Source organism: Python bivittatus, unplaced genomic scaffold (assembly GCF_059951505.1).
Source record: "Python bivittatus isolate LINGU-HERP-01145 unplaced genomic scaffold, Pbiv_v1 ctg000640_np1212, whole genome shotgun sequence".
In the NCBI taxonomy this organism is placed as follows: domain Eukaryota; kingdom Metazoa; phylum Chordata; class Lepidosauria; order Squamata; family Pythonidae; genus Python; species Python bivittatus.
Genome location: NW_028277090.1, coordinates 1,417,501 through 1,484,217, shown reverse-complemented (window position 1 = coordinate 1,484,217; position 66,717 = coordinate 1,417,501). Strand labels below are relative to the sequence as shown.

Here is a 66,717-nt window from a genome sequence, read left to right as displayed (position 1 = left end):
TGATTGAAAGATAGGGAGAGCATTATCAAACCACCATTCACTCTATACATGGTTGAAAGATGGGGAGAGCATGATCAAACCACCATTCACTCTATACGTGGTTGAAAGATGGGGAGAGCATCATAAAAGCTCGACACACACTATATATGGTTAAAAGATGGGGGAAGCATCATCAAACCACCATTCACTGTATCTATGGCTAAAAGAAGGCGAGAATATTATCAAACCGCCATATATTGTATAAATGGTTGAAAGATGGGGGCAGCATCATCAAACCACCATACAATGTATATATGGTTGAAACATGAGGAGAGCATCATCAAACCACCATAGACTGTATATATATTTAAAATATGGGCAGAGCATCAACAAACCACCATATACTATATATATGGTTAAAAGATGGGGAGAGCATCATCAAACCACCATACACTGTATATATGGTTGAAAGATGGGGAGAGCATCATCAAACCACGATACACAGTATACATGGTTAAAACATGAGGGAAGCATCATCAAACCACGATATACTGTATATATGGTTGAAAGATGGGGAGAGCATCATCAAACCACCATTCACAGTATCTATGGTTGAAAGATGGGGAGAGCATCATCAAACCACCATTCACTCTATAGATGGTTGAAAGATGGGGAGAGCATCATCAAACCACCATACACACTATATATGGTTAAAAGATGGGGGAAGCATCATCAAACCACCATTCACTGTATCTATGGCTAAAAGATGGCGAGAATATTAATAAACTGCCATATATTGTATATATGGTTGAAAGAAAGGGGGAGCATCATCAAACCACCATCCAATGTATATATGGTTGAAAGATGGGGAGAGCATCATCAAACCACGATACACAGTATATATGGTTAAAACATGGGGGAAGCATCATCAAACAACGATATACTGTCTATGTGGTTGAAAGATGGGGAGAGCATCATCAAACCACCATTCAATCTATAGATGTTTGAAAGATGGGGAGAGCATCATCAAACCACCATTCACTCTATAGATGGTTGAAAGATGGGGGAAGCATCATCAAACCACGATAGACTGTATATGTGATTGAAAGATGGGGAGAGCATTATCAAACCACCATTCACTCTATACATGGTTGAAAGATGGGGAGAGCATCATCAAACCACCATTGACTCTGTAGGTGTTTGAAAGATGGGGAGACCATCATCAAAGCACGATACAGACTATATATGGTTAAAAGATGGGGGAAGCATCATCAAACAACTATTCAGTGTATCTATGGCTAAAATATAGTGAGAATATTATCAAAACGCCATATATTGTATATATGGTTGAAAGATGGTGGGAGTATCATCAAACCACCATACAATGTATATATGGTTGAAAGATGGGGAGAGCATGATCAAACCACCATAGACTGTATATATATTTAAAATATGGCAGAGAATCAACAAACCACCATATACTATATATATGGTTAAAAGGTGGGGAGAGCGTCATCAAACCACCATACACTGTATATATGTTTGAACGATGGGGAGAGCATCATCAAACCACCATTCACTCTATAGTTTGTTGAAACATGGGGAGAGAATCATCAAACAACCATACAGAGTATATATGGTTAAAAGATGGGGAGAGTATCATCAAACCACCATACACTGTATATATGGTTGAACGATGGGGAGACCATCATCAAACCACCATAGACTGTATATATATTTAAAATATAGGCAGAGCATCAACAAACCAACATATAATATATATATCGTTAAAAGGTGGGGAGAGCATCATCAAACCAGCATACACTGTATATATGGTTGAACGATGCGGAGAGCATCATCAAACCACCATTCACTATATATATGGCTAAAAGGAGGGTACAGCGTCATCTAACCACGATATGCTGAATATATGGTTAAAAGATGGGGAGAGCATCATCAAACCACCATACACTGTATATATGGTTGAAAGATGGGGAGAGCATAATCAAACCACGATACACAGTATATATGGTTAAAAGATGGGGGAAGCATCATCAAACCACGATAGACTGTATATGTGATTGAAAGATAGGGAGAGCATTATCAAACCACCATTCACTCTATACATGTTTGAAAGGTGGGGAGAGCATGATCAAACCACCATTCACTCTACACGTGGTTGAAAGATGGGGAGAGCATCATAAAAGCTCGACACACTATATATGGTTAAAAGATGGGGGAAGCATCATCAACGCACCATTCACTGTATCTATGGCTAAAAGATGGCGAGAATATTATCAAACCGCTATATATTGTATATATGGTTGAAAGATGGGGGGAGCATCATCAAACCACCATACAATGTATATATGGTTGAAAGATGGGGAGACCATCATCAAACCACCATAAACTCTATATATATTTAAAATATAGGCAGAGCATCAACAAACCACAATATACTATATATATCGTTAAAAGGTGGGGAGAGCATCATCAAACCAGCATACACTGTATATATGGTTGAACGATGCGGTGAGCATCATCAAACCAACATTCACTATATATATGGCTGAAAGGAGGGTACAGCGTCATGTAACCACGATATGCTGAATATATGATTAAAAGATGGGGAGAGCATCATCGAACCACCATACACTGTATATATGGTTGAAAGATGGGGAGAGCATCATCAAACCACCATTCACTATATATATGGTTACAATGAGGGTACAGCCTCATCAAACCAGGATATACTGCATATATGTTTAAAAGATGGGGAGAGCATCATCAAACCACGATTCACAGTATATATGGTTAAAAGATGGGGGAAGCATCATCAAACCACGATAGACTGTATATGTGGTTGAAAGATGGGGAGAGCATCCTCAAACCACCATTCACTCTATAGATGGTTGAAAGATGGGGAGAGCATCATCAAACCACCATACACACTATATATGGTTAAAAGATGGGGGAAGCATCATGAAACAACTATTCAGTGTATCTATGGCTAAAATATGGTGAGAATATTATCAAACCGCTATATATTGTATATATGGTTGAAAGATGGGGGGAGCATCATCAAACCACCATACAATGTATATATGGTTGAAAGATGGGGAGAGCATCATCAAACCACCATTCACTATATATATGCTTAGAAGGAGGGTACAGCGTCATCAAACCACGATATACTGCATATATGGTTAAAAGATGGGGAGAGCATCATCTAACCATAATACATTGTATATATGGTTAAAAGATGGGGGAAGCATCATCAAACAATGATATACTGTATATGTCGTTGAAAGATGGGGAGAGCATCATCAAACCACGATACACAGTATATATGGTTAAAAGATGGGGGAAGCATCATCAAACCACGATAGACTGTATATGTGGTTGAAAGATGGGGAGAGCATCATCAAACCACCATTCACTCTATACATGGTTGAAAGATGGGGAGAGCATCATCAAACCACCTTACAATGTATATATGGTTGAAAGATGGGGAGAGCATCATCAAACCACCATAGACTGTATATATATTTAAAATATGGGCAGAGCATCAACAAACCACCATATACTATATATATGGTTAAAAGGTGGGGAGAGTATCATCAAACCACCATACACTGTATATATGGTTGAACGATGGGGAGACCATCATCAAACCACCATAGACTGTATATATATTTAAAATATAGGCAGAGCATCAACAAACCAACATATAATATATATATCGTTAAAAGGTGGGGAGAGCATCATCAAACCAGCATACACTGTATATATGGTTGAACGATGCGGAGAGCATCATCAAACCACCATTCACTATGTATATGGCTAAAAGGGGGGACAGCGTCATCTAACCACGATATCCTGAATATATGGTTAAAACATGGGGAGAGCATCATCAAACCACCATGCACTGTATATATGGTTGAAAGATGGGGAGAGCATAACCAAACCACCATTCACTATATATATGGCTAAAAGGAGGGTACAGCATAATCAAAACACGATACACAGTATATATGGTTAAAAGATGGGGGAAACATCATGAATCCACGATATACTGCATATGTGGTTGAAAGATAGGGAGAGAATAATCAAACAACCATACACTCTATGGATGGTTGAAAGGTGGGGAGAGGATAATGAAACCACCATTCACTCTATAGATGGTTGAAAGATGGGGGAAGCATCATCAAACTACGATAGACTGTATATGTGGTGGAAAGATGGGGACAGCATCATCAAACCACCATTCACTTTATACATGGGTAAAAGATGGCGAGAACATTATCAAACCGCCATATCTTGTATATATGGTTGAAAGATGGGGGTAGCATGATCAAACCACGATAGACTGAATATGTGGTTGAAAGATGGGGAGAGCATCATCAAACCACCATTCACTATCTATCTGCTTAAAAGGAGGGTACAGCGTCATTAAATCACGATATACTGCATATATGGTTAAAAGATGGGGACAGCATCATCTAACCATAATACATTGTATATATGGTTAAAAGATGGGGGAAGCATCATCAAACAATGATATACAGTATATGTCGTTGAAAGATGGGGAGAGCATCATCAAACCACGATACACAGTATATATGGTTAAAAGATGGGGGCAGCATCATCAAACAACGATATACTGTCTATGTGGTTGAAAGATGGGGAGAGCATCATCAAACCACCATTCAATCTATAGATGGTTGAAAGATGGGGAGAGCATCATCAAACCACCATACACTGAATATATGGTTGAAAGATGGGGAGAGCATAATCAAACCACCATTCACTATATATATGGCTAAAAGGAGGGTACAGCGTCATCAAACCACGATATACTGCATACATGGTTAAAAGATGGGGAGAGCATAATCAAAGCACGATACACAGTATATATGGTTAAAAGATGGGGGAAACATCATCAAACAACGATATACTGTATATGTGGCTGAAATATGGGGAGAGCATCATCAAACCGCCATTCACTCTATAGATGGTGGAAAGATGGGGAGAGCATCATCAAACCACCATTCACTCTATAGATGGTTGAAAGATGGGGGAAGCATCATCAAACCACGATAGACTGTATATGTGGTTGAAAGATGGGGAGAGCATTATCAAACCACCATTCACTCTATACATGGTTGAAAGATGGGGAGAGCATCATCAAACCACCATTCACTCTATAGGTGGTTGAAAGATGGGGAGAGCATCATCAAAGCACGATACACACTATATATGGTTAAAAGATGGGGGAAGCATCATCAAACCACCATTCACTGTATCTATGGCTAAAATATGGTGACAATATTATCAAACCGCCATATATTGTATATATGGTTGAAAGATGGGGGGAGCATCATCAAACCACCATACAATGTATATATGGTTGAAAGATGGGGAGACCATCATCAAACCACCATAGACTGTATATATATTTAAAATATAGGCAGAGCATCAACAAACCACCATATGATATATATATCGTTAAAAGGTGGGGAGAGCATCATCAAACCAGCATACACTGTATATATGGTTGAACGATGCGGAGAGCATCATCAAACCACCATTCACTATATATATGGCTAAAAGGAGGGTACAGCGTCATCGAACCACGATATGCTGAATATATGGTTAAAAGATGGGGAGAGCATCATCAAACCACCATACACTGTATATATGGTTGAAAGATGGGGAGAGCATAACCAAACCACCATTCACTATATATATGGATAAAAGGAGGGTACAGCATAATCAAAACACGATACACAGTATATATGGTTAAAAGATGGGGGAAACATCATGAATCCACGATATACTGCATATGTGGTTGAAAGATAGGGAGAGAATAATCAAACAACCATACACTCTATGGATGGTTGAAAGATGGGGAGAGCATCATCAAACCACCATTCACTCTATAGATGGTTGAAAGATGGGGGAAGCATGATCAAACTACGATAGACTTCATATGTGGTGGAAAGATGGGGACAGCATCATAAAACCACCATTCACTTTATACATGGGTAAAACATGGCGAGAACATTATCAAACCGACATATCTTGTATATATGGTTGAAAGATGGGGGTAGCATGATCAAACCACGATAGACTGAATATGTGGTTGAAAGATGGGGAGAGCATCATCAAACCACCATTCAATCTATAGATGGTTGAAAGACGGGGAGAGCATCATCAAACCAACATTCACTCTAGAGATGGTTGAAAGATGGGGAGAGCATCATCAAACCACCGTTCACTCTATACATGGTTGAAAGACGGGGAGAGCATCATCAAACCACCATTGACTCTGTAGGTGTTTGAAAGATGGGGAGAGCATCATCAAAGCACGATACACACTATATATGGTTAAAAGATGGGGGAAGCATCATCAAACAACTATTCAGTGTATCTATGGCTAAAATATGGTGAGAATATTATCAAAACGCCATATATTGTATATATGGTTGAAAGATGGTGGGAGCATCATCAAACCACCATACAATGTATATATGGTTGAAAGATGGGGAGACCATCATCAAACCACCATAGACTGTATATATATTTAAAGTATGGGCAGAGCATCAACAAACCACCATATACTATATATATGGTTAAAAGGTGGGGAGAGTATCATCAAACCACCATACACTGTATATATGGTTGAACCATGGGGAGACCATCATCAAACCACCATAGACTGTATATATATTTAAAATATAGGCAGAGCATCAACAAACCAACATATACTATATATATCGTTAAAAGGTGGGGAGAGCATCATCAAACCAGCATACACTGTATATATGTTTGAACGATGCGGAGAGCATCATCAAACCACCATTCACTATATATATGGCTAAAAGGAGGGTACAGCGTCATCTAACCACGATATCCTGAATATATGGTTAAAACATGGGGAGAGCATCATCAAACCACCATACACTGTATATATGGTTGAAAGATGGGGAGAGGAGAATCAAACCACCATTCACTATATATATGGTTAAAAGATGGGGGAAACATCATCAAACCACGATATACTGTATATGTGGTTGAAAGATGGGGAGAGAATAATCAAACCACCATTCACTCTATAGATGGTTGAAAGATGGGGGAAGCATCATCAAACCACGATAGACTGTATATGTGGTTGAAAGATGGGGAGAGCATCATCAAACCACCATTCACTTTATACATGGGTAAAAGATGGCGAGAACATTATCAAACCGCCATATCTTGTATATATGGTTGAAAGATGGGGGTAGCATCATCAAACCACGATAGACTGTATATGTGGTTGAAAGATCGGGACAGCATCATCACACCACCATTGACTATATATATGGCTAAAAGAAGGGTACAGCGTCATCAAACCACGATATACTGTATATGTGTTTAAAAGATAGGGAGAGCATCATCAAACCACCATACACTGTATATATGGTTGAAAGATGGGGAGAGGATCATGAAACCACCATTCACTCTATAGATGGTTGAAACATGGGGGAAGAATCATCAAACCACGATAGACTGTATATGTGGTTGAAAGATGGGGAGAGCATCATCAAACCACCATTCACTCTATACATGGTTGAAAGATGGGGAGAGCATCATCAAACCACCATTCACTCTAGAGATGGTTGAAAGATGGGGAGAGCATCATCAAACCACCATACACACTATATATGGTTAAAAGATGGGGGAAGCATCATCAAACCACCATTCACTGTATCTATGGCTAAAAGATGGCGAGAATATTATCAAACCGCCATATATTGTATATATGGTTGAAAGATGGGGGGAGCATCATCAAACCACCATACAATGTATATATGGTTGAAAGATGGGGAGAGCATCATCAAACCACCATAGACTGTATATATATTTAAAATATGGGCAGAGCATCAACAAACCACCATATACTATATATATGGTTAAAAGGTGGGGAGAGCATCATCAAACCACCATACACTGTATATATGGTTGAACGATGGGGAGAGCATCATCAAACCACCATTCACTATATATATGGCTAAAAGGAGGGTACAGCGTCATCAAACCACGATATACTGCATATATGGTTAAAAGATGGGGAGAGCATCATCAAACCACCATACAATGCATATATGGTTGAAAGTTGGGGAGAGCGTCATCAAACCACCATTCACTATATATATGGCTAAAAGGAGGGTACAGCGTCATCAAACCACGATATACTGCATATATGGTTAAAAGATGGGGAGAGCATAATCAAACCACGATACACAGTATATATGGTTAAAAGATGGGGGAAGCATCATCAAACCACGATAGACTGTATATGTGGTTGAAATATGGGGAGAGCATCATCAAACCGCCATTCACTCTATAGATGGTGGAAAGATGGGGAGAGCATCATCAAACCACCATTCTCTCTATAGATGGTTGAAAGATGGGGGAAGCATCATCAAACCACGATAGACTGTATATGTGGTTGAAAGATGGGGAGAGCATCATCAAACCACCATTCACTCTATACATGGTTGAAAGACGGGGAGAGCATCATCAAACCACCATTCACTCTAGAGATGGTTGAAAGATGGGGAGAGCATCATCAAACCACCATACACACTATGTATGGTTAAAAGATGGGGGAAGCATCATCAACCCACCATTCACTGTATCTATAGCTAAAACATGGCGAGAATATTATCAAACCGCCATATATTGTATATATGGTTGAAAGATGGGGGGAGCATCATCAAACCACCATACAATGTATATATGGTTGAAAGATGGGGAGACCATCATCAAACCACCATAGACTGTATATATATTTAAAATATAGGCAGAGCATCAACAAACCACCATATGATATATATATCGTTAAAAGGTGGGGAGAGCATCATCAAACCAGCATACACTGTATATATGGTTGAACGATGCGGAGAGCATCATCAAACCACCATTCACTATATATATGGCTAAAAGGAGGGTACAGTGTCATCGAACCACGATATGCTGAATATATGGTTAAAAGATGGGGAGAGCATCATCAAACCACCATACACTGTATATATGGTTGAAAGATGGGGAGAGCATAACCAAACCACCATTCACTATATATATGGATAAAAGGAGGGTACAGCATAATCAAAACACGATACACAGTATATATGGTTAAAAGATGGGGGAAACATCATGAATCCACGATATACTGCATATGTGGTTGAAAGATAGGGAGAGAATAATCAAACAACCATACACTCTATGGATGGTTGAAAGATGGGGAGAGCATCATCAAACCACCATTCACTCTATAGATGGTTGAAATATGGGGAGAGCATCATCAAACCACCATTCCCCCTATAGATGGTTGAAAGATGGGGAGAGCATCCTCAAACCACCATACACTCTATATATAATTGAAAGATGGGGAGAGCAACATCAAACCACCGTTCCCCCTATAGATGGTTGAAAGATGGGGAGAGCATCATCAAACCACCATACACTGTATATATGGTTGAAAGATGGGGAGAGCATAACCAAACCACCATTCACTATATATATGGATAAAAGGAGGGTACAGCATAATCAAAACACGATACACAGTATATATGGTTAAAAGATGGGGGAAACATCATGAATCCACGATATACTGCATATGTGGTTGAAAGATAGGGAGAGAATAATCAAACAACCATACACTCTATGGATGGTTGAAAGATGGGGAGAGCATCATCAAACCACCATTCACTCTATAGATGGTTGAAATATGGGGAGAGCATCATCAAACCACCATTCCCCCTATAGATGGTTGAAAGATGGGGAGAGCATCCTCAAACCACCATACACTCTATATATAATTGAAAGATGGGGAGAGCAACATCAAACCACCGTTCCCCCTATAGATGGTTGAAAGATGGGGAGAGCATCATCAAACCAGCATTCACTATATATATGGTTAAAAGGAGGGTACAGCGTCATCAAACCACGATATACTGCATATATGGTTAAAAGATGGGGAGAGCATCATCAAACCACGATACACAGTATATATGGTTAAAAGATGGGGAAGAATCATGAAACCACCATTCACTCTATGGATGGTTGAAAGATGGGGAGAGCATCATCAAACCACCATACACACTATATATGGTTAAAAGATGGGGGAAGCATCATCAAACCACCATTCACTGTATCTATGGCTAAAAGATGGCGAGAATATTATCAAACCGCCATATATTGTATATATGGTTGAAAGATAGGGGGAGCATCAACAAACCACCATACAATGTATATACGGTTGAAATATGAGGAGAGCATCATCAAACCACCATAGACTGTCTATATATTTAAAATATGGGCAGAGCATCAACAAACCACCATATACTGCATATATTGTTAAAAGACGGGGAGAGCATCATCAAACCACCACACACTGTATATATCTTTGAACGATGGGGACATCATCATCAAACGACCATTCACTATATATATGGCTAAAAGGAGGGTACAGCGTCATCAAACCTCGATATACTGCATATATGGTCTAAAGATGGGGGAAACATCATCAATCTAGGATATACTGTATATGTGGTTGAAAGATAGGGAGAGAATAATCAAACAACCATACACTCTATGGATGGTTGAAAGATGGGGAGAGCATCACCAAACCACCATTCACTCTATAGATGGTTAAAAGATGGGGAGAGCATCATCAAACCACCATACACAGTATATATTGTTAAAAGGTGGGGGAGGCATCATCAAGCCACGATTGAATGCAGATGTGGTTGAAAGATGGGGAGAGCATCATGAAACTATCGTACAATCTATATATGTTTGAAAGATGCGGAGAGCATCATCAAACCTCCATACACTCTATAGATGGTTGAAGGATGGGGAGAGCATCATCAAACCACCATACACTCTATAGATGGTTAAAAGTTGTTGGAAGCATCATCAAACCACCATTCACTGTATCTATGGTTCAAAGATGGGGAGAGCATCATCAAACCACCATTCACTATATATATGGTTAAAAGGAGGATACAGCGTCATCAAACCACGATATAGTATATATATGGTTAACAGGTGGGGAGAGCATCATCAAACCACCATACACTGTATATGTGGTTAAAAGACGGGGAAGCATCAACAAACCACGATACACTGTAGATGTGGTTGAAAGATGGTGAGAGTATCATCAAACCACCATACACTCTATATATGGTTGAAAGATGGGGAGAGCATCATCAAACCACCATTCACTCTATAGATGGTTGAAGGATGGGGAGATCACCATCAAACCACGATACACAGTATATAAGGTTAAAAGATGGGGAAGCATCATCAAACCACGATACACTGTAGATGTGGTTGAAAGATGGTGAGAGTATCATCAAACCACCATACACTCTATATATGGTTGAAAGATGGGGAGAGCATCATCAAACCACCATTCACTCTATAGATGGTTGAAAGATGGGGAGAGCATCATCAAACCACCATACACACTATATATGGTTAAAAGATGGGGGAAGCATCATCAAACCACGATAGACTGTATATGTGGTTGAAAGATGGGGAGAGCATCATCAAACCACCATTCACTCTATACATGGTTGAAAGATGGGGAGAGCATCATCAAACCACGATACACAGTATATATGGTTAAAAGATGGGGGAAGCATCATCAAACCACGATAGACTGTATATGTGGTTGAAAGATGGGGGAAGCATCATCAAACCACGATAGACTGTATATGTGGTTGAAAGATGGGGAGAGCATCATCAAACCACGATATACTGCATATATGGTTAAAAGATGGGGGAAGCATCATCAAACCACGATAGAATGTATATGTGGTTGAAAGATGGGGGAAGCATCATCAAACCACGATATACTGCATATATGGTTAAAAGATGGGGAGAGCATCATCAAACCACGATACACAGTATATAAGGTTAAAAGATGGGGGAAGCATCATCAAACCACGATAGACTGTATATGTGGCTGAAAGGTGGGGAGAGCATCATCAAACCACCATACACTCTATATATGGTTGAAAGATGGGGAGAGCATCATCAAACCACCATTCACTCTATAGATGGTTGAAGGATGGGGAGAGCATCATCAAACCACCATAGACTGTATATATATTTAAAATATGGGCAGAGCATCAACAAACCACGATACACAGTATATATGGTTAAAAGATGGGGGAAGCATCATCAAACCACCATTCACTGTATCTATGGCTAAAAGATGGCGAGAATATTATCAAACCGCCATATATTGTATATATAGTTGAAAGATGGGGGAGCATCATCAAACCACTATACAATGTATATATATGGTTGAAAGATGGGGAGACCATCATCAAACCACCATGGACTGTATATATATTTAAAATATAGGCAGAGTATCAACAAACCACCATATACTATATATATCGTTAAACGGTGGGGAGAGCATCATCAAACCAGCATACCCTGTATATATGGTTGAACGATGGGGAGAGCATCATCAAACCACCATTCACTATATATATGGCTAAAAGGAGGGTACAGCGTCATCAAACCACGATATACTGAATATATGGTTAAAAGATGGGGGAGCATCATCAAACCACGATACACACTATATATATGGTTAAAAGGTGGGGGAAGCATCATCAAACCACGATAGACTGTATTTGTGGTTGAAAGATGGGGATAGCATTATCAAACCACCATTCACTCTATACATGGTTGAAAGATGGGGAGAGCATCATCAAACCACCATTCACTATATATATGGCTAAAAGAAGGGTACAGCGTCATCAAACCACGATATACTGCATATATGGTTGAAAGATGGGGAGAGCATCATCAAACCACCATTCACTCTATACATGGTTGAAAGACGGGGAGAGCATCATCAAACCACCATTCACTCTAGAGATGGTTGAAAGATGGGGAGAGCATCATCAAACCACCATACACACTATATATGGTTGAAAGATGGGGGGAGCATCATCAAACCACCATACAATGTATATATGGTTGAAAGATGGGGAGACGATCGTCAAACCACCATAGACTGTATATATATTTAAAATATGGCAGAGCATCAACAAAACACCATATACTATATATATGTTTAAAAGATGGGGAGAGCATTATCAAACCACCATTCACTCTATACATGGTTGAAAGATGGGGAGAGCATCATCAAACCACCATTTACAATATATATGGCTAAAAGGAGGGTACAGCGTCATCAAACCACGACGTACTGCCTATATGGTTAAAAGATGGGGAGACCATCATCAAACCAGCATACACTGTATATATGGTTCAAAGATGGGGGGAGCATCGTCAAACCACTATACACACTATATATGGTTAAAAGATGGGGGAAGGATCATCAAACTACCAGTCACTGTACATATGGCTAAAAGATGGCGAGAATATTATCAAACCGCCCTATACTGTATATATGGTTGAAAGATAGGGGGAACATCATCAAACCTCCATACAATGTATATATGGATAAAAGATGGCGAGAACATAATCAAACCGCCATATATTATATATATGGTTGAAAGATGGGGGGAAATCATGAAACCACCATAGACTGTATATATGTTTAAAATATGGGCAGAGCATCAACAAACCACGATATACTATATATATGGTTAAAAGTTGGGGAGAGCATCCTCAAACCACCATTCACTATATATATGGTTAAAAGGAGGGTACAACATCATCAAACCACCATACAATGTATATATGGGTGAAAGATGGGGAGACGATCATCAAACCACCATAGACTGTATATATATTTAAAATATGGGCAGAGCATCAACAAAACACCATATACTATATATATGTTTAAAAGATGGGGAGAGCATCATCAAACCACCATACACTGTATATATGGTTTAAAGATGGGGGAGCATCATCAAACCAGCATACACTGTATATATGGTTGAACGATGGGGAGAGCATCATCAAACCACCATTTACTATATATATGGCTAAAAGGAGGGTACAGCGTCATCAAACCACGACGTACTGCCTATATGGTTAAAAGATGGGGAGACCATCATCAAACCAGCATACACTGTATATATGGTTCAAAGATGGGGGAAGGATCATCAAACTACCAGTCACTGTATATATGGCTAAAAGATGGTGAGAATATAATCAAACCGCCTTATACTGTATAGATGGTTGAAAGATAGGGGGAACATCATCAAACCTCGATACAATATATATATGGATAAAAGATGGTGAGAACATAATCAAACCGCCATATATTATATATATGGTTGAAAGATGGGGGGAACATCCTGAAACCACCATATAATGTATATATGGTTGAAAGATGGGGAAAGATTCATGAAACCACCATAAATTGTATATATTGTTGAAAGATTTGGAGACCATCATAAAACCACCATAGACTGTATATATGTTTAAAATATGGGCAGAGCATCAACAAACCACGATATACTATATATATGGTTAAAAGGTGGGGACAGCATCTTCAAACCACCATATACTGTATATATGGTTGAAAGATGGGGAGAGCATCATCAAACCACCATTCCCTCTATAGATGGTTGAAAGATGGGGAGAGAATCATCAAACCACCATACACACTATATATGGTTAAAAGATAGGGGAAGCATCATCAAACCACCATTCACTTTATACATGGGTAAAAGATGGCGAGAACATTATCAAACCGCCATATCTTGTATATATGGTTGAAAGATGGGGGTAGCATCATCAAACCACCATACAATGTATATATGGTTAAAAGATGGGGGAAGCATCATGAAACCACGATAGACTGTATATGTGGTTGAAAGATGGGGAGAGCATCATCAAACCACCATACACTCTATATATGGTTGAAAGATGGGGAGAGCATCATCAAACCACCATTCACTCTATAGATGGTTGAAAGATGGGGAGAGCATCATCAAACCACCATACACTGTATAAGTGGTTGAAAGTTGGGGAGAGCATCATCAAATCACCATTCACTATATATATGGTTAAAAGGAGAGTACAACATCATTAAACCACGATATAATGCATATATGGTTAAAAGATGGGGAGAGCATCATCAAACCACGATACACAGGATATATGGTTAAAAGGTGGGGGAGGCATCATCAAGCCACGATAGACTGTATATGTGGTTGAAAGATGGGGAGAGCATCATCAAACCACCATACACTCTATATATGGTTGAAAGATGGGGAGACCATCATCAAACCACCATTCACTCTATAGATGGTTGAAAGATGGGGAGAGCATCATCAAACCACCATACACACTATATATGTTTAAAATATGGGCAGAGCATCAACAAACCACGATATACTATATATATGGTTAAAAGGTGGGGAGAGCATCTTCAAACCACCAGACACTGTATATATGGTTGAAAGATGGGGGGAACATCATCAAACCACCATTCACTGTATCTATGGCTAAAAGATGGCGAGAATATTATCAAACCGCCATATTTTGTATATATGGTTGAAAGATGGGGGGAGCATCATCAAACCACCATACAATGTATATATGGTTGAAAGATGGGGAGAGCATCATCAAACCACCATAGACGGTATATATCTTTAAAATATGGGCAGAGTATCAACAAACCACCATATACTCTATATATGGTTAAAAGGTGAAGAGAGCATCATCAAACCACCATAAACTATATATATGGTTGAAAGATCGGGAGAGCATCATCAAACCACCATAGACTGTATATGTGGTTGAAAGATGGGGAGGGCATCATCAAACCCCCATACCCTCTCTATATGGTTTAAAGATGGGGAGAGCATCATCAAACCACCATTCACTCTATATATGTTTGAAAGATGGGGAGAGCATCATCAAACCACCATTCACTCTATAGATGGTTGAATGATGGGGAGAGCATCAGTATACCACCATACACACTATATATGGTTAAAAGATGGGGGAATCATCATCAAACCACGATAGACTGTATATGTGGTTGAAAAATTGGGAGAGCATCATTACACCACCATACACTCTATATATGGTTGAAAGATGGGGAGAGCATCATCAAACCACGATTCACTCTATAGATGGATGAAAGATGGGGAGAGCATCATCAATGCACCATACACACTATATATGTTTAAAAGATGGGGGAAGCATCATCAAACCACCATTCACTTTATACATGGGTAAAAGATGGCGAGAACATTATCAAACCGCCATATCTTGTATATATGGTTGAAAGATAGGGGTAGCATCATCAAACCACCATACAATGCATATATGGTTGAAAGTTGGGGAGAGCGTCATCAAACCACCATAGACTGTATATATATTTAAAATATTGGGAGACCATCAACAAACCACTATATACCATATATATGGTTAAAAGGTGAGGAGAGCATCATCAAACTACCATACACTTTATATATGGTTGAAAGATGGGGAGAGCATCATCAAACCACCATTCACTATATATATGTTTAAAAGGAGGGTACAGCGTCATCAAACCACGATATACTTCATATATGGTTAAAAGATGGGGAGAGCATCACCATCCACCATAGACTGTATATATGGGTAAAAGGAGGGTCCAGCGTCATCAAACCACGATATACTTCATATATGGTTAAAAGATGGGGAGAGCATCATCAAACCACGATACACAGTATATATGGCTAAAAGGAGGGTACAGCGTCATCAAACCACGATAGACTGTATATGTGGTTGAAAGATGGGGAGAGCATCATCAAACCACCATTCACTCTATACATGGTTGAAAGATGGGGAGAGCATCATCAAACCACCATACACTGTGTATATGGTTAAAAGAAGGCTACAGCATCATCAAACCACGATATACTGCATATATGGTTAAAAGATGGGGGAAGCATCATCAAACCACCATACACAATATATACGGTTAAAAAATGGGGGAAGCATCATCAAACCACCATACACTGTATATATGGTTAAAAGATGGGGAGAGCCTTATCAAACCCCATACACTATATATATGGTTGAAAGATGAGGAGAGCACCATCAAACCACCATATACTTTATGTATGTTTAATAGATGAGGAGAGCATCATCAAACTACCATATACTGTATATATCGTTGAAAGATGGGGAGAGCTCCGTCAAATCACCATTCACTGTATATATGTTTAAAAGATGGGGAGAGCATCATCAAACCACTATATAATGTATATATGGTTAAAAGATGGGTAGAGCATCATCAAACCACCATACAATGTATATATGGTTGAAAGATGGGGACAGCATCATCAAACCAGCACATACTGAAAATATGGTTAAAAGATGGGGAGAGGATCATCAACCCACTATACAATGTATATATGGTTGAAAAATGGGGAGAGCACCTTCAAACCACCATTCATTTTATATATGGTTAAAACAAGGGTACAGCACCATCAAACTACCATATACTGCATATTTGGTTAAAAGATGGGGAATGCACCATCAAACCACCATTAACTGCATATATGTTTAAAAGATGGGGAGAGCATCATCAAACCACCATATACTTTATATGTGGTTAAAAGATGGGGAGAGCATCATCAAACTACCATATACTGTATATATGGTTGAAAGATGGGGAGAGCACCATCAAACCACCATTTACTGTATATATGTTTAAAAGATGGGGAGAGCATCATCAAACCACCATATACTTTATATATTGTTAAAAGATGGGGAGAGCATCAGCAAACTAGCATATACTGTATATATGGTTAAAAGATGGGGAGACCATCATCAAACCACCATACACTGTATATATGGTTAAAAGATGGGGAGAGCATCATCAAACCACCATATACTGCATATATGGTTAAAAGATGGGGAGACCATCATCAAACCACCATACACTGTATATATTGTTAAAAGGTGGGGAGAGCATGATCAAGCTACCATATACTGTATATATGGTTGAAAGATGGGGAGAGCACCATCAAACCACCATACATATATGGTTAAAAGAGAAAGAGCGAAGACTTTCCAAGCACGTTCTCTGGAATCATGATTGATGTAAGGACCAGTGCATCTAGTGATCGATTCAGTTTCTTTCTCCTAAAATAAGCCGTGCAAAGGAATATGCATGAAGGCCATTAGCAAAGTTACTTGGATCTGGCCCTTTGCAAATTAGGGAGGAAAAATGGCTGCATCAAGGAAATGTCTGGAGGACAGGGAGGGGGGAGGGGGGGAGAGCAAGAAGTGCAGCAGCAAATTTCAGCCTGAAGATTTCCCCCACACCACTACCCCCTTACATGCAGGAAGACATCTGGCTGGAAACAGAACGTACAACACCCGTCAGTCATTTGTTCCCACTGTTCGTTTCTTAATTGCACCTGAAATCACATCAACGCCTTGGATTCGATTCCCTGCAGGGTGCGTGTGGGGCACCGAGAGGAGAGACTTCATGCAATTGTTTTTGATCTTTCCCAATTTGGGGTGTGTTTTTGTTTTTACAAAAAGAAAACAGACGTGGAAGGGGGTATCTGTATGATTCAACCACCAGTTTGCCTTTGCTTGACCTTGCCGATCGGTGGTTACTTAACTGGGGAAGACTAGTTTGATGCGGGGACCAAGATAAAATGAGGTTGGAGGAGAACAGGGACCAGCTTGTTCTCCTCTGTTCCCAGTTTACGAGGAGGATCAGAAAAGATCAGGCGGGGGTAAATGGCTTCTCCTGTACCCTTAGGAAGGACGCAACAGAGGGTTCTACCAAAAACTCAAGCTTGCGTGTCAGTATTATCCATTTCATGGGCAACAGCTGGATCTGGGCAACATTTGAAATTTTACCTTGTCCAGAGGACAGCCATGGACATTGTGCAGCCCTGTGCACAAAGGCTGTTCTGGAAGTCTTTCATACAAAATAGAGGGAGACAAAAACAGATCCTAGATTGATTGTTACCCTGAAACTGGTCTAATATACCATCAGGCCTTTTCAGATGCAACCCTAAACTGAAGGTTACTGTTATGTACACAAACATCATGCACTCCCATTCTGGTCTAGCCACAAGAAAGGAATGGGAGGTTTTTTCATTGAAAACAAAACCATTTTCTGGTTGTATTTGGAGAGCTCGTTGAAGTGGGTTAGTTTAGTTAGTATTACATGTGAACTGGATTGCTTTGGTTTGCTCAACCAGCCATGGTTTAAAAAAAAAAACAGGCTTCAGTCCAATTAGTAAGCCAGTAAGACCTCTGGAGATTACATTGACCCTGTTGACCTTCCAGAAGGCCTTGAAGACCTGGCTCTGTGTTCACACCTGGGGCTGTGGGTACATGACCAAGCCCATCTCCTATTGTGTTAAACGTTGGACTGATGTTTTTATCATTTTTCCCAGCTGCTATGTTTTATGTTTGTTTTTTTGTATGTTTTTATCTTACTATCGTCAGCTGCCTAGAGTCATGTATCTGAGGTCTCATATAAATCTTCTAAATAAATAAATAAAGGAGTAAAATAAATAAATAGAAGTTATGTTTACCATGGTTAGTGTTACATGTTACCTGGGTCATTATGTTTTCCAGAGGACAGTAATAGTTAATTGAGCCTAGAGATTGAGAAAGACTTTCAATTTCAAGACTTTTACCAAGGGCAACCTGGTCAGTTGCTGAAATCTCACACAGGATTGTAAGATGAACAAAATGTTTATTAAAACACTCCCCAGCATCCTATATTAAGGATTCTTTTTAAAATAAGCTTGCCCATGGTTCAGATGGAAGAGCCCTGATGTTAAAAATACCCTGGGCTCCACTTCACCACCATGCCTTAAACCAGGGCCTACCAGATCAGTAGGAACGCTGCAGGAATGTTCAAATGTAATCCTGAAAACTATTCAAACACTCACGCTGTCCCTCTGCCATGTAACTCGCAGCCTCACGATCTTGTCCCGTCGATAGAAAAGCTCCAGTGTTTCATTAAGGGACGAAAAAAGTGATAAAAGTGTTTTTCAAAGACTCAGTATCTTGTCTGGAAGGTTTGTAGCATCTGCTCCAATAGTACGATGCAGTTTTACTAAGTGAAGAGATTAAACACTTTATAAATAATCAGGTGCAATTGGATGTGGTATGATACAGAGGCCCTGAGATGTTGCTAAGGAAGAGTGGCCCTGATTAATACCCAAAAAGAAAACTATTTATTATTTATTTATTAAATTTGTACGTATAAAACTAGGCGGCTCCTGCCACCTTAGGTTCCATAAGAGCGAGGATACAAATCGAAGTGTGAAAAAAAGAACTTTTGCTGAGAGATTTCCCCAATGCCTGTCTTTTCTTTTCATCAACACAGCTGTTACTGGAACGTGCTGCTTTCTAAAGATGCCTCAAACAAAACAGGGTGTTGGGTAGGGAGGCCAATCCCCCCCCCCCCTGTCTTGGGGGCTCTTTTCTGAAAAGTTCCAAATAAAATGGATTGGAAAAACCCAGAAGGGAGCTGCAGGCTGGTGTGTGCAAACATGCCTGGCCTTGGCACAGAAAGGAGATTCTCAACCTAGTCAAGTGTGAAGAAAGCATCCTTTTCATCCCACTCTTAAGTCCCTGGCCAAAGCTCACGTACTTCAAATGAGGTAGTTAATCAAGTGCTTTCCAATATTCTCTCCTGGGAATATCTCCTCCCCACAAGCTTCCTTAATCCCTTTAAATCCATCCTGCCCATCCTTGCCCCCTTCTCCTCTGCCCTCGCCCTGTCCTTCAGCGTCACCCCCTGAAAGAGCCATCTAGCTCATCCCTGGCCAAACCCCACAGCCCGCAGGGCGGCTTCAAAACAAAATGGCTGAGGGCGAGCGCAAGTTTTTTGTTTTTTGTTTAATTTATATAAAAACCATCACTTTAACATTTACTGTACAAAGGAATTAAAAACAGAGGAATAGTACAAGTGTCCCAACAGCAGGGAGTTTTAGTGTTTGATATCGGATCACATTCTCTGAACGTTAATAAAATAAGATACAAATCCAGCTTGGGTCAGCAAGCATGCTGGAGAAAGGCACCCCCACAAAATTTGCCATGATTAAAAACGCGAGGGAGGGAGGAAGAGCCGAGGTGAGGCTGAAACGATGCACGCGTGACCGGAGGGGAGAATAAAACAGGCCACCGGACCCTGATCCTTCAACCTGCAGCATCTTTCGCTTGTGTGTCAGGAAACAGCCGTGCCTACCTCTTCGGATCAAAGGGGGACCGCAGGGAGGGCTGCCAACCCGCACGGGAGAGGATTCCCTGTCATTCTTCAAAAGAAACACACAATGCACATTCTAGAGCTGTTTTAGGAAGAGGCTATTTTAAAACCCAGGATGGAAAGATGGGCGTCCAGGCTGCCTCCTGGATCACCTGTTCTCTGCGTATCTCCAGAATGCCAGCCTGTGGAGTCACTGATTGTCTCCTGCTCCATTTTGAGCAAGCGGCGACAGGTGGCCAGGGCGATGCGGACATACCCAGTAAATCTCCCGGCTTCTGTGCTCCTGCCCTAGATCTGGCGCTCGCTTTCTTCGTGGGCCAGGAAGATGCCGCCACAGGCTTTCCCCCCTGCCCTTGACCCATCCCTGCCACCCGGTCTGAGCTGGCCCTAGCGGCGGGGCTTGGTTCATCCTCGGTGCCAAGCCGCCTCAGAGCAGGAGGGGGGGGATGGCGCTGCCAACCAGGCGCTTGTCAAAAATTTTCCGGAACAAAACGGGCGATCAGCTGTGCCCTCGGCACTGAGAAGCATCATGCAACCCATTCCATCCGCGGCCCGGTGAGGGGCCAGTCCCTGCTGAGCAGCAGCTGCTGGGGAGAGGAGGCCTGGAGAAGACACTAGTTGAGAGCCACGGGGATGGGAGGGGAGAAAGTTGGGGGCTAAAACCCCCAGAGGACCCCTTGCGGGGCAGCATTAGGATTTGAATGCTGCCTGGCCTTCCACTGCTTGCCCTATCAAGGCCTTTCAACGTCAACCCAAGTTAGAAAGCCTTTTCTACCCACATCTGCAGAGGCAACGGCCGGCGTGCAAGGTGTAAACCCAACCCAAGCAAGATCCCTGCCGGAGCGCACCAGAAGCAGCCCAGAAGCCAAACACACACACGAGCGAACGATCCACAGAAGCTGCGATGCGGTCTGCAGGCAGACTCTGCTGCGGAACGAGAGGGCACCGAAAGAAGAGGCTCAAGGCACAGGAAAGGCCTGGCTGAGTAGGGGGGTTTAAGGCCACCTCCGCTTGAAGGTTTGGGGGCCTAAACACACCTCCGTCCAACGTTCCCTCCAGCTTTCCTTTCCTCTGCAAGAAATTTACGCCCGCTGTGCCTGTTCTTACAGGAGGCTCCCACGACTCCAGGGCTTCTTGGTACCACGTGAGGTGGCCACGTGGAGGAGCTTGGAGAAAAAGGGAGCCCGAATCTCTCAATGGCTACAATCATCTTGAAGTCTCTGAATGGATCAATAACACCAGTGGATCAGAGAGCCACCAGCGCAAGCTGCGGATGGCCAAGCCAATGCCATAGCACGCAAATGTTTCTGTCCAGCCAGAAATTGTGCTAAAAAGGAGGTTAGATCAGGAGTCCCAGTTGTTACGCTGCCCCCCAACTATGCTAAGCTGTAAAAAAGCAACACAGAGGAATATTCTCCGTCCCCCCCTCCCAGCCATGATCTTTTGCAACTTGTGAATTCTGATATACCGAACCCTTTTGCCTTCGTTTTCCTGGGGGCAGGGAGGGCTCCAACATGATCTGTCGCTAACCAACTCCAGATGTGGACCACACTCCCCCCCCCACCACAACCAGGTCATCCCATTCAAGCTTAGCTCTCGCTGTCTGTCTGAGCCATGCACTTGCTATCAGGAATGTCTGGAAAAACTTCACTAAAAAAAAAAAGAAAAGGGAAGAAAAATCCTCCTTCCTTTCATGAAAGAAGAAAGGAAGAAGGAAGAAGGAAGAAGGAAGGAGAAAGGAGAAAAGAGAAAGGAGGAAAGGAAGGAAGGAAGGAAGGAAGGAAGGAAGGAAGGAAGGAAGGAAGGAAGGAAGGAAGGAAGGAAGGAAGGAAGGAAGGAAGGAAGGAAGGGAAAGAAAGAATCTCAAGAGCAACCCATTGACTCTTAGCAATTCTCAAGAGGGTTAGATCATTTCACCTCCTGACCCCTGCCAGTCCCCCTCCAACTTCAATTAGCCCCAGAATTCAAGGCTCAGTGCTTCTATTTACAAGGCGGGGAGAATGTCGCTTCCCTTCCCTCCACGGCCTTGGCTTAAAAAAACAGACCGGAGGTGCAGAGTGGGGGGCGGCAGGGAACTTTTACGTAGTGAGCTGATTTCTTTATAAATAAAGCAAAAAGACGTCAAGTGGCCTGCTTCCTAAAGGAGTCCCCGGGCAGCCACAGTCTTTGTCCAGTCAAGGCAAGACTCCGTCTGGGTCAAATTGGTCCATCTCGGTTCCCATTTATGTGTTCTTTTTTTTCCGTGTAGCACCAGCAATCTCCTCGGAAGCCCAAGGATTGAAGTGGCAGCCCACTGTCCTGTATATCAATACTCCCCCCCATGGAAAAAAAAAAGGTAGAAGAAAGACTCGTGTCCTGGAGGCAGCCAGGGAAGGGGAAGACCTATTGCATTCTGGGAAAGCTAGCTTGGTGTGCGCCTTGTCCTTTCGCCTGGGGTCCCGCCATGCTGAGCTGGTTCGCAAACCCGTGGCCGATGTGGCAGGCGTGTGGCCGTCGAGGTGACAGAGGAATGGGTGGCGTGCGTGTAAACATCTGTACATCGGCGAGCAGTCGCGGGTGCATGCGGTTGGAGGAGGACCCTCCCTCCGGGGAGCCTCCCCGCTAAGATATCTTGCAGTTGTTCCGTGAGCAGTTCTGCGGCGGGCTCTGTGGCGGGCGGATGGACTTGGAGCGCTTCAGGCTGTTGCCTTTGCTGCCGCTCCCCCCTCCGCCGCTAGCCAAGGAGTACGAGCGGCCGTGCATCATCACGGCGTTCATGCCGTTGGCCATGGAGAACGACTTCAGGTGGCTCTTGATGGTGACGGGAAGGGGCAGCTTATCGATCAGGTGGACCGGCGTGCAGGAGACGATGGCCCGGCAACAGAGGTCTTGGAGGCTGAACACTGGGGAGGCGGAAAGAGGAAAGGACGGTGACCGATTCAGAAGGCACGTCCCGCTAAGGAAGGAAGTCTCTCTCGAAGGGTGGAGACAAGGAGACAAGGACACACACACACACACACACACTTCCAGGGGATCATGTCATTTTTAAAGGACAATCATCTCCCTGCGCACAGCCTGATCAGATGGCCAACCCAAGCTTTTTCCACCCCAAATCAACCTACGAGTTGAGGTTATGGCTACACTGAACCAATCTTCTGGCCATTTGCCCTTTATCCCTTCTTACTTCTGGTCACCCTCTTTCCTTTTTAACTGCTCCTCGGATAAGTTATCCCACTGTTGGTTTGAACAACAGCTTCTGAAGGTCCCCGCCCTTCCTCCTCTTTAAGAAGTTTCCCTGGCATTTTTCATTTTCATTCTATTCGTATGACTGTATTTCATTGTTATTACTCGCTGCTGTTTAATGTACTGTATTTATTATTAATTTCTTTTTCCACCTGTTTTTGGTCAGCTCAAGGTGGCATACACACCTAACGCTCTCGCCTATTTTCCCCACAACAACCCTGGCTGGGGAATTCTGGGAGTTGAAGTCCACTCATCTTAAAGTGGCCAAGTTTGGACAACACTGGCTTAGATGGATTCCACTCGGAGGGTTGTATGGCCAAAGCTGCCACGGCTTCACTTCTTTTTCATAATCCAGATCTGTGTTTCTCAGTCTCAGCAACTTTAAGATGTATGGACTTCAACTCCCAGAATTGCTGGCTGGCTGGGGAATTCTGGGAGCTGAAGTCCACACATCTTAAAGTTGCTGAGATTGGAAGACAGCATTAAAAACTTGATTTTCAAGAACGGCTAAGTCAGAATGCTAGATTAATTACAACAAAAAGCAGCTCTGAATTTGAATTTTCTTCCCACCCAGCTCTGCCTCTCTTCTCAGGGCCTTTATACGGCTCTATTCCTACCCCTCTCAAGCAGCACATTTTGCAACAAACTCTGGTTTTGTTCACATCACGTCACAGGCTGGGAACTGGGAACGAGCAACCTGTTCAAGAGAACTTCAGAGCTGGAAACGAATCTCCCAAATTCTTCTGCACCCACAGAGTTCTGCGGGGGATGCAGAAGTAATTAGTACCTCCCTGCAACTAGCGGGCTGGCCAAGGGGAGAAAGCCCACAGCACGTCAGTCCCCTGGAGATGGCAATTAAAATGGGAAGAGGGATTCCTTGGCTGAAGGTTGAATGTGAGAGGACTGGCCTAGTCTAGAGGTGAGGAGACATGCAGTGGGCCTCGGCATTCCAGCTGGACAAGTGGACCTGCCCTGGCAACCCCGAGCAAACAGTGCTGAACGTGGACCAGGCTCTACCAGCAGAAGGGGCTCATGCCCATGAGAAGCGAAGGCCCTGCACTTTCTGGTTGACTCAACAATGAGCCCAAGTGTCTGCTTCACAAAGCTGGCCTCTTCCTTTGGAGATGGGACATTTGCTCTGAGGTGGTCATTGGAAGAGAAGGTGACACCCAGGCAAGGCTTCTAGGCACTCTTTATGCTAATAACTAATGCCTCACACCAAGACCGTCTAAAGAGAACTACCAACTGAAGCCAAATTACTACTGTCATGCAGAGATAAATACAACTCCTTCCCTTCCTCTTCTTCTATTCCCCCTACACATCTGTGTTCCTGGATTTACCCATAAGGAGCAAACCAGCAGCCCCTCTCCTAGTGGGAGACCATAAAAGGTCCCTACTTTTCAATTCCTATTTTGGTCTACATGCCTCTAAACAGAGGACAGAAGAGAACAATGCAACTTTCGGAAAGGGACTGTTTCTGAAGAGACTCTCTGTGGCCAAGAGACTCATGTCCTGCACAGAAATTAGGCTATGCCATCTTCTGGTCAAAAGATAAGCTGCATCTCAGAGGAAGAGAAGAAAGCTAGTCCTCCTGACCATGGCTATTATTTTGCCTAGAGGAAGCCCCAATACAAGGCAGTGCCTCATGATGCTTCTTGCCAAGAGCTTCCACAAAAATCAAGGGGGCCAAATGATCACCAAAGTCCAGCCATTTTATGGCCTTAATCTCTTGGAATAATTTGAAATCCCACAGGATGGATCTTTTCACAAAGGATGTTATCATTCACAGCAGTCTTCTAAGTCAGTTCTTTACAAAGGATTAAGAATTTTTTAAGCCCGTTTCTTCAGCTAATTTAATGGGTCAACTCTGCTCCAAGGGCATGTGAGAAATAACACAATTCTGAATACTCAATTTTCTCTTCAAGAAACCAAGGTAAGGGGGGGGGCTAATTAGGTTGGAAGTTAAGAAGTCTACTCATTAGAGCAAAGGCTTAAGAATATAGAGCTTATGCTTAACTTCAATAGCAAAAAGAGAAAAATACTTTTTTCTTCTTATTAATAATTATTATTATAGTGTTCTGTATTATTACTATTACTATTACTATTACTATTATTTTCTGTATTATTAGCAGGAGCCAACTTCCAACTAATTAAGTCACAGTAGTTTCAGAACAGAGTTCACAATTCTGATGTGGCAAGCTTTTGTGTCCAAACTCAAGAATCGATCGTGACAAAACTGCATGTCCTGATCCCAAAATCTTGATCGGGGATGGACCCCTGGGTCCTCTGCATAAGGAAAAGGGGGTGAATTAGGCTTACTCACCTCTGTTGGGCCTCCAGATCTTCTCCATGCCATGTCTCATCAGCACAATGCGGGACAACTCTGTGAAGGACTCAATCACATTGAAGTTGCACAACGGGCTGACTTCAAAGAAGGTCATGCAATTCTTCTCTGCGTAGGATCGGGCTTGCTCCGTGGGCACCTGCCGCTTGAAGGCCAGGTGAAGGCGGTTACCAACCAAGATACGGGGCACCCCAGGGGCATGCTTTAAGAAGATGCAGAATAACATTACAAACATTTGTACTCACATGCCACCCAAACTTCTGCCTTAAGATTTCTCATTTGGCAATCTATTGTACCCATCCAGCAGCTCCATGCAACTTCAATGACATAGATGTCTTAAATTCAGTGTCTTACTGCTTTGCTAAAGTAGCAGGGATTAATGTGAGGTCTTGTGCATTCTTTTATTACTTATGTATTTTTGTAGAGAAAAGTACTGGAAATACTACAGAGCATGTTCAGTGCCCCAATTTAAGAACAGCACAGAGGCTGTTGCCTGGATATGGCCCAAGCTTAATACACTGCTGGACTGCTTGACAGAGAAAAGGAAACCAAGTTGTATTAGCTTGTATTTAAGGAAACTCCCATGACTGATCATAGTTTCTTACCACATACTGCTCTCAAAAGAACCAGTAACATCGTTTCACGTTAAGGCTGGTCAAATATGTTGGTTATTGCACACTGTGGGGATGAACCAGGTTTGGATTGCTACATTTCGGGTTTATGGTTTGGACTTACAAAAATGATTGCTCTGCCACTTGGGCATTAGGAAATGGATAGCGACAGAGCCTTCAAAACATGTTTTTTTTAAGGCATGGATTGGAAGGCTTTAACTCCAGCATCAAGGTGCAGCCTAGAGAAGGCCAATTCAGATACTGATAGACCCTTCAATGATAACTTGGTCTTCAAAGTGGCCACCAGGGAAGACTGTCGTTGATGTCTGAAGCAGGAACTGTAACTGCTTCCTACACAAGAGAAGCCCACATACCCACTTTGGAAAAGCTACATTACTGCCAAGGTTAGATCTCCTTTTTATTCTAGTGACAGCTTATATAGCAGAAACCATTCAATTTATGGCAGGTTTAGCCACAGCACTTAGCTAGGTAACTCACTGGATCATGAGCTTCATATAGTGTACAGGTAGTCCTCGACTTACGACCATTCATCTAACAACTGTTTGAAGTTATGATGGCATTGAAAAAAGTGACTTACAACTGGTCCTCATGCTTATGACCATTGCAATGTCCCCGTGGTCAAAATTTGGGTGCTTGGCAACTGGCACATATTTACAACAGTTGCAGCATCCCAGGGTCACATGATCACCATTTGCGACCTTCCCAGCCGGCTTCCAACAAGCAAAATCAATGGGGGAAACCAGATTCGCTTAATGATTGCATGATTCGCTTAATGACCATGGCAAAAAGTTCATAAAATTGGGTGTGCCTCACTTAATGACTGCATTGCTTAGTGATGGACATTCCAGTCCCAATTGTGGTTGTAAGTTGAGGATTACCTATATATATGAAGGAGCGCATGGAGATGGTAGAAGCAGGGATCACTTGCAACTGCAGAAAGATATGGATACAGTTAATGGGGCAGGTGTAAACTGGCTTAGCTTTCCTTTTTCCTTCTCTTTCCTTTACTTAGCTTACTATTTCTTACTCCTTTTTTACACTTTGCATAATGTTGCCGACCTCAAAAGGGAACAGCATGATTGTATGAAGGTAAGATCAAATTTAGTATGACTAAAGGGCTTTTCAAAAGCCTAGGTCCATAATGGTAGCCCCATATAATCTCTGCCATGCTTACCTCATCAATTTCCTTGATCCACCTATCGATTCCATCAAAGGACCAGCGATTGGTGATGTCATATACCAAGAGGATGCCCTGGGTGGAGAAAAACACTCCGCTAATAACTTCCTCATTAAAGAAAGGCCAGTGGAGGCTGTGTATCACAAAGGTATTCTGCCAAAACACCACTTTCCTAACACACTAAAGGATAACACAGCTACAGAGTTTCCTGGAAAAATTTTTGAAGCAAGACACATGGAGTGGGCATCTCCACCTCTTCATATTGAAAAGCCTATTTTATTTAGAGTCCAAGACCAATAATAAAAATACATCAAATACAACAGATAGAAAAGAAAGGACTACAAAAGATGTTTGAAACAGTAATGTAAGGAAGACACCGAATGACTCCTCTAAGCCATGTTGCGACCTTCTTGGAGATATCTGGAAGTTGGCCACATAAAAGAAGAGCGGTCACCTCTTGATCATAAGAACGGTTAAATTTCCTGACCACTGGCGTTATAAAATCCATCTGCCACTGAGAGTACAATGGGCTCTTTACCAGCATATGGGATACAGATTCTCCCTTTGTATCAGAACAGACACAAGTGCGGTTTTCATAAGGGAGGCTTCACCCTAATAGGGAGCATGTCAGTTTGAACCTGGGAGAAAACTCTGCTGTGCGGGACAAGTAAGATGTTGTAGGAATATGTAGGGATAATTGGGGTGGGGGGAGGGCAGAATTGCAGTGTAACAGAGATGGGAATCTCTGGTTCTCTTGGTTTGAATGACTTGGTCCCAAACCTTCTGTTTAAATTCAGCCATGGTTTTATCAAGGCCGAGGGACAGAATGGAAATCTGTGGGGAGCAGCACATTCTGCCCTCCAGAGCTGCCTGTGATGAAGAGGGCCAAGACAGATGTTGAGCGTGCACGGCGCTTCACAGAAACCATCCAGCACCAGCGTGCCGAGTTAACGAGTCTAGTAATTTGCACACATGAGGTTTGCTCTGCCAATGGCTTCTCCACGTCGAAATGTTTTTGCATTAAGGGCAGGAACTGAAACTGTCACCCTCTTGATTCCTGTGCCATGTCATTGTGGCGGTTTCTTCTAGTGGCGGAGTAATTGCGTTATGCAGGAAAGCAAACTGCTAATGCAGAAAGCTGTTTTTGAGCTTTCTAGCACATTAGGAGCCAGCCTGCTGTACAGACAGAATCACAGCAAGTGGTAGCTCACAGCATGGGCTATGACTTAAGAAGGCAAAGTAACATCTCCTTCTAATGAAGTTCAAACCCTGGGACCTCGTGGTCATTTTCATGTAGGTTTTTTTTTTTTTTTAAATAATGTGGAAGTGGCTTGCCATTGCCTTCTTCAAGAATCCTACCTGGGATTCCCTGGTCGTCTCCCATCCAAGTAATAACCTTGCTTAGCTTCTGAGTTCAGAGAAAATCACTCGAATGCTGCCTTCTAAAGAGGCATGACTTAAAAGCCCACGTTCCTGGCAAGCTTAGGGGATTACGTGTAAAACCACCACAAAGTACAGAGACACGTTAGTAGCACACTCTGGCCTTGACCAGGAACCAGCTTGTCAAAGAGGGGACCTTGAATCTTTTGCTTGCAGATTCAGACACATTCGATACGCTTCCTACGAAAAGGAAGAAGGTTCGAAATAGTCCGGCAGGAACAGCATGGGGAATAGTACACCCCAGTTGTATGTTGTCGGCCAAGGTACATCTCATCTGCATTTCTCTGATTCTGATGAGACCATGTATCCATTCTCAAGGAGTTCATCCCTACTGTGCATTCATTATAACTGATTATGGTGAATGATTCAGCCAGAAAACACCTAGAACCAGAGCATAAGCTGCAGAGACGGGCTCAGAACCTGGGTGTAGAAACACAGAATGGAATTCAACAAGCACTTAATTTCCAAACCATATTTTACAGGGAAGGATAATCTGATTAAATGACACTGTCCTCTACAGATAAAAAGCATGAGGTTAAACATTTATTATCTGAAGAGTTTTGACCAACACTAGCCGTAAACTTTGAACTGAAAGTGAGAAGAAAAGGGAGGTTTAGTCTTGTAATTAGTTAAGATTCAGAATTCTCAATATATCTAAGAATATATGGCCAATTTTACTTAGTACAGCTATGTAACTGTACACCTTTTCTGATATAAAACAAATACATACCCCACATAGTCTAGGGATGTTGCAAGTTTGCAAAGGAGCAGCAGGAATGGACAGCTGAACCTTCATTTTGCTTGTTTTCCATAAGCATTTCATATTAGAAATTTTGCTCACAAGGAGAAAATCAGATCATCTGAGTTGAGAAATCTGATGCACGGGGCCCTGTGGTACCTACCATGTCTCCTGGTTACAAGTCACAACTATTCTGTGAAGTGGATTCCTGAGATTTATCAATATGGGTGTGAAACTTACCTGTTACTATGAGTAAAAAAAGACTACTTAATAAAACGAGAACAAATTAAAATATTTCAGAAACCTATTGCCATACGCTCAAAACAAAATGAATCAGACTGCTTCTATACTAAAAGTCATCTAAAAGCTCACCCTACACATATATACTTTTGGACGTAAACAGAGACCAAAGAGAGAAAGACCAGTTGTCAGAATTTAAGCAGAACAGGGAAGAAATAATTTAAGGGAAGCAGAAGTGATTATGGCAAGTCTCTCATTCCGACTGTTTGATTATGAGCCACCAAGTTGGTGTCCACTACTACTGACCACAAAGATAAATTTTCTCCAGGAGGATCTGTCCCTAACCTGGTCCTTCAGGATCCTAACTGAGTCCATCCAGCTTGCTGCTGGTCATTCTCTTCTCCTCTTTCCTTCTACCTTTCCCAGCATTAGAGCCTTCTCCAGAGAGCTGGGTGTTTGCATAATGTGTCCAAAGTAAGATCATTTGAACCTGGTCATTTGTGTCTCAAGTGAGAACTCTGGGTTGATTTGTTCTATGACCCATTTGTTAGTTTCCTTGGCTATCCATGATATTCTCAAGAGTCTTCTCCAACCCCAACATTCAAAAACATCGATATTCTTTCTATCCTGCTTCTTCAAAGTCTACTCATTCCAATGCAGTCCTCAGATCACATCAGTTAGAAGCAGCAGTCTGAAACATTCAGAGGCCACCAAGTTATCTCTTTTACCCTAAGCTAAGGCATTTTGAGGACCATCCCGAAAGAACCATCTCCATTTCCTCACTCTTTTCCATATAAACCCAGGCATTAAGAAGCTCCTAAGCAATGACTGCAAGAAGCATTTTTCTTCAAGTGCAAGCCTGCGTTGGGGAAAAAGCAGCAGAATTTAATGTTGCGAGTGGGACTCACCTGGGCTCCTCTGGAGTAGGATCGAAAAATAGTACAGAACCTCCCTTGGCCCGATGTGTCCCTGGAATAGAGGGGGGGAAATCAACAGCACAGAAGCTTTGAAAAGTCCCAATTTCCTCACCTCGCTAAAGGAAGTGCATATCTGTACATTTGGCCACTCACTGGCTAACACTGGAACATATTAATCTTTAATATTTTACCTGGTCATCCACACGAAACCAGGTTTCAGCTCACTAACATGTCATTTACTAATGCAGATCATTGTTCCCACATCTATTCTTGCTGGTAATACTTTTCAACTCTGTCAGAAATGATATTCAGAATCTCTGAGCCCTGCTTCACTAGACTAGGGCAGTGTTTTTCAACCTTGGCAACTTGAAGATGTCTGGACTTCAACTCCCAGAATTCCCCAGCCATGCTGGCTAGGGAATTCTGGGAGTTGAAGTCCACACATCTTCAAGTTGCCAAGGTTGAGAAACACTGGACTAGAGAAATCAAGACTTATTCATAAACTATCTTAATGCTTTGGCCAAGCAAGTAGCTTTTCCTCCCCTCTGCCTCTTCTTCCTCCTCTCATGTTGGAACACAGGTTCCAACAGTACAGAAAGTGCTCAGTGCTTTATTTTATAAGTTATAAAAACAAATCTGCTTCTGGTCTGGAAAATAAATTACTTGGGTCCGGCAATCAAGGTCAATTGCAGAGGCCAACAATACGCCATGCGATTGTTACAACTGTGTTTAGGAGTACAACGTGTTCTGTAGTAAACAGATCCAGGGTGCATTGAGGATACCAGCTGCCTCCACACGTGCACAGATGTTTATGTCACGCCTTTGAATTTACCTAAACAGTAGAGCGCGCCAAGGGGCATCACCAGACATCTGTGATGTTATGGGGAGTGCTGTGCGGAACAGAGCAAGCGCCTACTGAAATGCAAGCTGAGGTCAGGTTCAGTTTGGCTTCAGACCACATCACGGTGCTTTGAATCCTGCTGGGCGTTTAATGATCTGGGAGGAGCACACAGCAAGCAGCTGGAAGCCTCATTAGCCCAATTTCCTATATCAGGTTTCTCGAAACCAAAAGAACCACCACGCTTATTCAATCACTTCTCATTATTATGTAAGCTACGAGGCTATATTTTAGCAAACGTTTCCTAGAAAGTGTCTTCTCTCTGCACAAGCAGCATTGGATAAACCGGGAAAAATGTCATTTCAATGGTGGCAGTGAACGTTAGCTGGGAAGCACACTTGGCCTGTCAGAAAGGTGGAACAAAGACTTCCAAAGCCTCTCCGACCTGCTCATGCAAGAGATTATTCCTACGGCAATAATGATCAAAAATCAATATTCTCAGGACAGACATTAACTAGAAGCTAGATCCTTGTGGATAATTCTCTCGGAATAGAAATTTAAAGAATTCCCGATCGAAAGGATAGTTTAGCAATGAAAAAAAAAAGGGCCAAACAGGGCACTTAATAAGTTTATGTACCTGCTCTCTCAAAGCGACTCAGGATGGTCTACCATTAAAAATACCCCACCCCCCAATAAATTATCATAAAATATGAACTATCGTAAAACTTGTACAGGAAATTCCGCCGAGGCAGTTCAACAAACCAAAACGATCCTATCAGGTATGAACGCTAATGCTCCTGATCCAGTGCCAGAAAGAAAAAAAAACAGGTCTTGAAGGCTTTATAGAAGGCAGGTGGGGTTGGGGGGATGCTATTCCACGGACGGATGCAGTGACAGAGTCTCTGGGTCCCATAAGATGACATTGTTTGGGTCACGGGACCCAGTGCATGCTTATCTTGTCAGAACTCATCAACTGGGCAGAGATGATCAGAGCAAATAACCCAGCCCTGGTTTTAAAAGCAATAACCAGATGTTTGAAATATACCTGGAGGTCTGGCAACCATGCAGCTCACAGAGTAGAGGTGTGACATGGGTGTACTAAGGTATAACTATATGTGCTGCTGCATTCTGGATGAACTGCCTTCAAGGGCAGCCCCATATAGACCAAATTGCAGTAATCCAGACAAGAGGTGGCGAGTAAGACCTCCTGATCCAGGAAAGGATGCATTGGTACACAGAATGGATCTGTGCAAAGGTCCCCCAAGCCATAGCTGTCACCTGCTTTTTGACACCAGTGTTTAAAAACCAGAGAGAGACTCAGTATTTCTTTCCTTGATAACTTTCCCTCCTTCTGTTTAGATGATAAACTTGTGGGCTAGGTTTCACAACTTTCAGTATTTTACACTGTACAAAATCTTGCTTTCTTGTAGCATATCATTCATTATAATAATAATGGAGAGGAGATTCAACATAAGCTAATTCACAAGCTACACGAATGTTACTGTGTATGGAATATGGCATTTTTAACTATCTTCAAATAATTAAAACAGATTTTAATAGCCTTATAAGCTAAGGTTGCAGGTTATCTTAATGAGTTCAGATTCTCTGCTCAGGTTTTCCACTACTTTGAAATATTTCAGCAATGTGGACTTACCAGAGCTCCAGTTTGACCCTTCTGCCATCTAACAGAATTGTTGTGGTTTTGTAATCAATTCCTGCAATGAAAAGAATGGAAATATAATTACATAAATAATGGCATATGGACATTTTTATTACTACAGTGTTATCAGTGAGATAGTACTTTAGTATGTAAGAAAAGAAGGCCCTACCTTGAGAAACTTACTACCTAACATTTTGCCCAGGAGAAAAAAATGGAATGGAAGGATAAATAAGAAAAAAATATGTAGGTTTTTTCAGTTATGGGTAGTTATGCTCCATGATATTCCTAGCTATTACGAACAGGTAACAGATTGATTCCCTTTTCCTTCTTCACAATTTGGAAGTGAAAGAGATCAGAGGCAAATACTCTGAATATCTACAAAACAAAGTTAGATGGGAGGAAGAGAGAAACCATCTGTTACCTTTGCAAGTCTGACCTAGATCTGCTAGTCACATTCTATTACAGCACTATAGTTAGTACAAGGGTTACATCTTACGTGTGTGTGTATGTACAGTGGTACCTCGGTTCACGAACACTTCTGTTCACGAACAATTCGGTTCACGAACAGCTCCGTTCGCAAAATTTTGCCTCTGTTCGCAAACGCTGGATCGGGTGACAAACAGAATCCACGGCCATTTTCCCTCCCGTGACACGTGGTCGCGGCTTTCTGTAGGGAGGGGGACTCTCCCTCCAAGCAATAACCGCCTCCCCACCCGCCTTCCTGTCCTCCACGCCAGAAGTCGCGTCCAGCAAGGTTAGCTTTCTCTCTCTTCGTGCTGTACTTTGTGTCATATTTTTGCGGTTTAAAAAAACAACATATGGTTCAGAACGGATTAACTGTAATTACATTGAATCTTATGGGGAAATTTGATTCGGGACGTGATCAAAAATCGGTTGGCGACCAAATTCGGAGGGGTCAGAACGGATTAACCGTATTTACATTGAACCTTATGGGAAAATTTGATTCGGTTCATGACCAATTCGGTTCACGACCAGAGTCACGGAACGAATTAAGTTCGTGAACTGAGGTACCACTGTATTTGGAATAGCAGCGTATTGAATAGGTCTGCTTTATAAGATGTGAAACTTTCATGCTGAGTATAGTGCATTCCAGCCTTCCCATTCTGGAGAGGCCAAAACGGAGACCTCAGTTCTAGATAAAGCAGTGGTAATAACCTCTCTTGGTATATTCATGGCACATGGATCTCAGATTGGAAAACTGATTTTACAGCTCCGAAACCGATTTCACAGCGTGCATCCAAAAATGATATTTGCATTAGAACTATGCATGCAGTAAGTCTGGAATGCATCCATACAGAGACGTAACATGTCCGGCTTCTGCCAGATCTTCAAAAATTAGTATCCGATTCATCAAAGCAACGCATGTCATTGCTGGGACGACCTTAATAGCAGCTCCAGGTGTTTATCAGATATTAGGTCAAGGAGCTAAAGTTTACTACTATCACATATACCCAAATACTTAATAGAACGGGAATGAAGTATCAACACTAAAAACTTTCAGTGCCCTGCCACAGAAACACATCAGCAATTTTAGAGACCTGCACATTGTACCAACAGGGTTTCAGCTGGTCATCTCTCTTCCGACCCCTCCCAGCATTTAATCTGTGCAATACTTAGGACAAACAGGTCTTTATTGGATAGTTTCAATATTTTGTTAACTGGCTAATAGTTTTAATTGGATGCGACATGTTCTGCCTTCCAGGAGATCAAGAACCATTTTTCAAATAATGTAAACATTTTAATTGATTGATTAATTCATTAAATCATATAAATTGGATAAATAAATACATTTCACAGATTCAGTGATTTGGCTGACACTTTATATCATGCCAAGAGAGCCATGGGCTGCATAAGGTTTGAGGAATTAAAGGACAAGTAACTTAACTTTGCATTAAAGTGAACTTCAGTGTTCTGATTTCAAACCTGAACTTTTCATATTTGTAGCTCTAATCTTACCTTAGTATCTCACACGGATAACTCAGGATATGTATCTTCTATTAGTATAAGATACCATGGGCACCCCATCTTATGAGCTATTGTTGTTTAGTTTGATAGAAATCAGCCCCATATTTCTGGAGATTTTCTGGCAGTGTGCCTGCCAGTAAAATCCAGTTACTATTTCCCCTAAAAGCAACCTTTAATATTTTTCTCCCCCACCCAGGAAGTCACAAAAAACCCCACAGCTATTCAGAGGAAGGGAGCTAAGAAATCCCAAGCTGCATTATCAAACCCATGATATCAACATTATTAAATCCATGCCAGCCTTCTTTGCAATAACCTAACCACGAGGAAGTTGTTTCAATTAAACGCTCAACATTGGTGCAGTACGCTGGACTTCGGTGAAGTGATGAATGCTGCCAGAATTACACACAAGAAACAGCATCCATGCAATTTATGTTTTAAGAGCTATCTGATCAATTCACGTGTGCAAAGCAGAGCCTTTGTAAAGCTCATTGCAACGTCAAGCACCCTTTAAAAAAAACAAATTACATTCCAAGTGCTGCAACAGTCCCTTTAATTTTATGGAAACTAATTCAACGTTTCTCATCATGCCAAATGCAGATACTCTTCCCGATGTGGTCAAAATCTTGGATTGCTTACCTGCAGCTATTTATATTTTTCAAATCTGCAGACACTCACTGTAATCATGCCATCAACACCATGCCTAGCTTTTCCCTCGTATATCGCAATACCTGGCAGCCACAGGAAACATTACAGAGGGTGTGAAAGTCCTCTAACTCAGACTTGTCACTTGGGTAAGTCTGCATACAGCTAACAGGAAAAAAACAACACTTTCAGAACTCAAATCTCAGAGAAAAGATGGAAGCTGTCCTCTTTCATTTGACAGCAGCTTCTTAAAGAAGCTTTTCTGCATCACGGACGGTTTCCTTTGGAATCTCCTCCTTTGGCATGGTCTCCCTCCGGCTGGCAACTGCTCTGCCTTTCAACTCGCTCCCTTGATCGCTGACAAACAATTGCAGTTTTAAGATTGCACGGTCCCTATTTTAATCCTATTACAAATAAGGAACACTTTTCAGCACCAAGTCTTTCGTTACAGCCACTGCTTATGTTTGTCAGCATCAGGCCAGTTCAGACAAGTTGCCAAAGTGGAGAACTGGGCTGTTCAAATATGTTTTATAAAACCTAACATTTAAGCAAACAAGGCAGATTTAAACTGACTGCAACACTAGAGGGCATTACTGCATAAAATAGTGTTTCTCAACCTTGGCCACTTGAAGATGTGTGGACTTCAACTCCCAGAATTCCCCAGCCAGCCATGCTGGCTGGGGAATTCTGGGAGTTGAAGTCCACACATCTTCAAGTGGCCAAGGTTGAGAAACAATGGCATAGAGGCTTATAAACTCCTGGAAAGCTAGTCACTAGTGGTTTTTTTTTTTTAAATCAACAAATACAGCATGTATACAAATAACACATCACACTCAGGAACTTTCCTGATGTCACTAACAAGCTAGTCTTTCTCAGCCCAATCGACCCCACAAGGATGTGGTGAGAAAAATTCAAGGAAGGAGTGTTATATATGCTGCCTTGACAAAACAGAAACCTAAGACATAAAAAAAAATTCTAGATACAGACCTAATAAGGGCTCTTAAATCTAGATTTAAGAGTGCAAAAACTGCTCTGCTGACATCTGGTCAGAATCAAGCCTTTAATCCTGTTCAAATGTCACTAAGAAGCCTCCACTTGGGGCGTAAAATCAAATCCCCTTTTTATTGCTTCTCTCCCCTCTAACGTCAGGACTCAATTTTCACTGGAATCGTGACTTTAGACAAGAAAATGTTATTTAGTCATCGTGCCTAAAAGGCATGGCATGGACAGATCTTGGTAAAGTCATCCTAATGGCCCTCACCACATATAAGGTAGGGAATAACAGTCCACTTTGTACTATTCGTTTGCTCTAAATCTAGCAAACGAAAATTTGTGGGCCAGACTCAACTCGGCGGCGTAAAGAAATCTCATGCCAATGGCAATTTCCTCATACAGGTGCTAAAAAGATACCAGAAAAGGAAAGTTGAAGTGGGCTCCTAGACAGACATCAAAGTGATAAAAATGAATGTTATTCCGAGACTGATATATCCTCGCAGAGAGATTCCTAGGTTAAGAGCTGCTCGGTATTTTAAACAAATTATTGAAATATTGAGAGAACACTTATGGGACAGTTGGACCTCTAGGTTTTCAATTACAGTATGACTTTCACAGAGATTGAAAGAATAATTCTCCTGATTTCCAGTTATACTAGGGTTATATTTTGACCTCAGAAAAACAGCACCTAAGCGAGTCATCTAAAAAATCATTACTGTAAGAGCACATTTTGAGCACAAGTTTTTATTTGCCCCTCTTAACATCCTGACAGGGGCTCAGTTCCTGTTTTAAGGGCCGCAAGACCTACACAAGCAATGTTGGGAAGGGGCTTAATTCTGATCCTAATTCTCATGAGAAACAGACATTAAAGACATTATAATCCTAGCCTGAAAACTGCTGATAAAGCTTTCTTTTGGTATTCATGGGTAAAAAAAAAATGGCATCAATACTTTGGATCAACGCATTGTTAATTAGTCTTTTAAAACATTTGATGTTTTCCAAAAAGAACTGGGCTTCCTTAAAAAGGTGTTCTAATTTTACAATTTGGACATGATACATTAGCACTCCTAAATTATTAATATTATTGGGAAAAGGTTTTGAAGTGACTAAGTCTAGAGTTATTTTTTATATACGATGGAAAAATAATACTAAAATATGGGAAACCTGCAAGTAATCTGGAACAAAGAGTTGGAATATACTCATTTAACAAGCCAACTGGCTAATCTTTTAAGGAATGTCAAATTAGTATCCTGTTGTCTTAAGATACAATTAATACAAAAATGGCTTTTTGAATACCTCAGAAGATGGCTGATAATGGTTGTGATTTAACTTCTGTTTGCTCTAAGTGTAATATTTTAGAAGGGACAGTGATTCAATTGCTTCATATTCATAAAGTTGTTAATAGGGTACTGAAAAAATAAACAAGGGTTAAAGATGAGAATGTGTTGTTAAATTATATTCCAAAAAAAAAATTGAAACCTATTGAAGAAATTTGGATTTACCATGTATGGACCACAGTTAAAAAGACTTGTTTTACCTGGTGGAAAGATATTAAAATTCTAAGATTTAAATCTTTGGATGGAAGATATGTGTTCACTTTCTACAGGTGAACTGGCTTTTGATCAACGCTGTGGAAAGTTTGATCAACCTTATTCCATGTGGGTCAGGGTTTAATCTATTGTTTAAAACCTGAGCTTCTTGTTTTATATACATTTATTTCAACATGTATTTATTTATGGTTTATTTTTGTTTGCATTTTTCATTTTTTTATCTATGTTTTTTTCAAGGCTGCCCCAATCTGCATGATTCCAGACAGCTTACAGAATACAACAGTAAAAACACAAGAATATATAATCCCCAAAAAAGGTTTGGAGAAAAACAACCATCAATTAAGCAACCAAAACATTCCACAAAAGGTCTACCGCCTATTCTCACCCAGGACCTGAGGACAGAACTAGATTTTAAGGGCTTGCTTAAACCGGGCCATGATGGAATGTCTTTCCTCTACGTATACATGAAAAGCATTAAAAATAAATAAAAGATGTCTGCTGGCTAGAAAACCTCATTATGGCAATTATACCTGGAAGACAAGGTAGGAAGACAAACATTATAAAAAACACAAAGGATGTTGACCATACTCAGCCTGAAATGCAGTGTTGGCAAAGGCTGGAAAACCAGTCTGATCTGTTTTCAGTTTAGAGCTCAATCCAGCTCTGACTTGCCACATGAGTTAGGTTTATAAGGAAGAGAAACTATTTTCCTATTATTGCCTCTTCAGAAGCTGAACACAAACACTGTTATTACCAGTACACAGCTTAGATAAAGGAAATATATGCAGGTGTAAGGCTACGAACACATATACAAAACACCATGTCGCCATGGAAGTTATTATATCCATTAAATGCCAACCTCAACGATTATTTCCAGGCCCAATTACAGTAATAGTCTCATTTCCTTACAAGCTTTCAGGCAGGTTTAGATGACCATCATGAGGACAATCACTTGTATGGGTTCTATTCAAAAGAGATTTTTATTGTCTGGCCAAAATCCACTGCAAATAATCAGCTGGTTGTTGCTAACATCATATTTTATATGCTTCAATCACACAGGAAGCTCATGTTATGTTTCTGAGGAACAAGTTCAAAGAGGCATTCTCAAAGGATGCTTCATGACAACGATTTTGCCAGAATGGAAAACATGAGCAGAAAAGACACTGGTCTATTCTGTTTTTCTAATAATAAAGGTAAGGTTATTTAGACTCAACAAGGTTGTGTGTACAAACAGAGAAACTTGTAGCTGGAAGGAACTAAATAATAGCTTGACGCAACCAATCCCCTTGGCCTATATTACGTATTATTTCCAAGGCCTGAAAGTGCTTTCCACCTATGTGAAGAGTTGGTCTAAATGCAATGCTTTAGTGTCTTGTAAAGGTTGCTCCTTTCAAGACCGAGTGTGCGTGATTTGGAGTAGCCCCAAAGCCTGTTGTGGAATGCAAGACGCTGGGTAATATTGGTCTTCAGGTGATTGCAAGGGTTAGCTTTGGACAGATCCAGTTCTTATCTACTCATACATGTTCGTTGATATTGGGTGGGGCAAGAACGTTGATTGTATCCTGCTAACTAATTACATATTAGGCCAGAAGAGATATGGCAGGTTAGAGAATTAATATTAGAAGTGTGCGTGACCACACAAATCTTGTATTTTCCCATACAGAAAATCGTGCATTTTCTGTTTAAGCAAATCAAAATTCAACTTGCTGTATGACCAAACCAATCCTATATAAGATTTTATGATTTGGGGAATCTAAGTTATTAATAAGATCCCCTTCCCCATCATCATTATACATCACATATTTTAAGAATTTATCCTGGCTCATGGACTAAAAAACAAAACAGCCCGCACCCCCATCCCACTGGGCATTATTTTCTGGGGTCCATGATTAAGCAAGCGCTTTAAATGGATTTAAGAATACCAAGCATGAATCTAGAGACAAAAAGTATCAGTCAGCTTTAAAAATTCAAGTGGATAGAAGAACAATGTTGTATAGGTGTATGTAAATATACGGATGTGCACACAAAGTCACATGCACACATAAGAGATATTGGTCTAGTTAGCTTTTAAAAACTGACAGATTGCTGTTGAAATCTGAGAGATAATTAGTCCAAAAGGTTTACCGTTCCCAGATGCTGGAGAGAAATATGGGACCTGCAGATGGCAGAGCGCAAAACATCAGAGGCTCATCTACCAAGCCTTCAGAGAATAACTCTAATGCGTTGGGATTTTTGCATCCCCATCTATCTAGTTTTAGTGGGGGTACCAATGGCAGCTTTATATAAGCTTTGCCCTTATATAATCACTTGCTTGCACTGCTAGGGAAGAAGGAAAGACAAAGTAAAATGGCTGATAGGTCACAGAGATGTGATGGCCATAAGTACAGCTTGCTGAAATGTCAACAGAATGCAGCTGGATAAGAATGCTGAAAAGATCAGCAAATTAAAGCTTTGCATAAGCTACCAGAGAAATGACACAGCTCTTGCTGAGGATGACTGAATCTGCATGCAAATGACTGTTTCTTGGATCTACTTTAGAATTGTCAAGGTCTGAATGCACCAACTCTGAGCAACACATCTATCAAATGGCATCACTCTTTGCCAATGGAAACTGTATTTCCCTAACGATATTGTTCGTGACTGCAGTGTAAGAATTCATATTTTATATTATTGTAAAGCTGTGTTTCCAACTGACTGGCTGATTCATAGGAAACAGTGTGGCAATCTTTGTTTTTAATACACATTTCAGGGTGTGTCATATTCATATAGTAATTATTTGAGATGAAGTAGCTTTTACAAGGCACTGACAGTCAGAAAGCTACAACTTCCAGTAACAGTGACAAAGCTTATAGATCCCAGGAAAGATTTCCACTTGCATTTTAGAGATAAAAAGTTAACTGGATATATAAACCATTAAGGCTAAGACAAACCATCATGAATGTACAGTCAGCACTCTGGCTTGGTTTCTAAATCTCTTCATACACGATCACAAAAAGAAAATTAAGATATTGGTAATGTAAGGGAAGTTCTGATTATTACTAGACAGGAATAGTCATATTTAATTATCAACAGGGCTGAAGGTGCATTTAAAATGGGTGATGCGATGGAGAAGGAAAGGTACAGGCAATTGTAATGTGATCCTGAAGGAGGATACAACATCACTCAGCAGATGGCTCCAAAAAACAAGGCGTGGTAGAAGCTGCTCCCCAAGAAATCTGGACAGCATCGCTGAAGAAGAGGCCGAAAGGAGGGAGGAAGGTTAAGCTGCGTGGAAGAAGATGTTGACTACTGCTGCAAATCACACAGTGTGTAGCATGCTGAGGCTACACCCATAATCTTAAACAGATCTACGGCACTGGAATTAAGTATAGAACAAACCGGGCCTGCCCAATGTGGGTTTGCCAAGCTTGTGAGGCCTGCTAGGATTTTTTTTTAAAAAAACCCAATAAATCCACCAAATGTTGCCATGCCAGGAAGGATCGGCTATCAGCACCCCAAAAGACATGCTGCCAAGCCCCTCCAGTGCCTCTAGGCCTCACCGACATTGCCAGCTCCATTGTTGCCGCTGTGTGGCTAGCCGCCGAACAGCTGATTTGGCACGCCAGGTATTCCTTTGTGGCCCACGACTATTTTTGATGTATCAATGTGGCCCTTTCCCCTCTACGAGTTGTGCAACCTGGAATAGACTATGCCTAACCTAGAGGGCTGCGGAGGGCAGAGAGCATGATTACCAAGCAAGTTCTAATTCATTGCCTGAAGCTGATATTTTATTCCGCAGAAAGCCATCACCATAGGAAACTAACGCGACTGCTTAACTGCACTCACAAATATTTAAGACTATTCTATCATCTCATTCCATTATGGTAGACTGGATGTGAGAGGAAGGAGGAAGGAGGAAGGGAGGAAGGGGCGAGCAAAATAGCTCAATTCAGTCCCAGATTCTGCATTTTATAACTCCAGCCTCTGAGGAAACAGAGTGTATGTGGCTTTGAACTTTTGGAGAAAAGATGGGGCACCAGCGCATTGCGCTGCAGAGCTACATCAAGATGTTATTCCGGTACAAAAGCAGATGGAAGAAAAGAGAACAAAAACCAGACGAAAATGAATTTACATTTTTATTACATGTTACTGGATTTATTTTTGCAGGGAGGAAAAAATGTAAACACTAACCTTATCCCCAACACCATGTTTAAGGCATTTTGTTATGTAAAATTGTGGGGGAAATCATAACATAACGTAACACCCTAAAAACAAACAAGCAAAAAGGTAACTACATACACTGCATGATCATTCTTGTAAGTTTAAATCATATATGGTTAAGTACATACTTCATATTAATACCTAACCATTATGAGCAAAAATAAAAAAGAATGAAATATCAGATCAATATTCCCACACAAATCTACTCTGAAATGGTATTTCAGCTAGCCATTTGGGACACATTTTCCTACATAATGACTGTATTTTATAAGGAAATGGATGCATGCAACATATGAAGTACAGAAAAAATGTTTGCTCCCTGTGGAACTTGAAACAGGATTTACTTAAAACAACAGGAAGCTGCTACCATGGGAATTGCACATGGACAAATTTGCCCCTTCATTACAGAGGCAGCTTCAACAATTCTAATTACATACTCCAAGAGACAGTTTATTAATTCTCTTTGCAGCTAGCATCTACATTCATACAATACCATTGATTATGATAAGGTCTGACTACCCAACCACCCTTTCCTTTTTATCATTTGCTCACACTTCTCTTTGTAACTAGGGCATAATCATACTTTTAAAAAAGACCAGGGGAAATGAAATAGCAGTGATCTGGGTAGGCTTTTAATTAGTCGAGAGAACTTGTCAGTTGCTAACTCGGATATTCATAAATATGAGTTAAGCAACTAAAGCATTTCTTCGGCAGAACAGCAGCAAAAAATAAAGAATGATGCAAACAATGGTTAGATGGTGTTTACTATCTCAGTTAAGATGTATATATGGTCTCCAGAGACCACCTGAGGAAAGAGCCTGCCCCAAAAATGGGGAAAGGGGAGTCTGCTTTTATGATCTTGACTCCTGCGAACTAGAAAGAAATTATTTCTCACCCCAGCTGTTTGGATTATGATGTGCTAGAATGGGGAAAAGAATAAAGCAAACTGCTATTTACATAAAGCTGCCTATGAAATTCATGGAGTTTTTGAACATTTGCAATAAATAGGCCTCTGAATTCCAGGAGAAGCATCCACGGATTGGTCAATTCCACCAGAGGCCCGGAAGCAGGTTAATTTCTATTCATTTGCCCACGATTCATGTGTGTTACATTAAGGCACAATTTTCCTTTTTGCTGTTTTGCTTCTTATTGTTTGCTATTAATTATGTTCTTCTGTTTTTATGGCTAATTTGCTTTTGTATTGTGTGTGTGTGTGTGTGTGTGTGTGTGTGTAGTTTAGTTGGGGAGTGTTGAATTTTTGAAAAAGAAAATATAATAGTTTTTTTTTTTAATGCCCCCCCAATGCAAAATAGCAAAAACATGTGGCAAGCTGATACAGTGATGGATGTACACAAGAGTTTTTAATTTGTTTGTCCCATATATAACCAAAGTCCTTAGGTTGGGACACTGGGCATTATTCGGCACACTCTGGGGCTTATTTTCTAGTTGTGACATCTTTCTCAATATCCATTTGTACATTCAGTGATCCACAACCAAACCAATCAAATGTAAGATAGTGCTTTTAAGAATCTGCTTCTAATGACCCAAAGATAATAAACAGTATATTTATATGAAGTTATCTGAGCAGCTACCTACAAATTCACGTGGATCTACAATTAGACATCCAGTAGCAATGTATGGCTGTGAGAGCTGGACCATAAAAAAGGCCGAGCGCCGAAGAATTGATGCCTTTGAACTGTGGTGCTGGAGAAGACTCTTGAGAGTCCCCTGGACTGCTAGGAGGTCAAACCAGTCAATCTTAAAGGAAATCAACCCTGATTGCTCATTGGAAGGATCGATAATGAAGCTCAAGCTCAGATATTTTGGTCACCTAATGCGAAGAGAGATCTCTTTGGAGAAGACCCTGTTGCTGGGAAAGATTGAAGGCAAAAGGAGAAGAGGATGGCAGAGGATGAGATGGTTAGATAGCATCACTGAAGCAATGAGCATGAAACTGAGCAAACTCAGGGAGGCAGTGAAGGACAGGAAGGCCTGGCGCAATATGGTTCATGGGGTCACGAAGAGTCGGACACGACTTAACGACTAAACAACAACAACAACAATTAGACAATATAATCAAGGAAAGGTGAAAGAGTTTCAAGTACCTTCCAATACCAGGGGATCTTAAACCTTAGAATAGAACTTTTACCAAGGTCACTGACCAGAATTACAAGCAGAAACACATTAAAAATAAAAATAAAAACAAAAGATAAAAGATTACAAATGGTAGTGGGCTCATCAGCAAACAATCAAGGTCTGCTTAAAAATTTTACAGGCAGTACAATAAAATTTAGCTACGTTCAAGGAGACAATCTTAATCCTTTTTTAATTGTAGCTACAATGACTAAAGCCAACAACAGCGGAGCACCATCTCTTACACATAACGCAAAGAAGCTGTGGTTTGAACACAGTACCGAAGTGTGAAAAAATATAGCAGCTGCAGGACTTTTCTGGTTATCTCAAGAAAGCCCCTGTGGAGTCTGGGATCACTTTGGCTTCTTCGCTGTGCAACCCAACTCTACGGAAACCCCTCTATTGAAGTAAATGTACCATTTTCTGCATGTAATCATGAACTCTCCCGGTATCACCAATACAAATGTCAACGAAGTTGATGCCCCTTTGTAGTACAAAGGCTGGACCTCAACATCCCTCCCACCTTCATCCAAACCCAAAGTCCCTCCTCTTAGTGTGAGAATGGTTCAGTCAAAATCATTTCCCATTTAGTGTTTCAAGGGACAGGCAGCTTTCTAGCTGCAGAATTATAGGGAAGATGATTCTGAAGTCTTTCTCACAGCATTGAGGTCCCCCCCCAAAGCACATGGTTGCAGGGGAAGAATGAGTTAAATAGTCCCATCTGGAAAGCGCCTTTACATAATGAACCCTGAGGCTTCTTAATCTTCATTCAGCAGTTATATATCCCATAGGAGTTCTACTCCAGGCAATGGACATGATTTACACTCCCACTACCCACAACTCATATTTCAAACACAAGGTCCATTTAATCTTTCCATCCCTAATCATTCTATGTCCTTTGTGGAAATCCAGTAACTTGACTTCCCTCCATCTTAGTTTGTCATTTAACAGCACCTGCCCCAAATGTCCCATTACATGGTTGATGCAGGATGCTTTTCAACCCCCCTTCTCTGAAAAAGAAACTGTATCGAGGACAGAGTTTGTGGTGACAAAGTATAAGTCTATAGATTACTCTTTTGTTCCTCAAATGAGGACTTGGAAAGCATAAAACACATCAATATAAAGAAGTTTATACTGCTTCTGCCAGCAGAATTACCTACTTTTCACCAAAAGCCATTACAAAGCCGACACATGGGAAAGCAAAATTATGGAAACCTGAACTTGACGGTAGATATTTACAATCTTGAATAAAAGCTTGAAATTGCAGCCTTCAAAACTGCAGTGTTTGAAAGTCAGTGAATAACCATTAAATTTGCCACATGACCACAAAGCATTCCATTTCCTCTTAGACACGTCTTGCCCGTTCTCTCTTTTGTCGGCTGTCTTCCAGGATACGATTTATTTTAATCTTGACATGGAGCGATTTTGTAATCAGTCAAAGAAATAACGTACAAAAGAATGCATGTTTAAAGTTTCCAATTCCAAGTATTGCAAGGAAGGTTTAAGAACTGAATTCAAATACCATGTAAAGAATAAATAAGCGTGACTGCAAATACATGGTGCTTTGATTATAAAATCTGTTCCCTCCGAGGGCAGGATACCGAATTGTCATCCCCATTTTCTTACTCTTTTTCAGAGTTCTGCAAACCACATTAGTAGAACTCTGCAAATCACAGAACTACAAATAAAGTTTTCTGACAATATTTACAATTGTGTGCAAATTTTAGACGGCTATGGTAGGGAGGGTCTCAAATGCACCATGTCTTTGACTTTGGTATTTCAAAGTCAGTGCAGCAAGTGAAGGCTATTTGCTATCCCATCACCTCATCCCAGGCTAGAAAGAGCAAGTGAGAATGACTCTGGCAATGCTGCCAGGCCTGGAAAATGCCCTTGTTCTTCTACGGCTCAGCTTTCACACATAACGTTGCTAACTCTAATGTGGCTTGTCTTTGGCTGTCTTTTTTAATGTAGCATTATTAAGCTATGTGCACTCATTAACAATATAGGTGAATCAAGCAATACAGGTTTCGTATATTGGGATAAAGAAAGAAAAACCTAGCTTTGTTACATGTGAAACAGGCCTAAGATATCAGAGGTGGTATTTTATTAAACATAGAAACTTCCAATATATACCGCTGAATGCTGCTTTTTATTCATATTGTTTCACCCATTTCACCAGGTCTTAAGGACAAAAGTCATTATTCTGATATCTGATATTCAGTTATCGAGACCAAGGGACCTTAATCCTGAAAATGGGACCCTCAAGCTGCCCAACAGCCAATTCCCCTGTAAAAGTATTGTGCGTATATTCCCCTCTGCTTTCTGCCTGCCAGAAGCGTTGCTGAGATGTTCCATAAATGGAACTTTTATGCCAACAGTGTGGCAAGTGGATCCTAGTGATCCATATTTTATTTAATGGTCAAATCTCTCAAGATTTTGGCACTCTCGTCCCAACTCCTGCAATGGTTGGAGCATCACATTTTCATGAGACTTCAGCCATTAAAATAAATAACTCCATGTTAGGGTGCTGCAAATAAAATATACCAATGAGCTGTAGACAAGAGATTGCCAATTGCTGCCTTATGTTGTAGTTGCTGAAAACATACAATGACAGCACAGCAATTTGCATTAAGCAAAAGATTGCAAATCGCTTTTCAAAACTGTGTTTAGCTACACAGCACCCATTTAATGAACACATTATTTAATTCCTGGAGTTCTGATGTGCATTAATACTCTCTCTCTCTCTAACAAGTAACTTAATCTGGGTGCTGTCTCCCCCCCCCCCGCCCCGGCACATTTTTTTCTTTCAGTTCTGGTGTGTATTGAAAAATCTATGGAATTTTTCTACCAGAATGGTTGAAACTAACAACTCTAAACGTCTTCCATATGAATAGTTATATCTTGGTCTCTAAGTGGCATGCCAGGGGCCTCATTCCAAGAAATAACAGAGAAAGAAAGAAATCTGATTTTATTCCTTTTGCATTCAAATGGAAATAAGAGTACATGTAGTTGATACTATTCTTCAATCACTTATTTCATGCCACCCCCTTTTGTTAATTACAGAATTAACAATTAATTACACATTGTTAAAAATTACAACAATTTCTCGAGCTTTTGGGATCTGTGGCCAAGAGTTTCAGGGGCTTTAAGCCACAACTCTGCATCAAACAAAACCTCTGCACAAAAACCTGCTCTAAGAGCAAATGCATTCTACAATGTAAATAAAAATATGTGCCTGACTCTGCACAAATTCTGTTTCTACTTGTTGCAGGAGAAGGGAGGCAAGCTGTACAGAGCATACAATTCCTGCCTGACCACAAGAAATATTACTACGGGATACTTTGGTTTCTGAAAATGCCATCCCAAATGGTAAGGATTCTCTCATATTCCTCTGTAAAGGCGAAACATAATTAAAGGAAACCAAGCTGTCCACTTCCTACATTCCTTTTGGTCACCGTCCCACCCAGGCAGTGATAACCCTCCTATTTTGATAACAAAACACAATGGTAAATAAGTACATGCAAATGTTAGCATTGGATTTGTTTCCAATCCTTTTTGAAACCCAAGCAGGCTGATATGGTCCCAAACTGATTTTTTTACAGTAAACAGTGACACAGAGGTAAGGATTAGGAAAGAGTGACAAGACAGCCCAAACCAAAATGAGAAAAATGGCTGGGTTACCACTTCTCCAATGGTTCTCATTTGTGCCACTCGAAAGAGAAAGAAAAACACATCTTGCAAAAATCTAGTGCTGCATAAGACATTAGTTAGTGCATTCTACCAGACAGATGCATAGATTTTTATATTCTCAATTATACAAAAACTGAGGTAGAATTATGCATTTGATTATAATGCCAGAAAATGACCATTTCAGTTCTAATTATTGTACGTTAAACTAATGTGGTTATCTTGCTTTCAACAACCTGTTTAACTTGCCAAGAAAACATTGTATTTAGAAAAAAGGGAGCACTTTTATCTCTTGACAAATGACAGCTTGTTAAATACAAGAAACTAGAACTAACAAACCTTGACTGAAAGTTAGAAAAAAATAAAAGTTAGGCCTATCACACTGAAGCTTTACCAGTCAGCTCATATCCTGAACAGGTAATCTCCTGGTGGCCTCCTATCCAAATACCAACAACGACCCTGCTTGGCTTCTGAGCCCAGGCAAGCTCAACATGCTGTCACCTTCTGTAAGCAAACATTTTTTTAGGGGTACACAAAACATTTTGAATGTTTGTTTTGCAAGTTTCAGAAGCGTTTCAAATCCAAAACATCTGTGTTTTGAGTCGCCTCTAATGCACACTCCTAATTTCCCTTAAGAGGTTGCTGTTAGAAGAGAACAAATTACCTTCACGTCTCTATTTTTAGAGATGATTTTAGTGGCATGATTTATAATGCTTTATTGAAACTTTCTTAGAGTCACTTTATAGCTGCTTAGGAATATAGGAGGAAGATTTACAATCTTTTGCCCCACCATAACATACTCAAAAACAGATGCATATCTTTAAACATGTGCTTCTTACACACAAGCATGAGCTACATCTTCCAAGCATTTATCATGGAAATATTAACCCACCGATTGATGTCTCCAAAAGATTTTCAATTACTATTTATCTTATTAATATGGGATGCTGTTTAAAAAATACAACAAAAGAGGAACTTCAAAGCAACAATTTGGACTTTTGGTGAAACTGTAGATTCCTTCTCTTTCCCAATGCTGATTTTTACATAGATAAAATCTAAATTCATTTTAAAGACAACTGTGGTGCCAGCCAAGTAAGCCCTTAAATAACTTTGGATCTGGCTGTTTGAAGGAGTGTATTCTTTTGTATTAACCTGCCAAATCTCTTCTTCCTCATCCAAAGTCCCTATGGGAGCACTCTAGTTGTGATGTGATATACAACTTTCTTCTCAGGGAAACTCACACGATACCAGCTTTGATATCTCCTAGGCATCAACAAAAGACTTTTCTTTTTATTTACTCTGGCATCCTAGCATACTGGATGATTTCACTGGATTTTGATGAGGCTTCTCGAGTTTGTTTTTTAAAATATATACTGCTCTGAAGAAAAGCTTTAATTTAAGCATCCCATTATAATGTCTGATAGGCACCTGTGAGAATGCTAATATCAAATAGCATCACCAGAATTAGTCACAGGTATGGATACATGACATTTTGAAAATTCCTATGTAATCTAATTACAGGCTAGGTATGCTGAAGCCACAGGAAAACATTTGAGAGGAAATAGAATATTGAATTAAAAAAATTAAAAATGTAACACTGTCAAACCAAAGCTTATGGAACTGCCCTATTATAAAATATATCATATATAACTTTAGGCACCATAGAATTTCACTGATTCATTCATTCATGATATTCACAGAACAATCCTATGTATATTTCCCCCAACAGTAAAATTCATTCGCAGATATAATATTGCAGCCTAAAAGCATATTGCCAGCAAAACTGGAGAGAGCCCAAATCAGAGCAAATGCTACAAACTCCTGCGCACGATACTTGTCACTTACGAGGTAGGAAAAGATCAAATGGAAACTGCAGATGTGACTGTAAACACAAGCAGCAAAGGTCATAGATGTTCTGCTCATTAAATCTGCAGGATCCTCTTAGGGAAGAAATGCTCCTTGACAATGACTGCCACGTGCGCTCGCAGCGTCCTCCGAAATCACTGTAGACTTTTACGTACTAAATGTAAAAAGCATGTTATTCATGCCTAAAGAGAAACACTTCCACTGGAATTTTCCTACTCCTCTCGTTTTTTTTCCTTTGGAAAAATATGAGCCCTCGGGGAAGAAAAAGTGTGGCGTTCTTCTGCCTCGCGTTTGCCCATGTCATCGCACCTCCAGCATGCACATATCCATTTGTTTCTGTAGCAGTTAGTCAGAACCACAGCTTTTGTCTCCTGGCAATAATCTTAATGGCTACTAACTTGTGACCAGGTGACCTCTGAGGTTGGCATCTGCAATTACACAGGTGCAACGTATCTGTAAACACTCAGGTAAGATACGCTGACAGCCCGATCATAACATTTCCCCTTTTCGCCAATGTTTAATACAAATGGTCTTTCGGATATTTGCAGAGCCCTAAAGATTCGAAAGCTCTATTTTCACTGCGTTCCCATCTAAATGCATCTTATGAAAATTTATGAGAAAAACCAAAGAACCTGTGAGACACCCCTCTAGTATAATTTATTCACATTTGTTCTGAAAATTAAAACAAAACTCATAAAATCTCTTACGCAGCTCCAGAAAGATTGGGGGGGGGGGGAGGATCTCTCAAGCCGAACTCAATTCCTGATGATTTTATGGGCCCGTCTATGCAGTTTTATGGGGAACAATGCACAGAACCTTTCTGCATTCCTAGCAGCAATTTTTCATAAGCAACAGAAGCTTTCGTTGCAAATTCAAATAGAGGGAAATATTTTGAAGCCTGCACATGGACGAAGCATGACATATTATGATCCTAGCTGTGAGTAAATTCCCTTCAAATGTCTTTCTGTGGTTGCACTGTCATTCCTACCTAGTGCCGACAATCCAGAGATGAGGGGAAGGCTTTCACATGACTCACGCCTTTAGTATGCACACCAAGCAGAGTGTTAATCCAAAAGAAACCAACTGGATATGATTTACTGTGGTTGCCTGTGTTTAAATGAGAGGGTTGGATTCATGACCCATCATGCTGCCCTTTACTACAGAGAACTGGATTCCAGATGAAGGCTTGCAGGGGTCCTGCAAGAGGCATACCTCCTGAGGATGGGCTAGCTGTTTTGAAATGAGTCTACTGATAAATCTTTCAACGTGACCTGTGAATATTTAATCCAGATAAGCTACAACAGACCAGGCAGTTTAACTCAACTGCTATTTTTCAGCCCTCCATGAAATACAATAATTAATGGACATGTTCTAGAGCTAAGTGATGCAAGTCAAGTATTGCAAATTTTCTTCCTTACTGATACTTGCAACAGAGCAATGGCTCAAAGCCAAGGGGGGGAAAACACTGCAATGTGAGTTGTAAGTAGAGAAGAAAGATCACATGAAGCTAGCTAAGGAAACTGAGCACTACTTTAATATGCTAGGTCAGTTCCTCACTACACCCCACGGCCGCATCAATAGAGATCAAAGATCAGTTCTGTGTGAAGCATGATCATTCCAGTTCTTTTTAAGAGCTTCCATCTTCCCTAGTGGACTAATCTGGACTAATCTTCAAATGCAAAAAAACCTTGCTTTCTACTTCAGCTCTAACTACTAAACTCATGGCGAAGTACAGAAAAAAAATCAAAGGAATTATTAGAATGTATTCTTTACTCTCCTAGCAAGTAAATCTTCTGAACATGCTAGGAAAAAAAAAATAAGATTTTAAGATTTGTTTTACTTGCCCATCTAGTAAGGCAAGGTTTGTTTTGTTCTTAAGAATTAAGAAAAAAGTTTAGAAGAGAAATTTCATGAGTTGTTGCTATAATTTCTATTTCTACATACTGAGACCACATAGTAGACATAGCAAGAGATATTAGATACCTATGAAAACTAAGGTTTCGCTGTCTTTTGAAAAAGAATGGCATCAATATATGCATTAGTCCTAGCTAATTCTTCCAAAACCACCTTTGGAATTATCCTGGGATTATAGCAATTTCATATTGGAAGGGAGCTATCTTCAAAAGGACAAATAGATGGCACACTAGAACATCTGTTTAAAATGGGAAGTAGAACGTGTTTAGGAGTTTCCAGGTTTTGCAAAAGAGCCTCAGCATAATCTTTCAATTTTGTGGTTTGGAAACAGCATTACGGCTTGTTAATCTTAGGTCAGAAGGAAACTGAACATTCCACTTCCAAGTTATTTGTTCAAAATCCATCATCCCTGATCACAAATACTGTAAAGGCTTAACTGTAAACAACTTAACAAATACCCCAAACAGGCTATCTAATTCAGTACCTTGTTTCCCACAGCGACTAATGACCTGCCTTTCAGAAACTCCAATACAGCACATAAGAGAAAACTTCTTTTTCAACTACCAGCATGCGCGGGCACGGCTCTACCGATACTGGAGACACAATATAGCCAGCCTGACTTGAAGCTCCCGATAGACGTTCTATGTATCTGGTGAAGTGAGCTGCAATTGATGAAAGCTTATGCCTTTTAATAAAATTTGTTAATCAGACAAAGTGCTACCAGGCTCCTCCTGATTTTTTGCCACTAACAAATAAACAAGTATGAAAAGTCACACCATCTCTGTACGTTCATATTTTCAAACAAGTTTTTTTTCCCTAAAGAATCTAAATTCCATGGAAAATCCAACCACCTAAGGCCAAGACCACCAAATCAAATTGCCTACCTGAAGCAAACTAAGCAAATGCTTTTGTATCCCAACATGATTTAAACATCATTTTATCCCCACATCATTTATGTTTGTATGGAATGCAAATTTTTAGAGTGCGGGTTCCCTACATGTGTCAAGATTGAGGCATTTTTGCTGCCTAGCTGGGAGTGAAGAAAGAGAAGAAAAAAAATTGATATGCTAAGTGAAGAATATGAGAATCAGCTCTTGATGCTTCGATGGTCATAAACAAACAGGTCTGCTTGAGTCTCATTTCACTTTGTTATCAATGTAAGCAAAGTGTCAGGTGCCAACCATTCAATCCAAAGCTGGTACAAGAACTGGCATTCTCTGTCAGGGCTCCTACAGCTGTTATACCGAATTTTAAATGGCTAGAGCTACGACAGCTTGCAAAAAGTACAACAGGACACAGCCCAACCAGACAGCATTACATTTTAACTACCATGGAAAGACACAGGGGAAAGTATGGTGCTGTGTCTTGGCTCCTAATTACAGTCTTCTGGCACAACTGTTAATGATCTCTCCAGCTTTTCATTAAAAAAAAAAAAAAAAGATTTATTTGTGCAGAAGGAAGCCAAATTTAGCCTTGTACCCCAAATCAGAAATGAGATACAATGGAGCTAATCCAGCTGTTATGTGCGTGTGCGCCTCTGAATCCTAGCTGTGGTTTTCTTACACAAAATGCTTACCGTTGCTGTAGGCGTAAGGTGATTCTGATGCCCCATCTTGAAGACTTTCAAGGATTTCTCCTTTGCCCACATCACTGTCACCAACCAACAAGAACTTCAGCAGATAATCATAGCTTTTTACAGGGCTGCCCTGGGTTCCCATTCTCCCTCTCATTAGTGAAGACGCACAATTCGCATACTGAACACACGGCCAGACTGAAAGATGCTGGAGACACCAAACTTGCAGTGGTAATCTTGAGAGAATTAGTACGATTCTGTCTTCCCCAAAGCAGACCCAACTCAAAGAATGGTCCTTCTCACAAGAGTCTCTTCATCCTTTGTGAATGATCTGCTGTCAAAATATGCCAGAATTCTGAAAAAGAGAAGGGAAAGACGACCTACTTACTTTGTTCAAAAGTTGTGAAAGACAAGCAGCTTTAAAAATTCTCTACGCTACCAAGAAGGATATTAGCAATAGCCAGACCATTAATTCTTCCACATATACATACCAAATCAGGGAGGAGAAGGTCCATTCAAGCTTATCTAGCAAGAAAAAAGGGGCTTCTGATAAAATGAAATCTATATACATATAGCTACCCTCTTGTAAAGGAAGAGACTGTTCCTAAATCAATTCATTGGATTATGTAAGAGAAGCCCAACCACAAATTATTTACACAAAAACATGCATGGATTTCAGACTTCTTACACTTTCCCTTGATTCTTTTCCTAGTCCACATGCCCAACATCTTTTGAGAATCCTGTAAGAGAAATCAGGTGTGGTTCATTTGACTTTCCAGATCAATAAAGTATAATTACAATTGTAATATGTATCCTGCAATATTGATATTTCTACTGCACTGGCAATTCCCTTACTCTACCTACTTTTTCTTTAAGGGATGTTACTATTTTCCACCCTTTCTAATTTTTTCCAAGGCTAACTGCAGCTGGATCAAGCTATTCTGAAAGAAATGGATATTCAAGAAGGAGCCAGTAATAAACTAAAATGTCAGCATCTCTCTCTCTTTTGTATTTATAAATGACAGTGAAATTGTAGTAAAAAAAAAAAAGAGAGAACAAATTGTTTTTCTTTCAGGGTATGCTTCCCCAGAATTGTGAGCTAATAAATCATGTCCACTGTTGCAATTACAGGAGGAGGAGGTGGCTGAAGATTAATTAACAAGGAACAGAAGGTTGCGAACCCCGTGAGGGAGAAGTCCAGAAAAGGACAAGGATAAAGATGAGGTATGAACACAAAGGTGTAAAACCATAGTGACTGGAAAGTATACAAGGAGAAAAGTGCCACAGCAAACGAAGTCAGGATATTAGACATCAGACAGGAATGGAGAAGGGAAAAATAAATGGGGCAATGGAGGAAGAGGGCCTAAGGGAGTCATAGAAAGAGATAGTATCTTCAAGTTCCTTAACTATTTGTTCACTTTAACCACCTACGGAGAAGAAACGTGCGGCCTCTTTCTTCAATTTCATTAGGTTTATTTACGAGAAAGGTCATGATTCAGATCTAATATAAACAGAAATTGTTCCTATTACTGTCACGTTAACAGTGACAGCTGACAGAAGATTCAGTTAGGTACACGCAGCTCTGGGGAAGACAACCCAGGCTGGTTTAGGGTCTGTGGAAAGGAGATTGTTCCAGGAAAAAAATTAGATGCCATTGCATTAAAGGTGTTTAGATGCAAACAAACATACAAGAAAAAAACCCAAGGCTTGAAGATGCATTATCTACAGCAGTTGTATTACTTGACATTCAACTGCCGCTTTTAAATGCTCAAAGCAGTTCATCTCAGGGCATCTTTGCCACCTTCTTGCAAGATAAGCCAGGAGCATGAGGTGCCCCCTTGCATCTGGGGGCCGAAGAACAACAAAAGCATTCCCCTGTTTCACAAATACATAGACTGCATGTAAAACCCATACATCGGTTCAGTTTTACTTCTGTTGTGGGCAAATACTGTAACAGAAATACAGGACTTAGTTCATACACAGTCCAGCCCATTCAGAGGAGATGCTAGGTCAAACCACGATATGCGCAGGTTGGTTTGGACTGCTTAAGTGAACTCTGGAGAGATGCAAACAAACATCGGGCTGGGATGTGCACCTTCGAACAATGCCCCCCCCTCCAGTCCCCAACCCACAGCAGCTCTTGCTTCTTTCTCACTCCCTTACATGCCTGGTCCCGCTCATCTGCCCCCCCCCCCGCAATTCCTTCCTTATACAAACAGCAAGTTTTAATTGCATGACACCATAAACGCGGCATATTGATCGCTTGGATCTGGGTTGATGGAGGGAAGCAGGAGGAGAGATGGTGCAACAAGGTGCTTAAGGCATTAGAGACCCAGACTGAGGTCCCCTCTCAGACCTGGAAACTGAGCAGGTGAATTTTGGCCAGTGACTCACTCCCTCTCTCTCTCAGCTGAGCCTACCTAACAGGGATGTTATAGAAGGATAATGTGGGAAAAAGCCCTGACACTGTCTTGAGCTTCCAGAGTAAAGGTGGGAGAGGATTGCCAATAACATCTGGAGCACCCCTGGAAAACCATCAGCCTTGACAAAATCACTGTCAGTCCATTGCAAGAGGCAGCTTGACTTGGAACAGCTTCCATCCTGCGACAATACTTTGACCCCATCAAACAACAACACCTGTCTACCCCAGGTCCTTTGGAAGGATTCAATAGGTGGATAAAAATGCCAAATCCAGTCTAAAAATCTGGCTGACTGTGCAACCAACCATCACCATCACCATCATATTATTATTATTATTATTATTATTATTATTATTATTATTATTGGGGAGACCTCCCCCCTGACATTGTCTTGAGCTTCCAAGGCAGGATAGAAACGCCAATAATAATACAGTGATGATGATGATGATGATGATGATGATGATGATGATGATATAGGGGAGACCCCCCCACACACACTGTCTTGAGCTTTCAGATTAGGGGTGGGATAGAAATACCAATAATGGTCACGATAATAATACAGGGGAGACCCCCTACACGCACTGCCTTGAGCTTCCAGAGTCAGGGTGGGATAGAAGCGTTAATAATAATAAATGATGGTGGAGGAGGAGGAGGAGACTGGGCATGAGACAGTTCCCCGTTCCAGCCCCTCCGCCGTCCAGCCTCCGCGGGAGGCGAGAGAAGCTAAACCACGCCACCGCCAGCGAGCGCGGGCGGTCCGCACGTGTGAAGCGGCCCCGACACGTGTCAGGGGGCACGCAGGTTCGAAAGCAGCCCCCTCCAGGAGGCGGCCCCGAAGGCGGGACGGGGACTGAGGGACCCCCGCCCGCGGACCGACGGCTTCAACGCGAGCCGCGAGAGCCGGGAGGGGCGGCGGCGGCGTCGCCAGCCCAGACTCACCTCCCTCAGGCCCCGCGGCCAGCCGCCCCGGGCCCGGCCGCCCCGTCAGCGCCTCCGCTCCTCGGGAAACTGCGCTCCGCCGCCAGCCACCCAGGCCTCCCGCTCGCCCAGCGACAGCGCCGCCGCCGCGCCACTGGCTGCTCGCCGCGTCAATCCGCCCTCCGCCGCTCCCATTTGCCCCCGTCTCCCCGCTCTGCCCGCCTCGTCCAGGAGATGCGACCTCTCAGGAGAGAGGGGCGGGGAGAAGCCCTCAGAACGCTTCCTCTGGCTTCCCGAGACCTTTACATAAAGAAAGGGAGGGACCACAGCTCCCGGCATGCCCTGCGCCGGCTCCCTTCGTCCGCGGCCACGGCCGAGTTACCGCCGGGCAGGCTGGGAGTGGTAGTAGAGCCGTGTGGGCGTGTGACTCGCGGCGAAGCTGCTGATCTCTTTTGCATTAGGGTTAGATTAATTGGAGAGAAAAGGGAAGTGGGACGTTTTGTAGGAGACGGTGCGGAGATCAAGTCTTCTCTAAGCGCTCCAGCTGCAGAAAGAGGCTGGGACACTTTAGAAATGTGCGCCTTATGCACAGAATTTCCTTCTGTCGAATTTATTTTGTGCACCCTAGCAGGAATTATAAACCAGAATGGGGATTATTAAATGGAAATGCTACTTTTTTTCCCGAAAAAGGGATCTCAACGGCAAAGTAAAGAGGCACAGAGGGAGCAGCGTGGTAAAAAGTACCTAAACCCTGGCTTTGATCACAAGCAGAATTTTAGCTGGTCCTTCAGCACAGGGACATCACTTTCTTGCATAAATAGTTGATAAATTTATAGAATTAATTATTTATATTTACTCATATTACATAGCTAGATTTATAGGTCTGGTTAGACAGGGAGGTCTTGATTAGTGCGGTTAAAGGAACCCCACCAAAGACTCGCGTTATTCGAATGCGCGCTATTCAACGTGATCGTTCTGCGGGAAATAGGGCAGCTCGAGGGAAATAGGCAATGAAAATGCATAAACATAAATTTGTATATGTTTATGAATGAAATACAGGTAGTCCCCGGGTTAAGAACACCCGGTTTAAGGACGACCCCTAGTTATATAGCAAAATGTCAGCTAAGTACACAGTGGTTCGAGCTCATTACACAATCCTCGTTATATTGTATTATACAATAATGCTGTTCTGGCTTACGTACAAATTCGACTTACGGACAGACCTTGGGAACGGATCTCATGGGGACTACCTGTTCTGTATAACAGAAAAAGAGGACAGACCCATATCCAAAGGGTACCTGCTCTCTCCTGTATTCCGCTGCAGTTCTTCAAAATTTTGAGCTTTCCTCAAAGGAAACCTTCCTTTTCTTCATTCTGCACCCCCGACGATTGGCATCTAAACCCCCAACAGCCGCTGTGCACGCATCAGCCTCGCCCGCCCGTGTGCTAGCCTCGCACTAACTGAATTTTGGCTCGCATTAAACGAGACCTGGTATCAATTTATAAACTGCACTAAATTGACTTTTGCGCTACCCAAACACGCATTAATCACGATCTATCTGCGTCAAATCGCGGATACGTTGTTCTTTTTCTTGTTCGATTTGGGCGCATGACCCACAGATGAGACACCGACATCGAAAAGAACTAGAGTTGGATTCCCCACCTCCACCCCCCCTTTCCTTCTAGGATGGCTCCAACTGAACAAGGCGGATGACAGGCAACCCTGGATTCTGGAGGAGCGACGAAGAAGACCCTCGCTTAGGGTTGCCAGTCTCCGGGCACACGTGGGTGCCAAGCATGGCTGGACAAAGATGTTGAGGACACCAGGGAAGATTCTCCAGCAGCAGGGTGCCAGATGGCCCTGATGTCAAAAGAAAAAGACTCCAAGTGGCTTACAAGCAGAATAACAATTAAAACCATACCACAATGTAAAAAATATCAAACCTAAATAAAAGATAAAAACATAAAAAAAACTCCAAGACAGCAGGAGAAAAACGATCACATATTATATATAAATATATATGATATACATAGATGTAATTCATCTATCTATATAATTCTGCTTATACATTCATACATATATCTAGCACACACAGATAGACAGAATATACAAAATGAATTATATTACCATACATAGATAGAATATACAAAATGTATTATATACTCTAGATTAAAATTACATTAAGAGCATCTTTGGAATTAGGGAAATTCCCTTCTGTTTGTGCCAGTCTAGACAATTCGTGTATGTGAGCCTCTCCTCCCACCCACTCATTCACAGAGTACATGATGTTACAATGAGTGTTGATTCTGGTTGGTGACTAGATAAATACGTATTTTTGAAAGAGAAGGAACACCTATATTAACATTGCCATCTGCCATCTGCTGTGCTGCAAAATATTTTGGAAAATGTATTAGAAATTAAAATGCCTTCTCGAGTCATTGATTGGCTCTGCATGTTGTGTGAACAGAGCCGTCTCGTTAAGCCGTACCATGGTTCGTTTCTCTGGGCATGGCAGCCTGTACAAACAGAGCAATTGTGTTTTGTTTGCTGGGTTCGGGCTGAGCCTGCACAAATACAGCTCGCAAAGCCATTGCTTCTCCATCACTCTTTGTCCATTGAAGTCTGCACTCCAGTAAATGGGAGCAGAGAGAAAACCCCAAATACTTAAAATCAGGAGGAGTCTGGTAGCACCTTTTCCAACTCACAAATTTTACTAAAAGGCATCAGCTTTCATGAGCTGGAGCTTACTTCAACAGATGCACTGAGGCAAGAACTGGCTAGAATAGTGTTTCTCAACCTTGGCCACTTGAAGATGTGTGGACTTCAACTCCCAGCAAGGCTGGCTGGGGAATTCTGGGAGTTGAAGTCCACACATCTTCAAGTGGCCAAGGTTGAGAAACACTGGGTTAGAATGTGGCCATTCTACAGTATGTCTCTGATGAAGCTACAATTCACAAAAATTTAAGCTTTTTAATAAAAAGTGTGAGTTGGGAAAGTGCCACCACACGCCTAAATCTGTTGCTACTATAGACTAACATGGCTCTCCTCCTACCATGTCCAATATCCCGACATAACTTTGGGGAACATATGATAAACTTCCTGCCTTGAAGCTGATCATTGCAAATTTGGACCATAATTTTACCTAAAGGCCCATTCAAGAGCCTTCTTCTCCATCAGATAAAAATGAAGTTCAGAACCAAACATTATCTACGTGCACCGCTACATGCACGCATGCCGAATACAGTGGTACCTTGGTTCACGAACTTAATTCGTTCCACAATTCTGGTCACGAACCGAATTGGTTGCGAACCGAATCAAATTTCCCCATAAGGTTCAATGTAAATAAGGTTAATCTGTTCTGACCCCTACGAATGTGGTCGCCAACCGATTTTGGTTGCCAACCGAATCATATTTTCCCATAAGATTCAATGTAAATACGGTTAATCCGTTCTGACCCCTACGAATGTAGTCGCCAACCGATTTTGGTCGCCAACTGAATCAAATTTCCCCATAAGGTTCAATATAAATAAGGTTAATCCATTCTGACCCCTACGAATGTGGTTGCCAACCGATTTTGGTTGCCAACCGAATCAAATTTCCCCATAAGGTTCAATGTAAATAAGGTTAATCCGTTCTGAACCATATGTATTTTTTTTTTAAGCCACAAAAATATGAAACAAAGTACAGTACAGTACAGTATGGAGAGAGAGAACGCTAACCTTGCTTGACGCAACTTCTGGCGTGGAGGACAGGAAGGCGGGTGGGGAGGCGGTTATTGCTTGGAGGGAGAGTCCCCCTCCCTACAGGAAGCCACGACCACGTGTCACAGCAGGGAAGATGGCCACGGGTCGTGTTCGTCACCCGACACGGAGTTCGCGAACGGAAGCAAAATTTTGCGAACGGTGCTGTTTGTGACCCGAATTGTTCGTGAACAGAAGCGTTCGTGAACCGAGGTATTACTGTACTGACAAAGTCATCCAGGAGCCACCCCGTTTTACCCCAGGATAAGCCAGTTGAAATTCAACAGCCAAGCTGGCCTCTGGGTTTTGATGACTTGGCCTCCATGATGGAATTGCAATGAATGGTTAAAACTCCAATTTTCCCCATCCTAGAGGAACTCAGGTGAGCAGAGAGTGCCTCCTGTTCCCGGCAGTGAAGCAGTTCAGCCGCTTCTGGGCACTTGCCTTCATTTCCATTTCAATATTCAGACGGTTCTTTTGCCGTCCAAGAATTTCACAGGGAGGCTGTTGTTTTAGGGGTGGTGGGAAGGTCTCTCCGTCTGGTGAATGCTGAGAAGGTCTGCATTGTGCCAGCTTTGCAGGGCCGAGCCAAGAGTCGGCTCGTGATCGGCTGCATCCTGAAGCTGCCCAGAAATCCATGGGAGGGGAGCCCTTGAAGTTTGGAGGGGGGGGGGGTGGCATACAGCAGCATGTAGAGACCGTATCACTCCAGTTGCAAGGGGTGAAACTCCCAACTGTGTTCCCCTTTTTTGTGGTTGTTCAACTGAAGTTCTTTCTAAGTCTTCCTAGCAGGCATTTTCAGACATTTGCATGTCCCCTGCAGCTTTTCTCCAACCTGACAATCTTCAGAGAGGCAAGACCACAAGCCCCATGACCCCCAGCCTGCATGGGTCATTGTCACCATTGCCCAATAGCGGCGGTGGTGGGACCAGATTGGATAGAAGTTCTCTTGGTTATTTTGTTCTGAAAGCAAAGGCCAGCATTCAGTGGGCTTGGCATGGAAATGGTCCCAGTTTCCAAAAAGAGCTGAAGAAACGCCAGGCTGAAATTTGGGACAACAGCTGTAAGTCAATGTTGACAAGACGGAGTCGGATGGTGTGACTTACAAGAAGCTGCCGGTTTTGGTAGCATTTTTTTAAACTAACACATTGTATTAAAAGGCATGAACTTTTGGGAGCTACTTCTGATTCTGGGCTGGCCTAGATTAACCCAGCCCTCCTCCTCCAATATAAGCTGTCAATACCGCCCTCCAATGTTCCCCACCCTTTGAAAATAGCAATACCCTGCTCTGCCCTGCTGAATTAGAACAGGAGGCCTGCACCCACTGCTTGCCCACCTTCCTATGGAAGAAAGCAAGCCCACAGCAGTGACTCATACAGAGATGCATAGCCAATTCCCCAAATTGTTGAGCACGTCACAGAGGAAGAAAGAGCTGGTGCTTTCAGCCAGCTAGCTGAATCTGGCATCTTCCAGATATACTAGACTACAATTCCCATTGTCAGGCTCTGAAGAGAACCAAAATGGAGGCATCCTCATGTAGCCCAATGAGAAAAAAGCACGCTCGGTGGATACTGATGGAGGAGGCATGGGTGGGACGGAAGTGCTGTAGGAGAGCAAATGGGATGGAGCAGGCTTGCCCCTCCTGGGGTCTTCTAGATGTGCCAGATTCCATAACACCTCAATAAGAAGATGGGAAAGGCTGGAATGGAATAATCTGAGGAATGGAGCATTGCTCCTGCCGCATTTACAGTAGGTCTCTACTCTTGGCCAAAGAGCGGCAAACTTCTTTATTTCACACCGGAGTGACTCTCCCGTGGAAATGCCTCCTCTGTTGAGAGTGGGTGTCAGGTTCAGCCCAAGAACAGCAGTGAGGCAATCCAGGACAGGTCCGTTCCTTCATTAGCTCACGCCTAATAGACAAAATCTCGCCAGACTAAACCCATGCTAAAGCAACTAGTGGCTATAACCCGTGAGACTCCAGGGAGGGGCCAGCCTCATCCTCTTCATCTTCCCACACTCTTGCTGCGGGCTGAGGAGGCGCTTGCCCGGGAATGCCTCTCCCCCTCCTGGCAACCTTGAACTTCCATTCCAGAATCTTCCCTGCCCATGCCATCCATTACATCAGGGCACCTTTCAGGTGAGCTACATAGTAGACCAGGGTTCATCTTTTGTGTTAAGACATAAGGTGGGTTGTTTAACCACTGTGGTTTGTCAGCCATTCTCTCTCTCTCTCTCTCTCTCTCTCTCATCTATCATTTATCATCTATATCTATCTATCTATCTATCTATCTATCTATCTATCTATCTATCTATCTATCTATCTGTCTGTCTATCTATCAATCAATCAATCAATCATCAAGCACCATTTGTGTGGTGCTATCCTCCTAGGACTCTCGGTGACTCCCAAGACAAAGCATTGCAACAAAATGAAACAGCCTAAAAAAGACATGACTTACAGCTCAGCACGAGCCAATCATATTGTGGTTTATTAAGCAAACCATGGCTTTGTGTTGGACAGAGCTACTTGTTCATCCCCCTCTCCCCCTACTGGAAACTGGAATTCAGCAGGTGCTCTTGTCAGAAGAAGTGCCTCTGAGCAGACGTAGAGGGCTAAAAGAATGCTGAGGAATTAAGGAGCAACTTCTGACTCAACGATTTGTATAACTGAGGAATTGTTAGCTGTCAAGGAACGCTCACAGATGTTCATCATATTTGACCTACAAGATTTGTTCAGGAATACAGAGGATTGGAAATGCTCGCTTGCTATCTAAAGTACATCTCCAAAATTGCTCTAATATCAAATAGATGCCAGACTTTGGCATTCCTTCCCATGTGGAATGCAAACAGAGAGGGCTGGTGGAAAAGCAAATGTCCACCCCTGTCCCACAGATGGTTCAAGACTAGTGCCATGAGGGTAGCAGGGCTGGGCTAAGTTGGCTCAGAACAAGGGGGTCAAAACCCAGCCGGGTGTCTTCCCTCTCCCGCCTCTGCAGCACTCCGTAACGAAAAGTCTGCAGTCTGGTATCTGGAGCCAAATGCAACTGACAGTGTGAGACATCTGCATGTCATAATTCATTCTCGCTGCAGCAGGACGCACGTTGGGCCTGTCCTTCACACCGGTGTCCGTAATGCAGCCGCTACCGCAACAGAACCCGTTCTTAGGGCAACGCTCCGCCCTGCAGCCAGGATCCAGCACAACGAAAGACCCCAAATCACATCTGGATGAGATAGGCAGCAGTGGTGTGTGTGGGGGGGGGGGACTCAAGATCACCACACCACTTGTCTTCCTGACGTTCAGAAGCACTGCTTGTGGGAAGCAGGTGATCATTTGACTTGGCGATGCAACCTAGCATTCACCGTCCAGTTCTAAGAGAGCGAGCTTAAGAATGATGTCCACAGTCCCATTTCATCAACCATCCATCTGCAGATACTGGAATGCTCCAGCCACAGAATCCACCGCAACGTCTGAGAATTGCCCCCCCGGCCCCACCCCATCCCAAATCCAAGTTCTCCTGATTTCTATTTAACTCAAGCGTTCCCAAACAGGGATCCGTCAGCAGACTTATTTTACTTCTTTTTTTTAATCGATTCATATAGCCACCCAACGGACATGCAGCACATACTATACACAAATAAGAAGAGCATATCATAACCCCAGAACGTTGCAATAAAATAAAATCTATTGCCCCCCGTTTCATCCAACCCCTCAAAAAAATTTTAGAAACCCAAGTAGGCACAAAAGTTCCTTGCCTGGTGTCTGGGGGAAAAGCCAGATCTCGAGAGCCTTCTGAAAGGCAGGTAGAGTCTGGGCCATCCAAATCTTGGGGGGAAAGGTATCACCCCCCCCCCCAAAAAGAAGAGCAAGATCAGTATTCAGTTGGCTTAGCAGTTCAGATGTTCAACTGCCAGGGTTGATGCTCCCAATGAGTTTGTCTCCCATGACCCCCTTCATGAATCCTTTTTAAAATAATGAGAAATGTAGCTTCAAAGATCCCATAGGCTGAGCACAGTTCATCCCTTCCTTGTCATTTCTGGGTATTTTTTCAACTTCCAACTTCAGCTACAAGAGCTGTAGGACTTTGGGGTGGTTTTCCATCGAAATATGAACCAGATCTGACCTTGCTTCGCTTCAGCCAAGGTACAGTGGGCATAAAAACCAGGCAGAGCTTGGATCACCCCATCACAGCTGCCATCTTGACTTTTGGGACCACACCCTGCAGAAACCCCCAGAGAGATGAATTTATACTGGGACACCAGTACAGAATTATAAGAGTTCTCTCCTTCCTTGCTTCCTGCCATAGCTAGAGTTGCTACCAGTTCCATAGTTCAAGGACCTCTCTCTTTTTTTAAATGAAAATTTATCCATGGGTAGCGTACCTAGCACTTCCTCCTCCTGCTTTTCCCCCCTAAATGACAACCCTGTGAGGTAGTTTGGGTTCGGAGAGAGAGGGATGGGATGGCCAAAGTCACTCCGGAGCTTCTGTGGCTGAGGGAAGACTAGAACCTTGATCTCCCCAGTCCTAGTCCAGCACGGTCATCATCGGACTAGGCTAGGGATGAACTGGTCCAAAGTCCCCCAGGGACCTTCTGAGGCTGAGGAGGGGGAGACTGGAACCTGGGTCTTCCCACTCCAAATCCAGCACCTTCACTATACACCACACTGGC

At 41.9% G+C, this 66,717-nt stretch overlaps 1 protein-coding gene across 1 annotated transcript; it reads right to left on the bottom strand.

Moving 5' to 3' along the window:
• Positions 1 to 20,834: 20,834 nt before the first annotated feature.
• Positions 20,835 to 58,454, bottom strand: RAB40C (RAB40C, member RAS oncogene family). The gene is made up of 7 exons (XM_088151012.1): positions 58,333 to 58,454; positions 54,977 to 55,328; positions 34,424 to 34,484; positions 31,923 to 31,983; positions 28,593 to 28,670; positions 26,766 to 26,988; positions 20,835 to 24,102 (listed from the first exon to the last, which is right to left on the bottom strand). Exons 2-7 carry the CDS (start codon positions 55,128 to 55,130, stop codon positions 23,822 to 23,824), a joined length of 858 nt encoding a protein of 285 aa, XP_088007138.1. The 5' UTR covers positions 55,131 to 55,328; positions 58,333 to 58,454; the 3' UTR covers positions 20,835 to 23,821.
• Positions 58,455 to 66,717: the final 8,263 nt, after the last annotated feature.

Coding starts and splice junctions, on each gene's coding strand:
- RAB40C (XM_088151012.1), bottom strand. CDS start 55,130: ATGAGAGGGAGAATGGGAACCCAGGGCAGCCCTGTAAAAAGCTATGAT. Junction 31,984..34,423: donor AGGGTCAAACTGGAGCTCTG/GTAAGTCCACAT, acceptor CCTCTATTCCAG/GGACACATCGGGCCAAGGGA. Junction 28,671..31,922: donor CCTACTCCAGAGGAGCCCAG/GTGAGTCCCACT, acceptor TTCTCCACCCAG/GGCATCCTCTTGGTATATGA.